Below are 72089 nucleotides of genomic sequence, written 5' to 3'. Positions count from 1 at the left end.
TCTATCAAAAATGTGATCCGAAAAAAAAAATCAATCGACCCTTTCCCCCTTCCTTTCTATCAAAATATTGGAAAAAAAAAATATATGCTTTCCGACACTATTTTCAACGAGGCGATTCTCAATCTCCTTCTCTTCTTCATCAACAAAGCATACTTGTTGACAAGTTTTTTATCTCCAGCTGTTTGCTGCGATCTTAAGCATAAGCCGGTATGGTTAGAGTTGTGGTACTGCAAGTAGTTCAGACCAAAGCGACACCCTCAGTGATTTCATGGACCCTTGATCTAGCGTAATGTTCATTAGGCATTAGGAAGCATAGAACTTAAGCTTTTTATCTCTTGTTGCTGAAAATTTTGAATATTTTGAATTTTATATTCAATAAATTTTGTACTAAATATTGTGTACAAATTGTTGTACTTGTTTTATATTTCATCCAAATTTCGAAGCTGGATTCAAAATTGTATTAAATTTGTATCGGAATAATATATAATGGTGTTGTAGTTGTATTAAATTTCCAAAAAACTAACATGAACTTTATACAAAATTTATACAGTTATATGCATATTTCATACCGTTTTTATACAGTTTTAGTACACAAAAAATGTGAGCATTCTAAGCCTTGAGCGAGATATACATATTTCATACAGTTTTCATACACAAAAATTTGAGCGAAATTTTTAAGCCTGGAGCGAGATATACATATTTCATTCAGTTTTCATACACAAAATTCTGAAAGAAAATTTTAAGCTCTGACTCGATATACACATTTCATACACAAAAAATTTCGTATATGTGTTACAAGAAATCTGTTGGTATGTTTTGTAAATTGAAAAGTATCGTTATATTTTGTAAATATACCCTATTTTTATGTATATATAGGTTATTCTCCCCTAAAGGGAAATTAGAGTGAGTTATATGATGTTTTATCGGGTTATATTTTTTATATTGGATGTGGATGGATAAAAATGCCAAATCAAGAATTAAATGTTGAAAAATTCAAACCGGCCATAATAATTTTTAGTGTGAAATAACTAATAAAAATAATTATTTTTTTTTTGTGACAGAATAAAAATACGACTTTACTATATAATTGATTGACTATTTGCATAATGAACCCCTTGATATTGGAAAAAGATAGAGCCACGAAAATGAATTCAAAAAAGATAGCTTTGTACTGATATCAAGAAATTGCACGGTTTGACCTTCAGATGGACTGGTCTTTAATTTTTGTCCTTCCAATGAGCTGGTCTTTAATTTTTGTCCTTCAAAATCGAACTTATACATATACGGACATAAGTACTTTAAAGGCGCGGCATAACTTGTGGATATTACGATGTGTAACTTATGCCTCTATAGGCATAAGTTTGATTTTGAAAGGCAAAAATTAAATAGCAGCACAAAATAGGAACAGAAGTGTAAATGACCCAAATTTCAAATTTTGCTGGACGAGTCCATTATGGACTAAGAATGACGAGGCCCAATAATCCCCTTGCAAATCCAAGAGCCCAATCGGCCCAAATAAGCCCATTAATTGAATCGGGGAAGGCTGAAAAGTAGGGATGATAGAAGAATGCCCTTCTTTTAGGGTGGTCTTTAAATTTTGTGAAATCTTTTGTGTTTCAAAATTTTAAAAAAAAAATCGCAAGGCGAGTTTAAAGCTATGCCCCCATCGGCATAACAGGAATAATCGCATACTTATTCAGTGCGATTTATCAACTGCGAAATTTATAATTCCTTCACAAATTTGCGTGCCGGTCCGCATACAAGTTTGCCCATTAAAAGGATGCCCAAATCGGCATAAATTTGTTAACGAATTATCAAACTTTTCATGAACTTGTGTAAAAGATATATATGTATTTGTCATTCCAAACTAATTACCCATTGTATGATGTTAATTGTTAAACACCAAAGGCACGAACCCATTGTCATTAACGTGAGATACTAACTACTATTCCCTTAATTCGAACAATTTATTGTTAGGTTTTGAAGTATATATACGAGGATCCGTATATTGATTTGTTAATTTCTTTGGGATATAACTTAATTACCACAAACTCATTTTGTCATGGACGCAAAGTTTTATGGTTACTTTAAATTTAATATATTCGAAAAAATCTAGTACTTATATTCCGTTAAGTTGGACATATCGCTTGGGTTGCTTGTCTCAAAATTCATACTTATGTTAATTGTTGTTAATTTGTAAACCGAGATTAAGCATGTGAGTTGGAACAATATCCGCATAAGAAGATTAAAATGCAAGCTCGATCCGAGGCATACTTTCTTAGAAATGCATATATTGTATCTTTTAGTTATGTTTAGTTATGCGGAGAATATGTAAACGAACTTTTAGTTATGTTTAGTTATGCGGATCCGCATAACTTTAACTTTTCCTTAAAGATTGTATCTTGGATTCGCATATACTCCCCCAATTCTGCCTTGCGAAATTATTTTTTTATTTTATGCCGAGCGGGGATTCGAACCCAGAACTTCATATATTCTTCCACCTTTCCAAGCAAAGGGCAAAACTTAAAGACCACAAATATGAAGGGCAAAATTTTTTGAGGGGCAAAATTTAAAGACCACCCCAAACGAAGGGCAATCCGCGCAAAAAAATGAAAAGTAGGGATGATAGAAGAAAGTGAAATATAACAATCAATGTATACTAATTAAAAATAACATATATTATACAATTATTCATATACACATACTAGCTCAATTATTTTTTTGGGCTTATTTTAACACAAATGTTTTGGGCCCAAACACTCAAAAAAAAACACCTATAAATTTTCAAGAACTTATAAGCCAAATCATATTTGTTAAGTGCGACTTATCAACTGCAATTTATAATTGGATTTGTCTTTCATGAACTTGTGTAAAATTAGTGTTTAAACCCCTTGTGGAAGAGTTAATGGTAAAAAAAACACATCTAAACTACTCCCTCCGTACATTTTTACTTGTCCATGTTTGACTTAGCATATTCCTTAAGGAGCAAGAATAAAATAGTAGCCTTTTTTCAACTAATTCTAACATATCGACACATATTGTATCATTATTGTATAGAATATGTATACATATAGAACATGTATCATTGTTGTATAGAATATGTATCCCTACAGTATGTGTATGAAAATGTATAATTTTTGTATAATAAAATGTATAATCAATGTATACTAACTAACTATACATATATTATACACATACTATACATGTTTTGTGAAATTAAAGAACATAGTCAAACTTAAAAGACACGTTTACTTTTCGCAAAAAATACTCAAAATGCTTGCGCATTCGACAAAGTCATCGTTGCCACCGCCGGACGCCCACCTACCAACTCTGCGGTTCCCAAATCCACAACGGAGCTTCATTTCATTCAATTGTTTTTCTTCTACTAGCTACATGTGGCATTAAATTGATCCTAGAGTGCAATTCAGATACTTTGTACAAACTAGTGGTAAAATTTATCTTATCTACCAGATGATCGTAAACCCGTGCAAAGCACGGGGCCAACACGAAAAATGAGTCAATTTAGTAATCAAATTTTGAAAGTACTATTACATAAACAAAATTTTAATTCAATCAATTCGAATAGCATTTTCTATAGTCCTATATTTTTAGGTACAAACTGATGGGTTAAGCGCTAGTTTTGGCGAGATCCCTACCTTCCACGATTGAAGTGAAGGGTTCAAATCGCATTAGTAGCATATAATTCATTTTCCTTATTTTCTTCCCTCTCTCCAAACACAATATAAAGAAAAAGTACAAACCAAGTATATCTTAATCCTTTTTAAAGAAATATGTGTATACACATCTTAGTGGTTTTTCGGTTCAAACTAAATCGTCCTTTTTTTTAATTTAAATTTCTTCTTTTAATTTTCACTAAGTTTAATTTTACCATTTTATGAACTTATTACAAGTCAGTTTCAGTTACACCCCTTATATTTTAAAACAAACACTTATCTGCTCGGTACTATGAAAATCCTACATCTGCACTCCCTATGAGTTATATCTGTAACTAAGTATATTAAAATATAATTATTAAAAAGTAAATTATAATTTTAAATAAGAAGCTTTTGTGTATTTATTTTTATGAAATTTAACAAAAAAGATAATTTTTTTGAATATCTTTATTCATGCATTTAATTAAGATAGAAAATAAACATTTTTGAAACATGTATATTTCGAAACATATTAATAAGAAATGAACACAACGTACTTAATAGAATATAGTGAATATAAGTATCAATTTCCTACGCTTTAAACATGTAATTTATTTGTATTTTTATTAGTAGATATAAAATCTTTAAATATTTAGTAACACACTTTTTATTGAAGAAAATAATGAAAAGAAGATCTAAAAGAGTTTAGAACCAAGTAGAAAGGAAAGGTGAAAAATAATGATTTATTTTCAAGGTAAATGTTGTCAAAAGTTAAAAATTCTTTGCTAGAAGCAGCCATGTCGATCCAGTGGATTGACCGGCTCTTTTAATATAGTAATTTCCTAAAAGTCACGTGTATCCTTTTACCTAAAAAGCATCACCTTACACCATGCATTTCCTAGAACATGGCCATTTCCAAAGATCTTTTATACACTCATTTTATTGAATATAGATTGATAAAATGAAAAAAGATGATAAATAAGACATGTTACAACCAATTAAAATATACCAATTTTATGTAAGCGTGCAAAGTGAAACATTGTAATAATATATCAGAATGAAAGTTCTATAGGGGTTGGATTTTCAGTATCTCCATTTTATGCACGTACAAATAAATAATGCGAGTAATATATTAACAAGTTGTACCACTTACTAAATTATAGTATCTGTCCAACTAGTTATACAAGATTATGTGGCCATACTACGTTTGGTGTTATTTTCTTCTCGGAACTCTTAAAGAGTTTCTAAGTGATATACTCGATTTAGAGTCTGCCTGGATGGGCTTAAAATAAATTTTTATAAGTTAAAAAAAAAAATAAGTTGGGGTAGGCTAACTTAAGCTTAGAGTTTTTCTAAGTGATAATTATTTTTTGGGCTTACTTTATTCACAAAATGACTTTAAGTTACGCCAATCAAACACTCAAAAAAGCTGAAAACAGCTTATAAGCAACTTATAAGTCAATCCAAACGGGCTCTTAAACCATCATATAACTACCTTGATGGTTTTTTGAAAGGGTTAATTTCACAAATGGTTCTAACTTACTTTTTTGTAATACTAAAGTCATAAGTTATTTTTTGTAGCAAAGTGATGAAACTAATTATTTATAACACTAAAGTCATAAAACTAATTTTTGTAATGGTAAAATCACTAAATTATGTATAAATTGTCCAGAAAATACAAATCATTAGAAAGTAAAGTTTTGACACCGAAAAATAATATGTCATCATCGCCGTACATTCTGTCACTGTATACATGCCACTTGACAAAAATTCATCACAAAAATCTACATTCGGCCCTAGAGGGGATTTGATACATGAGAAAAATCAAATATTTAGGTTAATTAGATTTTTTGGTCTTTGTTAAGCTTTATTTAAATCCTCTAAAATACACTTGTAATAAATTACATGGAAATTGTAATTTGAGCAAATTGGTTCTTGTAGAGATTCAAATGCCATGTAAAAATAAATGTGCAAAATTCTTTAGTACCAGAGAGACCAATATTTTAAATATCAAAATTATTCTTCATTCCTATTTGACCCGCTTTGTTATTGCTTTATTATGAGCCGAGGGTCTATCGGAAACAACCTTTTTACCTCTTAAGATAGGGATAAGATCTACGTACACTCTACCCCTCTCCAGACTTCACCTGTGAAATTTCGTTGAGTATGTTGTTGTTGTTGAAAAATATCCTTCTTAATCACTAATAGCCGGAGCATTGTCATCACGTCGCTGTCACGTTATCACGTTTAAGTTCTTTACAAGTACACATAATTACAATTCTGATTACTTCTGATCTTGCTAGGCACATATTTGATATTGCTTCTTTGATAACATCCATAATAATGTCACTAATAGTAAAGATTCATATCGCCAATTCCAGTTAAAATCCAACTAAGTGTAGTTAATAATATTGTGTACACATGTATGCAATATGCTAAAAACAAATCATTAGAGAGGGAAGATCACATGGCTAAAAAGAGAGATCCCCCACATCACTATCATAGCTAGGAATTGTCATTCTGCCTCATGATTTTTTTCTTGAAAACTCAAAGCCCATCTCTCTCGCTTTTCCTCTCTTTTGTCAGACAACATATACCTCAAACTATCATTAATTTCCTTTACCTCCCCTGCATATAATCACACGTGATTTATATATAATTCCCATTATTTATTGTTTTGTAGCTTATTTTAGTCTTATAATAATCTACCCTAGCGTTGGCATATATGGCTTACCTTCACTTTAATCAAGGTTCATTCTCAAATACGAGAAAAGGTAAAACAATAAAATAAAATAAAACAGTACTACTTGTTTACCCTAAAATTAGATAACAATTTAATTTGTACGCGGTTCAAAGGATATGCGGTTTAATTTAATACGAATGACTACAGAGCTGCAAATAATAATGTAAAGGCGAATAAGAACAGTCAAACCAAGATATAACAACGATTGGTCCTTAGACACGACCGACCGGTTGGCTCGGGTCCCCGGAATCGGGTTCGTGTCATAGTGGTAGATGAATGAACAATTATAGAACACTTAGAGAGATTGATAAACACTTGAAATCAAATTGTATTGCTTAGTATGTTTGTGCTTGTAAAGAACCAACGAAAAATAAAGGGGTCCTCCCCTTAATATAGTAGAGGAGTCCTAACCCTAGTACAAGTATAAACAAGTTACAAAATCTTTAGTTACTGACAAACGAAATTAGCGCTGCCATATTCGACTGATGGCGGATATTTCGGACCCTCATTTATCATTGTTAACCGCCTTCTTATCCTATCTCGGTATCCAGTTCCAACCGAACTCAGTGACCCGGGATCAGATGTGCTCGATCTTGCTACGATCCAACGCTTGGCCTTGACCCCGATTGGGATTCGTCCGATCCAGCAACGACCATCATGATCTTAAGTTTCTTGACGGGAAACCGAGGATACACTTGCCCTCGGTTTTGCCCTTATACAAATAGTCCCCTAGTACTGGAGGCCGAAGTGTGAGGGCTCGAGTACTATTGTACTCCCATTATCATAATTCTTGGTTCCTTCCTAAACCTCATCGTAAGTTTCATGCAAGTTCTTTGATAAGTCCAAACGTCGCATCGGGTCACATCGTTATGACACCGGACACGCGTCAAACCCGATAGGCTACCTCGACGGTTATGCGAATGTGAACTTCTCAAATCTTCTTATCAACCGTATAAAAGTTCGAAATTTTCACTTCCAACTTTTTACTATTGACCTCAAGCTCTTCAAATTTACCATCATTTTTCAATCCATTCCCAAAACCTTCAAGTCTTCATACCTTCATACATTCATTCTTTTTGCCCAGATTTTCTTCGCATCTTCATCTATTCTTCCCCAGATCTTCATATCTTCATCTTCCAATCTCCCATCCTTGTTATTTTTTAGAAAAATGGCGAAGACTTCAAAAACTAAACCCCAAGATGCTGCTCCGGCCTTCGGTACCGAGGGAACTTCCTCGCCTGCTAAATCGGAATTGCCCATGTCGAATTTTATTCCCAGCACCTACTCATCGGACAACGACTTTAAGGTCAAAAAACACTCAACGCAAGGAGATCGGAGTGAAGAAGCGTGGAAATATTTTTGCACCATTACCCCGGACAAACTCGAAAGGTCCGAGAAGATTACGACTGGAAAGGGAAAGACATTGTCATTCCCAGCCCCGAGAAGGATATCACGACATATGTGAAAGGGTATCTAAGTGTTTACACTTATCCTTTCACGTTTGGCCCCCTCGATTCGATGGTCGTAGAATTTTGTAAGAGGTACGACCTCTGCCTCGGTCAGATTCACCCTTCCTTTTGGAGAATTGTAATACTTCTCTGTTACTTTACGGTCAAGGCAAAGCAGCCCTTCACCGTCAACCATCTTGTGTGGTTATATAGTCCCTGAGTGTTCCGGGGTAGATTAATCAAGCTCACCCGACAAGCTAAGAAGGCCCCCTTTTAGTGCATCGACGAGGATAGAGATCGAGGATGGCAGAGCAGATTCGTCCGTGTGAGGACCGAGGACCTCATCCCCTCCGATCAGCTTCCATTTCCCGAGAAGTGGAACCCAAAGCGTAAGTGCATCTTCCTCCAAGTAATGAAAATCTTTCTGCTTCCATACTTTTAAGACCGTAAATTTTGCTTTTATTTGCAGCCACTCCTCAAGTTCTTAATGCGGTTCCAAAATGGAACCCTTGGATCGAGAGCATAGGTAGCCAACTTCCTTATGCCGAGCATAAGTGGCGGCTACTTTCAAAAAACAGATGGGAGGCTCTTCATCACGGTAAGTACATTAGGCCAATATTTCCCTTATTTCCTTGCTCAATGCGTCGGTACTAACCGGGCCCCTTTTTTCTTTTGTTTTGCTGGCCTATCGAAGACCATCATACTTCGAAGAAGAGCCAAGGCTGATGCATCGGGCTCATCTTCCGAGGGCGAAGCTACCGCAGAGGAGGAGAAACTCGTTAAGATAAAAAGACGGTCTCCCGATCCTTCCGATGATCCTGCTGAGGGCAAAAAGAAAAGGAGGATGGTGATCAAGGTCAAAAGGAGCGCCTTTCAAAAGACCACCGAGAGTAGGCTCAAAGACGAGGATATTATGTTATCCTCTGTGGTCCAGCTACTGAGATTCTCGGAAGATATCGATCCGGGCCTCCAAGACTTGGAAAACACCAACCAAGAGCTGAAAAGCTCGAAGAAAACTGCTCCATCATCGGTAGTTATGGAAACTGCTAACCAAGAAATGGGGGTCCCCGAGGACACTATCATCGTGCTCTCCCCCACTCGGGGCCCCAAAGAAGATTCTGCTGCTGCTGTTCCGAAGGATGCCTTTCATACCTCGGCCCAATCCCCGCATAAGGAAGACTTACTGCATCCGGCCGGGGATGTATCTATATTGGCCGAGGCCACAACACACAAACCAGAGTCGTCATCTCGACAAACGCCTGCCCATTCTGAGGGCGTCGGTACAGAAGAGAGACCAACGGATCCATCCCGGTCTTTTGACCAAACCATCGACCACCTATTTGGCAGTGGGGTAGCCGGTGCTATGGAGGACTACTCCGAGTTTGGGCACCTGACAGTCCCTAGGAAGGCCGCTCCATTCGGGGACACCTCTAGACCCACGTTAGAGAAGCAATTCCGTGCCCCGAGCACAGATCCTAACCATATGAAGAAGGTTACGTTTCTGGTGGCGGCAGATGTGAACATGTTGTCTGGTCCAGTCCGAATGGCCAGTTATTTGCGCGTTTTGGCATCCGAGAAGGATCTGTAGAAGATGAACGAGGTCAACGAATCGTGCCTCTTTAACGAGGCCCAGCAGGCCATTAACTGGGTATGCCTCATCTTATTTTTACTTTTATGCTAAGTTCTAGTTTCTTCCTCTTATCCTGATAATTGACTTCTTCTTTTATCTTAGGCTTCCGTGCTTTATCACGAAAGCTTTCTTCGATTGAGGATGGAGGTGAACCGTCTCGAGGATAGGCTCCGGGAGCAGACCTAACGGTCGGAGTCTCACAAACGACTCTACGAATAACGAGAGGAGTATATCAGGGATATGCCCGACCCCTCCACCATTCAGTCAGATTTGAAGAAGGCCCGAGAAGAACGCGACCTCCTGGCCGAGAAGGTAAGGATTTTTGAAGTTTACATCAATCAGTTATTAGCTGATGCTAATGCCATTACTTCTCAGGCCCATGAGAAAGTAACACTGATCGACCAACTCCGGTCTGAGCTTGATGAACTCAAAGCTGAGCTTGGATCCTTTAAAAGCAAAACGGACGGCCTTGCCTTGGAGAGAGATGCCCTTAAGGAAGATTTGGCATCGACCAAAGAGAGGCTTCAGGTAGCGAAGAATAAGGCCGGTAGATGGTCTAGGCTTAACGGAGAACTCCGGTGGCAACTTGCTTCGGCTGAGATACAGCGTGATACTCTTGGCCGCGAAAATATCGAGCTGAAGCGCAAAGTCAACCAGGCCTTTGAGAAACTCTCCGATATTGATGATATGTTGGCTCAGTACAAGGCCGATGTTGAATCGATCGAGGCTCGGAGCAGCGCCAGGGCTGAATATATGCGGTGCTTATCATGGAGGGAGACACTAGAAGAAGTCCAAGCCGGGGGAGTAGATGTATCAGCCATGGTCGAGGAGGCCAAGAGGCTCGAGGCAGAGGCAAAGGCTAAGTATCAGCCCGAGGAGTCGGATAGTGATGCTGACTCGGTCGGAGGTTCTGGTGGCTCGGATGAAGAACAGGCTTAAAAGCCTTAAACTTCTTTTCTATATTTTTTTTGTCTATATGTAATTTTTGTGCTCTTTTGAGCTCGAGGCCATTTTTCGAGCCTTTGTAAATATTGTGGATATATATACAAAAGTTTTTGTTCGGCTTTATTCGATATCTCTTATTGTTCGATTATTCGTTTATCCTTTCTGCTCAGGATTTAGAACAATCAGTCGTTCGGTCTCGATTCAGACCGATGTGTAATATTGCCTTGGCAAAAGTTTTAGAAATAATTCTGAGACCGGTAGTCTCTTAGTCCTGACCGGTGGCAGTTTATCGAATATGTAAGGGCCTTACTTTCCTGTTTGCATACTCAGACGTCTCCGAGTTGTGCTATGTGTTTAGATCGAAGTCTCTATGGCCTCAGATCTCATTTGGCCGTAGTCGCAGTCTTCAATAATTTTGACCTTACTCTTTAACAATTTAGACCATAGTCTTTAATAATTTAGACCTTAGTCTTTAATAATTTAGACCTTAGTATTTAACAATTTAGACCTTAGTCTTTGATAATTTAGACCGTAGTCTTTAACAATTTAGACCATAGTCTTTAATAATTTAGACCGTAGTTTTTAATACTTTAATAATTTAGACCTTAGTCTTTAATAATTTAGACCGTGGTCTTTAATACTTCGAGCTTTAGCGTTCGATTTTTATACATCCGACTTTTAGGGGTCCGATAAAATATAATTCTAATGCAAAAGGAATAGTAACAGCTAAAATGATACTTTGAGAAATTTTCAAGTTTATTGATTGAACCGGAGATAAGATTACAATAGTTGTTGTGGCAAGAACGAACTAATCGAGCACGATTCAATCGATCGTTTGGCCCTTACAAAAAATCCTATCGTTCACTTGGCTTTGAATAGGTATCGATTTGCCCAGGATATGATAGTCCCCTAGTACTGGAGTCCGAAGTGTGAGGGCTCGAGTACTATTGATCCGACGTGGGCTACGGGCAGTCCCCAGTCCCCGGTTCTTGACCGGTCTTCTTAGTTTTAGTAGCACGCTGTATGGTGCTACCTCATTAAGAACCTTACCGAAAACCCACCTAGAGACAAAACCGGTCGAAGGGAAAAAGAGTGTAGCACGTGCTTTCAGTCCTAAGCCTATGACTTCTCGACTTCCATTGTGTTGCTTTTGATGTCCACTTCGATGTATGCCTGCATGGTTAGACTTAAAAGAATAGAAAGGTAAAGATTGTCCATACCTTAGCAATAGTATCGTTTTAGGTGCGCCACATTCTAGTTGTTTGGAAGTTTTTTTCTATTTTTAGACTCGAGCTGATAGGAGCCTTTTCCGGTTATACCAGTGATTCTGTATGGTCCTTCCCAGTTTAGGCCTAGTTTTCCCTCGTTGGGGTTCTTGGTATAGAGCATGACTTTTCGCAGGACCAAGTCCCAGACCTGAAAATGTCTGAGGTTGGCCCTTCGGTTGTAGTATCTTCTCATCCTTTTCTTTTGAGCTGCTAATTGGACAAAGGCAGCCTGTCTCCTTTCGTCCACTAATTAAACAGCCAGCCATTGCCTCATTATTCGAAGCCTCCGTAGCATATCAGAATCTTAAGCTCGGTTCACCGGCTTCGACAGGTATCAATGCCTCAGCTCCATATACCAGGGAGAACGGGGTTTCCCCAGTGCTAGATCTTACAGTTGTTCGATATGCCCACAAGACCTCGGGCAGAATCTCCTTCCACCTATGTTTTGAATCGGATAATCTTTTCTTTAGGTTCTGCAATATGGTTTTATTTGTTGACTCCGCTTGACCGTTCGCACTTGGGTGATATGGAGTTGAAAATATCTTTTTGATTTTGTTCTGCTCCAAGAACTTACTAACTTTGCTGCCTATGAATTGTTTCCCGTTGTCACACGCGATTTCTGCTGGCATCCCGAACCGACAAACAATGTGATCCCAAATAAAGTCAATAACTTCTTTTTCTCTAACCTTCTCAAACGCCTGTGCTTCAACCAATTTAGAGAAGTAGTCCGTCATGAGTAAAATGTACTGAGCCTTTCCTAGAGCCCAGGGTAAAGGCCCTACTATATCCATCCCCCATTTCATGAACGGCCAAGAGGAAAGGACCGGATGAAGTAATTCCCCTGGCTGATGTATCGAGTGGGCATGCCTTTGACACTCATTGCATTTTTGAACGAAGTCTTTCGCATCTTTCTCCATCTCACTCCAGTAATACCCGGCCCTGATCAGCTTTCGTACCAACGATTCTACACTCAAATGGTTTTCACAAGTTCTCTCGTGGATTTCTCTTATCACATAGTCGGTTTCCTCGGGACCTAAGCACCTTGCATGGGCCATAGAATGATCTTTGGTACAACTGGCCATCAATCAAATAAAATCTTGCCGCTTTGGTTCGAAGGGCCCTCGATTCTTTGGGGTCGGGAGGCAACTTTCCCGATTCGAGGTAATCCACGTATTTGTTTCTCCAATCCCAAGTTAAGCCGGTCGAGTTTACTTCAGCATGGCCGGTTTCTATTATCGAACTCATCAACTGCACCACCGCTCCAGAATTGAATCCTTCAGATTCTACTGACGAGCCTAAGTTTGCCAAGGCGTCGGCCTCATTATTCTAATCCCGAGGTATGTGCTCCAACGTCCACTCTTTGAATCGATGCAGTACCACCTATAACTTTTCTAAGTATCTCCGCATCCGTTTATCCTTGACTTCGAGCGTACCGTTTACTTGATTGACCACGAGGAGGAATTGCACCTGGCCTCAATGATCCAGCTCCCAGTCTTTTAGCCAGTTCTAGACCTGCAATCATAGCCTCGTACTCGGCTTCATTGTTAGTCAATTTCACAGAATTAATTTATTATCTTATTATGTCACCGGTAGGGGGTTTAGGAACGATCCCTAGCCCGGACCCTTTCATGTTGGTGGCACCGTCTGTGAATAAGGACCAAACCCCCAAACTAGTTTTTGAGATAAGGACTAATTCTTTATCGACCTCGAGGATCATGGCCGGTGTAAAGTCAGCCACGAAGTCCGCTAGTATTTGGGATTTGATAGCAATTCGGGGTTTATATTCAGTATCGTACCCGCTAATCTCGACAGCCTATTTTGATAACCGGCCTGAGAGTTTGGGTTTATGCATAACATTCCTTAAGGGGTATGATGTTACGACACATATGGGATGGCACTGAAAGTAAGGTTTTAATTTCCTAGATGCACTCAATAGAGTAAGTGCTAATTTTTCTAAGTGTGGGTACCTGGCTTCAGCACCACCTAAGGTTCTGCTCATATAATAAACTGGGTATTGCGTACCTTCTTCTTCTCAAACCAGGACGCCATTTATCGCTATCTCGGACACCGCCAAGTACAGGTACAACTGCTTGTTATACCCCATTTAAACGGGTTAAACTGGTACAACATATTGAAAATTCCTATTTTTTGCTTTATTCTAGGAGTCGCCACCTAATTGATTTTAAGGTGAATTAGGGCACCTAATTTATTAACTAAGGTAAAGCCTGACTAAACCTCCGTTAATAGTCTGCTTAAGTTCAATTCTAGGTAAGGGTTCTAATTATCCTATAGGGAAGGGGTTAGGCATCCTCTAGGATCTGTTAACTACGGTTTACCAGCCAAACTTAGGTTAATTAATTAAAGTTAAATAGTGATGATTGAATTTCAAGAAAATGACTTATACTTATTACTGAGATTGTAAAGGAAAGTATAAATATACTATTTCAACTAACTTGTAGAAATCATAGTGATTTAGCATAAAGGCAAATTTTAAATGCTTTTACAAATAAGATTTATAAATGCGGTTAAGACTTTGAATAAAACAAAATAATACATTTTGATATAGGATGATTCGCGTGAAAGAAGATTTTAAATGCTATTTTAAAATAAACTAGAAAATATTGCTAAAGTTCTAAAAGAAAATATAATAACGCTATTTAAAATAATATTTATAAATGTTATTAAGGTTTTAAATGGAAATGCAGTAATGCTATTTAAAGTAGATTTATAGAAGGTGTAATGATTTGCATAAAAAGAAACTCGATATTTAAAAATGAAGTTATAAATATTACAAAGCGTGAAGAAATAATGCTATATATAAAAATAAAGCTTGCGAAATATAATAATTTGCATATAAATAATAGTTTTTAAGAGAAGACTTAGTAAATGGGATGCAAAAAGAAAGTGAGTTTTCTTTCTCCTTTAATTAACTATGCTCAACTTAAAGAAAACATGTATAACTTGATAAATCTTAAAGAAATTATTTGAGAATATATTTGAGTTTATATTTGCATATTAAGATGTTTTGAAATTAATATAATAAGTATAAAATATAATTCCTTTAATTTGAAAACAAGAATTAATATTATCAATTATTCTAGAGGTGAATATTATGGATACTATAAATAATTTAAATATAAAAGAAGAAGATGAATCTTATGGGATTAATTATTTATTTTTCTTAAGTTAACTACCGATTTCTAAAACTAAATCCCACTAATTTGCTAAAATTCGTCTAAGTTAAGAAAAGTAAAACAGGATAAGATGTTAGTCATAAAATACACAACAAATGAGGAGCGAAAATATAAAACGGGCCCACCATTTTTTAAAAGAAGAGCCGCCGCAATGGGTCGTTGGAAATGGATTCGGCCCTCATTTCTAAGCCCGGGAGGACTTTTCACGCCTATTTGGGCTTTGGCCCAGAATTTGTTTTCCTATTTTATTTTCTCTTTGCTGCGGGCAGATGGCTGGGACAGAGGGAGGAATAATATTTTCGTTGGGCCTTGGCCCAACACCAAATGCGGAAGACGAGTCCCTCGGGCTCGAAGGTCATGCCTGCTTCGTGTGCAGCGAAGTGAGGCTCGAGCTTCCGATATACCTCGAAACACTTCGAAATTCAAATTTGCGTATGCTCGAATTCAAACGAATACCCGAAGCAAGAACGAAACAAGATTTAGTATTTTAGGGCGATATTCAGAAAACTAACAACTAACATTTTTAAAGGGGATTTAAGCAGCTAGAGAACTCTTATTTTAGGGGGGAGGTTTCAAACTTTGATTTCTGGAGGATTCCTACCGCCAAAAAAAAAAGGCTTAATATTGGAATTCCAGGCCGCCTCTAAAAACAGATTCACACGATTATTTATAGGAGGAAACTCTAGGGTTTCGCTAGGTTTTTCTAAAAATGGGCGGGATCTTTGGTCAACCGTTTCAAATTAAAACGCTCAGATTTCAAATCTTGATCAGAAAAAGTGAAGAAGAAGACAACACTCATAAAAATCTTTGTACCCGAAAATAAAAGAACCAATCAGAAAAGGTTTTTTCCTTCACAAACGAACAAGATCCATTTAAATCATTTCAGGTCAACGCAGACCGTTGAAGGAAGACGACGACTTCCCTGGTTGAGATCTGACGGGGAAAGGGACAAGCATTAATCGCTTTCCCCGAAATGGCTATGCAAGGCCCTGGGAAGGTGAAAGGACTCTGGTTCTTTGCCATTTACGCCGAAGAGAGCAGAGAAGAGAGAGAGCAGCGCGTGGGAGAGGGGAAGAGGAAAGAGAAAGAGATGGGTGTGCGGCGTTGAAGAGGGAAACGAATAGAAACCCTAAGGTTTCATTTGTTTTATGCGAATCGGGTCAGATCCGGGTAACGGACCGGGTGAGTGAGTTAATATTTTTTCTTTTTGGGCTGGGTCAATAACGAATGGGCTGGTAATTGAATGAAAAAAATGGGTCGAGTTCACCGTATTAGGATTTTAGTCCAAATAATCTTAGGACTAATGGTGGGTTGAATTAAAAATATTATCTAATATAAAATATGCATTTAATAGTGCTCAGATAAAATTATATGACGTCGTAATAGCCGTGCAATGATATTTCGAAAGTCAACAATAAGTGCTATTATTTTGTTGTATGAAAAATACTTGCGATGTGTGTGCGTAATACGGTAAAAATGCTGAAATGGTTATAATGCAAATTATGATAATGCCGGTAATAAAATAATAATAATAATAATAATGATAATAATAATAATAATAATTGTGGTAACAAAACAACAACTAGTGACTCGCAACAAAATAATAAAACGCCGGCATTAATAGCAGCTAATAATTACAGTAAAAATATAAATGATTATTTCTTAAATTGCTGAAAATGTGGAATGTGAATAAGTATTTTGGGGAAGACGGGACAAAATCGGGTGTCAACACTGCTCATTTGCCTTTGGTGTGTGTAGCAAAATGGGCTCGATAAATACCTTTTGAGTTCTTTTAAAGCCTTCTGACACTCGGGGGTCCAAGAAAAGTCGGTCTTTTTCTTCAACAATGAGAAAAATCGATGACTTTTATATGAGGATCTAGAGATGAAGCGGCTTAGTGCAGCTATCCACCCGGTCAATCTTTGCACTCCTTTGATGTTGTCTATAACGGTGATATCTTCTATTGCATGTATCTTGTCCGGGTTGATCTCGATCCCTCGATTCGATATCATGAAGCCGAGAAACTTTCCCGAACCGACACCGAAGGCACATTTTTTTGGGTTTCAGCTTCATGTTATATTTCCTTAATATGTCGAAAGTTTCCTGCAAATACTTTAAATGGTCCTCTGCTCGCAGGGACTTAACAACCATGTCATTTATATAAACTTCCATTGATTTTCCTATTTGGTGTTCGAACATGCGGTTAACTAGGAGTCGATAAGTGGCACCAATATTTTTTAAGCCAAAAGGCATTACATTATAACAATATGTGCCAAGCCTAGTCACAAAAGAAGTCTTTTCTTGGTCCTCCGGGTCCATCTGTATTTGGTTATACCCAGAGTAGGCATCGAGAAAACTCAGCATCTAGTGCCCCGCCATAGCGTCGATTATTCGATCGATGCTGGGCAAAGGAAACGAATCCTTCGGACATTCCTTAGTTAAATCTTTATAATCTATGCACATTCTAAACTTGCTTCACTTTATAGGTACGACTACTACATTAGCTAACCAATCTAGGTACTTAGCTTCCCGAATGAATCCTATTTTAAGGAGTTAGATACCTCGTCTTTGATGAATGCATGTTTGATCTCGGGTTGTGCCTTTTTTTTTTTTTTGTTTAACTGGAGGAAAACTTGGGTCCAGACTCGCCCTTATGAGTTGTCACCTCCAGTGGGATACCTGTCATATCTAAATGGGACCAGGCAAAGTAATCGGTGTTATTTGTAAGAAATACAATAAATTTTTTCTGAGCTTAGAGGTTAACCCTGTGCCCAAGTATACCTTCCTGTCCGGTAGATGAACGAACAATATAAATTGCTCAAGTTCCTCGACCATTGACTTAGTGGCTTCTAAGTCATCGGGTACCACGAAGGATCTCGGGACCCCATAGTCGATTTCTTCATCTGGTGCGTTCTTTTCCCGATCTTCCAAAGACACCGGGATCGGAGCTTGTGATTGCTATTTGGCGTCTTCCCCTTTGTTCGACTTTTAATCTTTCAGTATCGGAGGCTTAGTGGCCGGGGCCACTTCCTCGACCGCGAACATCTCTTTTGCAGCCTGCTGCTCACCACGTACCCTCTTAATTCCCTATAAGGTCCGGAATTTCAGCACTTGGTGTATAGTTGAGGGTACTGCCCTCATGTTATGTATCCACGGTCTTCCAAATAAGGCGTTGTATCCCATGTCACCTTCAATCACATAAAACTTAGTCTGTTGCGTAGTTCTCGACGTGTTGACCGGTAGGGTGATTTCACTCTTCGTCGTTTCGCATGCCATGTTGAACTCGTTAAGTACTCAGATTGCTGGTACGATCTGGTCTAATAATCCCAGCTGTTCGATGGCTTTCCATTGAATGATATTAGCCGAGCTACCTGGATCAACTAACACACGTTTAATTTGAAATTTATTGACAAGTACAGATATTACCAGTGCATCGTTGTGAGGCTGAACAATGCCTTCTATGTCCGCGTCACTGAACAAGATGAAACCCTCGGGATCATAATTCCGAGTTGGCTTCTCTCTTGTGATGGAGACTTTGGTGCGTTTCAATATCGGTCCCTGGGGAAGGTCTACTCCCCCAATGATCATGTTGATCACATGTTGAGGTTCTTCCTGTTCGACCTACTTGTTGGCATCCTTGTTTTTGAAGTGAGTCTTAGCTCGTTCACTTAGGAATTCCCAAAAATGCCCTAAATTAAATAATCGAGCGACTTCCTCCCTTAGCTCCCGACAATCCTCGGTTCTGTGCCCGTGAGTACCATGAAACTTGCAAATTAAGCTTTTATTTCTTCTATCCGAGTCGGACTAGAGAGGCCTCGACCACCTTGTCTCTCCAATGCGACCGAGAGCCATTGTTATACTTGCTACATCCACATTGAAACTGTAGTCTGATATTCTCGGGGCCTCGTTATTTTTCGATGGTTTGTCGGAACTATTCTTATTCATCAGTCCCCGATTGCTCGGACCGCGATTGTTCCTTCTATCATTCTTGGTGAAATCGTTATCCCCACCGTGGCCTCTTCGATCGGGTGGATAAGGAGGATACATATCATGAGATTGTCTTGATTCTCGATATGTCGCCCTCCTCGATTGATCATTTTCTCTGTACGGTCGTAACGATCTTGATGCATTCCTCATAAATTAATGGTACTCGACCCTGATTTTTGACTGATATTTGTTTTATACATCGGCTTATGTGATTGTTGGGTACTCCACTAAATTTTGCTTCAATTCTAGAGATGTGATCGAACTTCTTTGGTTGAGTCCCTGAGCAAACGCTTGAACGGCCCAATCATCTTGTACCGGTGGAAGATCCATACGTTCCATTTGAAACCGGCCAAAAACTCTCGGAGTGTCTCGTTCTCCGGCTGTTTAACATTGAACAGGTCCGATTTCCTCGTTTCCACTTTTATGGCTTCAGCATGAGCTTTGACAAAGGCATCTGCAAGCATAGCAAAAGAATCAATAGAATGTTCGGGTAAATTGTGATACCATACCGTTGCCCCCTTCGATAGGATCTCCCCGAATTTCTTGAGCAGCATTGACTCTATCTCATCCTTTGCGAGGTTGTTGCCTTTTGACAACGCATGTGTAAGCGGTCACATGCTCGTTCGGGTCAGTGGTCCCATTGTATTTGGAAATATCAGGCATTCGGAATCACTTCGGGATCGGCTTCGTGTAAAGACTTGGGGGCATCTAATAAAAGGCATCCTCTGAATAAACTTTTTGGAGTCCGGTCCCTTATAAGTTTTCACTTTCTTATAATTTGCCTTTACCCGCTTTGTCAGCTCTTCGAGCTTTCTCATCAATTCAGCGATCTGCCTGGACCCGTTCCCATTGTTCTCAGCAATGGTCCTTTCCTCCCTCGGGGCGGTTTTCTCGGTCTGTTAGGACTGAACAACATTGGGTGTTCGATTTTGATTTTGCAATTATGCTATAACCGCTTGTTGGGCTTGCAATTGTGCCATAGCCATTTCCAACTGGTTCCTGAGCTGTTGCAACACGACCCTGTTGCCTCCATCTGCATACACGTCACTCACCGATGACCGGTCGGTGTTCACAGCATTTTAAGAGTGAGGATCAGCTTTGTTTGGATCAACTGGGGGTACGTCGTTGTTAGGTACCCCGTTGTCATATTCCTCGTGGTGGCTTGATTCAGCATGAAAGTTAACGGAGTGAGAGTCTGACATGTTGAATAGTCCTGATATCAAACTTCAAAGAGCAAGCGTAAAATAACGTGAGTTATTGAAATTCATGTAAAACCACCACTATTATCCTAGGCCCCGTGGTGGGCGCTAAATTGTTTACCCTAAAATTGAATAACAATTTAATTTGTACGCGGTTCAAAGGATATGCGATTTAATTTAATACGACTGACTACAAAGCTACAAATAATAATGTAAAGGCGAATAAGAACAGTCAAACCAAGATATAACAATGATTGGTCCTTAGACACGACCGATATTGCTCTCGGTCCCTAAACTGTGTTCGTGTCAAATGCTGGTAGATGAATGAACAATTATAAAACACTTAGAGAGATTGATAAACACTTGAAATCAAATTGTATTGCTTAGTATGTTTGTGCATGTAAAGAACCAACGAAAAATAAAGGGGTCCTCCCCTTTATATAGTAGAGGAGTCCTAACCCTAGTACAAGTCTAAATAAGATACAAAATCTTCAGTTACTGACAAGCGAAATTGGCGCCGCCATATCCGACTGATGGCGGATATTTTGGACCCTCATTTATCATTGTTAACCACCTTCTTGTCCTATCTCGATACCATCATGATCAATGACCCTAGATTTATGTCTCGATCTTGACCTTATCCAACCCTTGGCCTCGATCCCGATTGGGATTCTTCCGATCCAGCAACGACCATCATGATCTTAAGTTTCTTGACGGGAAACCGAGGATACCCTTGCCCTCGGTTTTGCCCATATACACTACTATTTACTCTACTTTTAATTCTTCCTTTTATTTTCTCTAGCTAATCCATCTAGATACTTTGGAGTTGGCCTGTTTACTCTTGCTGTATCTCACAAGCAAGATTTAGAGCCCGTTTGGATTGGCTTATAAGTTGCCTAAAGTCGTTTTCGCTTTTTTATATTTGGTCGGGCTTCCTTATAAGTCATTTTGTGCTTAAAATAAGCCAAAAAAATAATTGGACCGTTTGGCTTAACTTATCTAAAATGTAATTATAAGCCGAAAACAAATTTGTCGCTTTTTTTAAGCCCATCCAAACAAGCTCTTAGCTAGTACGCAACAAATTATATAATTGTTTATACATACTGATTATAAACTGATTCTATATTTATTATACACTTATTATATACTTATTATGTAATAAACACACACCGACGACGACTATAAACCATTATAACTAGGCTGGTGAAATTCATTTTAGCCGGCTAACTAGAAATATTAAAATCCCAATTAGAATTGAAAATGCTCAGTGGTCATTGAAACAACCCTAATACAACCATAAAGCAATTTGCTTTACTTTTTTCCTATGATTCTTTTTGGGAATATCTGTGTGCTAGGTTCATTTAAAAAAAAAAAAGAGAGAAAAGGCAAAACAATAAAAAACAATTTTAAAAACTTTATATGTTACCTATCTTTACTTTCTAATCATAATATGGGGTCAAAATTCAAAATTGTTAAACATAGGGTTGAACTTTGATTTTGGTCTTACCAATGCTACATTTATGAAAAGAAAAAGATCTACTATCTTTATCATTAACGGCTAGAGGAAAAATTGAGAGCAATAGCCTTTGGACTTCTGAATATAGTGTATTATATGTGTTCATGAGCTTTATATGGTCCACACATATAAAATACGGAAGAGATTCAAATCACTTATTTATCGGAAAAAGAGAATTTAAATATCCCTTCGATTATCTTTCAATATACCCCTACCGTTATATTTTCAGTCTGCAAATATACCCTTCATTTTAGATGAGACAATGTCATCACTATTTCCCAATATCTCTTAATTAATAAAATCTAACCTATAATTAATATCTAACCTATATTCCATATCCAATTAAAAGAACGATATCCATTTCTGAAATATAATAACGGCAGTTGACGGTGCTAGTTACAGCAGAAAATGTAAATTAACTGAAATGTGTCCCCTGTTGCTGTAAATTTTCGATAATTGCAAGTGATTCATCCGTCGGCGCAAACGCTAAATCCCGACGAGTCTATCGGAACACGAAAGCTTCTTTTTCCCTCTGCGAGAACTGTAAAAAATAAAAGGAACAACTGTGTTTTGATTTGTTCACTGTAATCTAAAAAATGAAAGCCCTATAAAACTAACAATACATTTTTGTTATTACAAGCGAAAATCATTTTATTAAAATTGCACAAATTGAAGACGAAGAGACATGTATATAGAATTAGTGTTGTAATAGAGAGACAGGTAGAGAAAGGATTTTTCATCTAAGCTTATTGTACTAATTTGTTTTTGTTACTTTTTTACTTCTTGCTGTGATTTTTATCTAAATTTTCTTTCTGAATTATCACTAGCAGCTGTCTTTTTTACTCTTTAGTGAAACAATTTGCAGTTTTCGCTATCGTTTCAATCTTGTTTGATTTCTGGGTTTTTGAGAATTCAGCATAAAGGAATATGGCGGATGAATTGGGAAACTGTAACTAGCTCCGACTATCGGCAATGGCCGCGGATGGTCAGTGAGTATTGGCAGCTGCCACTGATGAAGCTTGGCTTCATTTTCAGAAATGGATATGTTCTTTTAATTGGATATGGAATATGGGTTAGATATTAATTATAGGTTAGATTTTATTAATTAGGAGATAATTAAGATGGATCAATAGGATGATGACATGTGTCTCACTATTAAAATGAAGGGTATATTATAGCGTGTAGGGGCCCCAAATTATAACGAAGGGTATATTTAGCCTTTTTCCGATAGTTCAGGGGTATATTTGACCCTTTTCCGTTTGCAATATAATTTTAGTGGAAAAGACTTCCAACTTAATTATAATATATATAACGGTATTACCTCCAAAAGTATATTAGAAGATTCACTTTTTGAAGCCAAATAAATGCTGTTACTAATCTTTCGGAAATAAGGAGTAAAGACAAATTTTGAGAGCGATGATTATAATTGCGAAAGGTTGAAAGGCAGTTGCGAAAAGTTGAAAAGTTCACTTTAATCGAGGTAAGTTCATTTTGAGAGTGATGATTACAATTGCGAAAGGTTGAAAGGCAGTTGCGAAAAGTTGAAAGTTCACTTTAATCGAAGTAAGTTCAGATTTTGACATTAACCAGAAACTTTTCCCAACTTACATGTTGAACATGACTTGTAATGTGTGAGATAACGTATACATGGAATGACAAACATATATACGACTATCAGATGTAAAAGGGGAATTACTTGAAATGCTAGCCATGAATATAAGTATATGTGTGTGTGTATAAAAATTCATTTTCTCTGCTCAAAACTCATAATATCTAATTTCTGAATATGTCGTTAGGCAACTTCTACGAAACTTTTTAGGCATTTTAGGAACCCCAATAGGTATTAATTAGATGAATATGGCTCACAGTCATGAAATTTAAGTTTGAGGAATTGAATGTAACATGGCCAACAGGTGCTTAATTAATTTTCTTGGTCCTTACATAGCTGATGTTTAATTAACCTCTAATTCTCTACTTTAATCCTAGTTGCATAAATGTACAGATCATCCTTTTTATATTGGTGTGGTATTTGAAATCGAGTTTAAGATATATGAGTACTTCATTAGTGTACTATCAGTTCACTCAAAAGATTTACAGATAAATTTCCTTAAAATATGAAGTTGTAATCTTAAAATTAAGATACGTTATTTGCTCTACAATGGTTTAAAATTCTTTAAACTGAAAAAATATAAAACTTAAAACTCTTTGGAGTAATTATCAGTGGACATGCAAAGGCAATGCATGCTGATTGCTGAGGCCTTTCCATAATCACAGAGAGTGGAAGAGTGGAAGAGCGAACAACATATATTAAACAATACTAAGCAAATCCATATTTTAAGTTTAAAGTTAAAAAGTTTCTGTCTTCAAGAATGACTACTAGTAAAATATTACTATCTCCATAAGGTCAATCAATTTGCTCCCAAAGGATGCCTTTTTCTTTTTTGGCACTTCGAGTATTTTTCTGTTTCAATTATGGTAAGCATGACGTTTTTAGACAGCATAATAAAAGATCATTGCAAATGCTTTAAAAAAATTGCATCGAACCTTATCTTTAACCACTATTAAACTAATTAAAATCTAAAAAGCAAAATTCTCTTCCACCATTAAGCTCCAGAGTGCAGTGTCTTTTTTCTTAAATTATTTATTTGACATTTAAAATCTACTGATTCGATTGATCAAATTCACATTGCATAAGGTTTAGTAAGAAAAAAAATAGTTCCTTAATTATAAAAAATTTCTCTATTCTCGTAACTTAAATCCGAGACCGTAATTAGAAAAAGTAAACTTAGATGCAGCAGTTTAATTAATACTCCTTTTGTCTTAATTTATATGGCACAGTTCGAATTTTGAGAATCAAATAATTTAACTTTGATCATAAATTCGGGCATGAAATTTTTAAATATTTTAAAATAAAATTTACATATTTGAAAATTACATAAAAAATATTATAAGTTTAAATAATTATCAATTTAAAATATTTAAAAATATGTGAAAATTACGGTAAAAAAAAAGAATTTATTTGAACAAAATTCGAAAAATGTCGCATAAATTTAGACCGAGGGTGAAAGAATTTAAAGAAGAGACAAGAGGGTGATTTTATGAGTGTCCCAATGATTTAATCATGGCTCTGACAAACTCTGAGGTATGCCAACGGGTTGTGTGAACTTTCCAAGAATCTCAATGACTAATTACTGTTAAGACAGAGGAGGGAGCGTGGGGTAAAAGCAAAACAGGAGCAGATATAATTGATCATATCGTATTTACTGTTTTCACTCGCAATCTACAGGACCCGTTTGGCCATAAGAATTATTCATTTTTTTTCATTTTTTTTTCACTTTTTTTAAAAATTAGTGTTTGGTCATAAAAAATTTTAATACAACTTGAAGTTATATTTAAAATTTGAAAAACAAGAAAAACTTATTTTTTAAGTTTTTCACTTTTTTCACAATCAAAACAAGTACATTTCAACAAAAAAAATATTATTTGCAAAACTATGGTCAAACACAACTCCAACTCCAAAATTCTAAAAAAAAGTGAAAAAGTTTTTGATTTCTATGGCCAAACGCCTACTAAGTATTAGGGATCGTTTGGTACACGGTATAAGATGGAATATCCCAGCACTAACTTTAATTAATTTTGTATTATGTTTGGTAGGATGTATAAATTTATCCTCCCATTAATCTTGGGGTCATTTTATCTCCCAATATTATAATCTTGGGATAATTTAGTCTGTGTACCAAACTACTCCTTAGGGTCTAATTGTTTTTTAGTATACCGATGATGACAATGCCGTAATAGTGATTCAACCTAGTACGATAGAAATTATTGATTTGCATAATTGATCATTGCATTTGATTGAAAAAATAGGGGCATGAAGTTATCGCGTGCGCTGAATAGCTTCTAAATTAAAATTTGGGCTAGAAGCGACACATGATCAAGTTGTCCTCTTGCGACCCCAGAAACCCATGTCATTGGCTAAGTCATCAAGGTAAAAAAGTCGCGTTAACCGCCTTGAAGTTATTCGGCGGCGGGTAGAATTTTTTATAGAAAATTTAATACGCGATGGGAGATTGTGAACGGCAGAGTGATCTTGCTGCCATGATTCACCGAATAAGCCTCCTAAGCCCAAAATGTATGTGGAGGAGGGTTGGGCACGATCTTATAACTTCTAGCTTAGTATTTTCTTTATTTAGCAAGATAATTTTCTGTATTAATGTTTTTTTTTTCTTTTTTTTTTTTTTGGGTTTCTTTTGGATTTTGTTTTGGTTTATTATTATTGATAAAATAGCAACGATGTGTGACGCCTAGTTGCATATTCATTCAAAAAAAAAAAAAAAATTGCGTCTGGTATAACTGAAATTGAGTTCAAAAGAAAAAATGAGAAGGATAAAGTTATAACAGACGCACTTTATCTCCTCAAAATTTTTGGTCTAATTTTATTTCACCACTAAAAAAATCATTTGATATTTTCCGTGATCTTTAACAAAATTCCAAACCTAAGGGTTATTTTAAACCATATTAGAAAATTAATGGATAAATTTGATTTTTTTAAGGATTGGACACGTGAGGTCCACTCATTTATGGACTTTTATTGATGATAAGAAAAATACGATACTATTTACTAACAATTAAAGTATAAGTAGGTGTTTGGCCATGCAATTTAGAGCTTAAATTTGAAGTTCTAATTTGAAATCCGTGTTTGTTCATGACATTTGCGCAAAACTTCAACTTCAACTTGGAATTTTGAGTTCAAATTCCAAATTCTTCTAAAGGTAGGATTTCAATTTTAAATTTGTGATTTCAACTTTCTAAAAATTTAATACTTGACCTATAATTTTATTTAAAAAAAAAAACTCATAATTTTAAATTTTGAAAAAAAGAATAAATGCTTGACGTGAAGGGATTGTTCGTACCATGTGATGGGATTATATGAAAGATACTACTATTGTTTATTTATTGAATCAGTGGATCTTTGTAAAAATATGTTTATTTGAAAATTTGTAATAGCATATAATCACAAGCATTATCTATAAAAGGAATATGGAAATATGTGATTTGTCAATGAAGTGCCTCAGAATATTATGATACCTTAGTTATGAACTATGATTTGCTCGTTTGAGAAGATCGTAGAAATTGAAAAGTTTTGATAGTTTTCAAATTTGTTCCTGAACTATGTAAATGGTTCAACTTTACTTCTAGTTAATAGTTGAGGCCAAATATCTCCTCCCAATATTAACCAAATTGAGTCAATGTTGCCCTTATTACTGTTGGAATTTATTTAGAAGTGATTCAAAATTTAAAAACACCTTTTGAAAAGACACAATATATTGGGTGTTACCCATTCTTTAAAGGATACACCTATTCATTGCGAAAATATGTCATCCAATCTTAAAGGGTACATCCATTCATGAAAATGTGTATTTCACTTTCTATAAATATGTATCCCATTGCAGAAAATTCATTAATAATAGATCAAGATCTTTAGGCTTCTTATTATTTTATTCTATTCAAGAGTCTGTTTTTTCCTTCTTATTCTGAATTCCTACAAAAGCAGTCGAGAGATTAAAATGGTTCTCTAGAACTTCTATTTGAGTGCACATTAGAAGATTCCTGAGTGGTTCATTGTATCTCAGGAGTAGAATGTCACTTTGCTATTTGCACAGGGGCAGCGACAGAAATCTACTCTGAAGACAGCGGCATCCATAGCTTGCCTTGAACCGGATTATCCAATTCAGCTTTGTCATATCTTTATTGTTATTGCTATATTTTACTTGTTTCTTATTTGTTCTTCTTAATGTGATCATCTTTAATGTTTTTTCAACAATTACAGTAGTAATATGACCCTCATTCCTTCATTCATTAATTTTGGGACAAACAGATATCTAATAGTACTCTCGTGCTGCTGCTCTAACTAGGAGGAGTGATGGGCTTCTGATATTTCTCGCATTCAGTTTTCATGAATGCTGCATAGAGATGGATTGGGAATTTTGGCTCGATATTGCAGTTCTCAAGCAATAAATTGGGCAACTGAAAAAATATATTACTAAAAAATAATGATAAATTATAATTAAAAAAAAAAGTGGAATGGGTCATGTGTACCTGCGTCAAAGGGCATAACGAACAAGTGTAAAATCAAAATTGAATTTACGTATGAACTGCAAAATTATGGCAGTTGTTAGACTGCTTTTAATAGATAGTACTATTAATCAGTATGGACCGAAATGGTGAAATTCGAAATTTCAAAGAAATAATACAATTTAAAAAGAAAGAGCAACTTTACTGTAGTACTCCCTCCGCTCAATTTTGTATAGCAATATTGCCTTATTAATCTTGTTCAAAAAGAATAACAAATTTTGTATTTGAAAATAACGTAATTTTAAATCTTTTTATTTATCGTTAATGAAAGTTTTTAATGTCACACAAATTGCAGCATGTTTAATATCATAAATTTCGAAAGTCTTATAGATACACAACAACATACCAGTGTCACCCCACAAATTGGGTCCGGAAAGGATACGATATATGCAGACCTTAATCCACCTTTGCGGGGTAGAGAGGTTATTTTGATAGACCCTCGGCTCGAAAAAAGTGTAATCAAAACAGGATTAAAAGGAAAACAACGACAGATGAAGTATACTCAACTTCACTTTATTCCACTAAAGTTATTAAACTATTCTTTATAACGAAAGAATCACTCGGCTTTACCTTAGTATTACCAAAGTTACAAACTAGTTTTTGTAACAAAAAGTTATTAACTTTCACCACGCATCATAAAGTCATTAGGAGAATACAAAAAAATAAATTTTATATATGACATTTAAACAAGTTGAATGACTTTTTGGTTACAAGAATAAATGTAGTGATTTTTGATGATACTTCGGCAAAGTTCAGTTATTTTATTGTTACAAAAAAAAAATCTGGTGATCCCTTGGATACAATTGAGCAAAGTTAAATGGTTTTTTTATTACGAAGAATAATTCAATGATTCTAGTGTAATAAAATAAACGGAAAAGACTCAAATATGCCATCGAACTATCGGAAATGACTCATTTATGCACTCGTCAATAGTTTGGCTCATTTATGCCATCGAACTATCGAAAATGGCTCATTTATGCCACTTATCAATAGTTTGGCTCATTTATGTCATCGCTCGTTACCAAAATGACTCATCCATGCCATTTTTCATTAACGCCGGTTTTACAATATCAAATATAACACGTGGGCTCCAACTAGATTATGGTTGTAGGTAGGTAGGGTGTATGGGTCAGATCTTTTATTAATTTGATATTTAAAATTGGGTTGGTTTAATTAAACGACGTAGACCTTTAATTGGAGCCCACGTGTCATATCTGGTATTATAAAACCGGCGTTAATGAAAAATGGCATGGATGAGTCATTTTGGTAACGGGCGATGACATAAATGAGCCAAACTATTGATGAGTGGCACAAATGAACCATTTCTGATAGTTCGATGACATAAATGAGTTAAACTATTGATGAGTGGCATAAATGAGCCATTTCCGATAGTTCGATGGCATATTTGAGCCTTTTCCGTAAAATAAATATTAAGTGACCATCTATGAAATAATTTCATACTTTAAAATCACAAATTCCAACTAAACTCAAATTAAATCTCATAAATTACCACTTTAAGAGTATATTTTAGAGTAGAGAGTGGGTATGATGAGTGCGACGTATCAGTCGACAAAAGGGTAAGGAAGAAGTATTTACTCTCTTTTCTCTCGAATCATAAAGTATGGTCTTGGAAAAGGAGTTTTGACATGAGATAACACTGTGAACAACATTATTGAATCCATTTGACCATTTGCTTTAACTTTTAACACTCACACTGTATTCTTTCTGAGCCCTAGTTGTGTAATTATAATTGCTATATTGTCTAACTCCAACAACCTTTTTAACCATTTTTTCCTTTTTCCTTGTTAAGGGGGTCAAAACTTTTATCATTTGATTTTTGAAGCTTCTTCCATTCCCATGACCTATTTATTGTCCTTATTGGGTAGAATTATATTTCGGACCAATGGAGGATCTCACTCTCTCTCCCCCAGTATATGGAGATGAAATTTCTTCATAATTGAACCAGAAATTGATACTAAATTACATTACGCAAGTATTTGTACCTTAATTATTCCATTCTAATTAGGGGGTCTCAGTCTTTTAAGTTCGATCGGTTATTTTATAAAATTTATATCATATCAATATATTTCAGTTATTTTATTTTGTATAAATAAAATTAGATTTTTCAAAACCGTCTCATCGATCATCTCGGTTTCTCTTCTGTATCAGTACCATTTGGTAAAAATTATGTAAGAGCCATGCGTAGAATGATAATACGATACCATTCATATTTTTGTAGAACGTACTTTGGCAAAAACTCTCTATACATTCTCACTGTTAAAGGTGTTGAGTCAAAAAAACATGAAATCCGACAAGAATGGAGATTCATCTCTCAATTGGAACATGCTTAACATTTAACGGCTTATTGAGGCTAAGAATATAATTATAAAGGAGGTGACATATTTTAATAAAGTGGTTAACTTATACGTAATCATGAGCGCTTGAAAAGATGTACCAGGATGAATATAAATCCCTCCGGTCTTAATTAAAATTCTCGGCTAGAGTCCTTTGAATGTAAAAAAAAGTTCTTGGTAATGAACACTTTCCTCTTAAATAGACCTTAGATGATGCAAATTTCTTAATTAGTCAGGACCAAAGCAGGTATTAAACACTCGGAGGGAAAAATGGCAATATAAAACTAAAGTTATAATTAATGTTTTTTGTCATTTTAGGGCAGTAAGACGCAAGAAGCTTCCCTATCTGTTGGCTAAAATCTAAACCCTTTTTTAGCAGCCCCTCTTTTCTTCTCAGCCTTAACGAGGGTTTTGAGGAATTATAAGACAAGAATAAAACATGAAAATAGTGATCTTATTCATCAGAAACGAGGGTTTTGAGTCTCTTCTCTCAGCTTATAAATATGTTCTCCAGAGGAAGAATAAGAAACATCAAACATCCAATCTGATTATGATCTCTCCCTTTCTCTCCTCTGAAGATCAAACCCCCTATTTATTATTTTACAGCTATCATGTGAAAACACACATAAACTCTTTCTGTCACCATCTTAAATAGTGCCCAACTGCCCTAGTTTCAATACTCTCATATATTGTCCACTTCCCATATATATGCCTTCTTTCTTTTAATTATTAGTACTACACGAGAAAAAGAAAAAAGGATGATGCAAAGACTATTGTTCAATTTTCATGGAGGTTTGACAAAGGGTTTCTTACAGAGTTCATTGGCATTCTGTCCATGATGAAATATCTTCCATGTTTGTTCAAGAACCTTCTAACTCCTTTCCTTTAAACATTTTATTGGGCTCACATTAAATTTGGGCCCTGGTACATTTTATTTTTAAAGAGGGACAAAAAAGTAAAGCAAGTTTAACGTGGAGGTGGGCATACTGCCAAGAAAAAAAACAGAGCTGTGTTAGTTTCTCTTTGTAAAACCCTCGTGATCCGCCGAGAAAACACACATCAAACACAAGATTAGACAACCAATACACGTTCCTCATGTTTGTTCTCCTTAAGGTATTTTCACTTTTTTCTCTTCATCTATTAATGCAAATTAAATTCAGAAAGTTTTTTTCATAATTTTAGGTTTGAATGAAGCATATTCAACAATTAGGGCAAATATCCCTTGAAAATTAAAAAGGTCAATCTTGCTAAATCAAGAATAATGTGTTTGTATGTAATGGAATGAGGAATTTTCTCAAGTTTGTTGCTTGAAGGCAAATTGGTTTGTCAAGTTTACAAACAAGCAAAAGAAGTGAAGCTCAGCTGAGGACATGAGTTCGGACCTATTCCTTCCAGGAACAACTGAAGAACTCTTGGTTTTAATATTCGGGATTTTTCTGCTGAACAACTCATTCTTACGGAGGATTCAAATAGTTTGTGTGATTTTTTAACACTTCCAGGAACAACTGAAGAACTATTTCAACGACACATCTACATCTACATCCTCTTTAATAAGCTGGATTCTAGATCTAATTTTGTCATTTTATATATTCAATGATTGATATATGTCCTATGGCTAGACACTAAGCTACCATTACAACATTACTTATGATTCATATAGACACGGGGACCTACAAAACTCCAACTTATAAGGGGAGTTATGATTTTCTAGAACAACTTGGACTTATCGATGTCTACAAAATCAAATTGTTAGATAGGTTTGTGCTACCCCACAACTAAATATGTATTATGTATGTACTATATAACCATCTTACATATGTTAAATTTAAAATTAGTTTTTGTGTCAACATTATCTCTCGCTAATAGAGAGAAACTGTCTCCAAGGGCTTTCCCCGGAATATTTCTAGGTTACCCATTTGGAAAAAAGGGGTATAAAGTACTTGAATCCAATACCGTGCCTATGTCACAACTCTTTCCTGTTAAAATGTTTTGTGTGATCTGGTTTCCCTCATTTTTCACCCCAATCTCCCCGATACTACATCATTCCTATAATGGATGTGTCATCTACGATTTTAAAGACTTACTCTTTAAAATACGTTTTTTCCTCTCATTTGTCTGATTTTATATGTGACAATGCTTTTTCATCTCCTAAATCTACTTTAATTCTTTTTCCTTTGATTTCTCGTAAAACCAACATATTTGTTAAAAGCATCGCCATCCCGGGTTAACTTGCCATGGATGATAACTATATACGGAAGAGGTACTAAAGTAAGAAATACTGCAAATGGGATATAATGGTGAGTTTTATTCCAATACGGTGCATTTTTTATGGCCTCTTTTCAACGGGACGTGAACAACGCTTTTCACACGGTGATTTAGATGAAGAAATTTAAAAAATTTTCGTTGAATGATATATATGTTGATGATATTAAAACAAGAAATCGATGAGCTTTCAACAATGAATTCAAAATCAAAGATTTAGGCATTGCCGGTTATTTTCTTGTATGGAACGCATGGATTACTTCTCGGCCGGAAATTTGCCATGGATCTTCTTTTGGAATATCGATCTCCCTTCCCACTTTTCCTTTGTTTTTTTTTTATTTTTTAAAGAGGGACAAAAAAGTAAAGCAAGTTTAACGTGGAGGTGGGCATACTGCCAACAGAGCTGTGTTAGTTTCTCTTTGTAAAACCCTCGTGATACACACATCAAACACAAGATTAGACAACCAATACACGTTCTTCATGTTTGTTCTCCTTAAGGTATTTTCACTTTTTTCTCTTCATCTATTAATGCAAATTAAATTCAGAAAGTTTTTTTCTTTACTAACCCTTGAAAATAAAAAGGTTACTAATGTGTTTGTATGAACTTGTGTGAAGACATATATATCTAATTTTGGTATATTGGTTTTTGTTCAATAGGTTTGTCCTAAATATGTATTTGTGTTATGAAATTAACTTTACCTTGAAATAGTTAAAAAATTAATATAGCTCCACGTCTATAATCGAAGGATCCGCAAAGATGCAGGATCTTTCCCTATATGGTAAGAACTTAGATATATAGGTTGGTTTGCGTTTCGTTCTTTACCATATACCATCTCTTTAAAAAAAATCATCTCTTATTTCATTACTACTAGTACTATTTTAACCAAAACTACGGAAGTGTTAGATTTGCATTTCCTGGACCAGAAGGTGAGACTGTTATGCTTGTTGTTTGTGTGTGTGTGTGTGTATTTTCCTTTTGGCATTTTATACGAAAGGATTACCTTGTATCAATATAAAAAGTTTTTATATTATTAATATAATTTAATATAATGAGTAGATAGTTCTCTTATTTTTTAGGTTTATATTCCACCTCTATGGTCTGATTAATTACTATGATCTCTTAAGTACTTTAATACTAATAACAAATTCTACAAAAAGATCATTTACATTATCAATTCTGGATCAATATTTGACACCCCAGTCAAATTATCAGGACGGATGTTGATGGGACTGATAAAAGAGGTGATGTCCTTGTGGCTAAGGTAATTAGTCCTCTCTCCGTTTTAATTTATGTGTTTTAGTTATTATTTGGAGAGTCAAGATTTCCTTTCTTTGATTATATTTTTTTAAATATTTTGAATTGCTAACTATTAGTATGATTTATAGTACTTTTTATTTAATTTTTAAATGTGTAAATTTTATTTTAAAAAAATTGACGATTTTATATATTTGAATTCACACCAAATATTAGTTACTTTGACTATCATACTATAAATCAACTGACGAAATTGAAATGGAAGGAGTAATAATTATGACACTATGGATAGAGGTTCGGATTTGCTCCAGTACTCTTCAATGCTACAAAGTGATTCATGCCATGTGATCCGAACTTTGGATAATGGCTCAAGTATGTCATCCGTCAATAGTTGAGGTAAAATATGTCATTATAAAATTAGTCCGAATATACCTTATTCACTAATGGCGGAACTATTGAAAATAGAAAGATTGACGTGAAGCTTTGACATCGTTATTGCTGATTTGAGAAAGATTAATGATGAAGTTGTGTTGATTAAGTTTCCAGCAACGGTCAAACTTTTACTTGGTGGTGCTATTGTTCATTAGTTTGAGTAGTATGAAACAATGAACAACTCCATCAGCAATTCATCTCGGATCACCATTTTCACGATGTCAAAGCTCCACATCAACCTCCTAATGCTAAAAATAAATCTAGGTGCATATTATTTACCTTCTAAAGCATTTGCAACAATATTGTGCTGGCCAAGGATGTATTATAATGGTTGAGGATCGTTGGTCTTAGAATAGAAGTAAAATGGTGACAAGAAAAAAAAAAAGTAAAGATGAAGGTTTGAGAGAGACCGATTGAATGAGGCGTGATTTTTGTATGAAATTTCTATGTGTTCATTATGTGAGTGTTGTCGAGGTGAAATAGCAGTGGTTTTCAAGTGGAAGTGAATCAATCACTATAGGGGTAATTCATTTAAAGCGATGATGGGTGGCAGCTGAGAAAAATAAAATATGCATGATTTTTGCAAAGTTCAAGGGCATATCTAGATCATTTCACAAAGTTTAAGGGCAAATTTGAAACCTTTTCTCTTTAAAAATGGGCCGTGTTGGAAAAATTTCACCCTTAGTAAATAAAGACATGTTTGAACCAATCTTGTAACGGGGGCATATTTTACCCAATAATTGATGGATGACATAACTGGTCTTTTCTCAAAGTTCAGTAACATATTTAGACCCTTTTCCTTGTTTAATAACAATAACTAATAAAATGATCTCAACCATTAAAATAACTTGGACACATGGCATAAATTACACTTAGGATTCAAGAATATTGGACATACTAGTACTGGAACATACCCTATGGGTCAAGCCCCCCATTTTTGGAAGTGCAAAAGACTTTGAGCACACTTGCTGCAGGTGAGTTATTCCACACTACACAGTATATGAAGATTGTAGAGACTGTAAGTGAAAAAAGAGTAGGCTCATGATTGATATTTGTCATTTCCAATAAAGTATAATGGCTTTTGCTCTTGGTCTACGTTCCCATTAAAGCAGACCAGATTAAATGCATTACTAGTAGTAGTAGTCATGCTATGTAATGAGTAGTATGAGAAGAGACGAGTTATAGTAACTACCTACCAACTTGTACCCAACATTCTTAATGCATATAACATGAGAAAAGGTTGAAAAATTCAAGTTAAGGACTGGTTGGTATCTCCCTATAACCTATCTCGTTGATTTTTAGGTTGGTATTTCGTTGTTTTTTCTGATGAGATGAATATCACTTTAATATTTTCTTATAGTACATAACTACCAGCACAACCAGCTACTCTAGGCAAAGCTTGAAACTTGGTATTTATGCCTTTCTGTCCCTACAATGTTTATTATTTTTTATATTTGACTTTAAGTTATACATGCTGACGGTATAAATGTTACATTAGTGTAGTTTAAATTATTGTAATAGGTCAGTTACCATTTTTATCAAATTACCGGTGTAACTAATACTTGTTGTAGAAATTTAGATGTAATTACATAATTACTAGTAGTAGTGAATTGTGCAAATGTTTTTTTTTTTTTAATCTATTGAGTACATTAGTGTGCGTAAGCTACTATTGAGTAGTACTCTAGTAAATATATAATCTACAGCTTTTATCTATTTTATGGCGGTTGCTCAAACGATGGCTTAAAATATGGTTGAAATCTAACTGAAATTTCAACAACTCCGGAGGCTATACATTGAAGATTCTATATGTATGAACTGAATGAAGTAATGCCTCTTTGATTTCAGTCAAATTCTTTTTGCCTTCTTATTATAGAAGATTTTGTTTTCAAACTTCAAATCAGTTTTAATGAATTCAAGTTCCCTAAGTCATGACGACCCACCTGGTCAAATGATGCAACTGTTACATGTCGAACGTTATTACTCTACCCAACATATGGTAATGATGCTTATCTAACCCCCTTCTTGGTCTCCAACTCAAGACTTAAAAGATTTACATATTTAAAATCAAGGCCCTTTTTCTATTGGTTACAAATAGAGAGTCATTATTACGTAGAAGTTATAAATTTGATATATGGTAGTATAAATGTAAATTACAAAGCCAAGCCAATTAAAGTGAATTAAATATCAAAGACCTTTAGGTAAGGAAGTACTAGAACTTAAGAATTTTAGGAATTTGAATTCCGAGAATTTTAAGGTTTTGCATTTTATTTTTTATTTCGGAGAAATCTTCTGAACTTTTGGCAGGCTCCAGTTTGGAAGAATAAGGACTCCTCCTATCTTCCCTCCCACTTGAATAACAATATTTATTGTAGTGTTGTGGTTCCCCACTTGAATAACAAAATTTTATTTATGGCAGGGTTTGAATCCATAAAAGCGAGAGTGCATGGTCAAACACACACCTAAGACGGCCCCATTCCGCTTGCAGCCAATACAATGACAACCTATATAGTGCAATTTGCAGGATTGCCCTTCGCTGGGGTGGTCTCTAATTTTTGTCCCTCAAAATGGTGGTCTTTAACTTTTGCTCTTCAGGCAGAATTTCGCTGAATTGGGCCTTAAAAGCAGAATTTGTGTGGATAGATTTGCAAAATTCTGCCTTGCGATTTTTTTATTTTATTTATTGAGCTGGGGTTCAAACCCACAACTTCGGAGTATTAGGCGAAGTTAAAAAATTAAAGACCACCAATTTTAAGGACAAAATTAAAGACCACCACAAATGACCGTCAATCCGCACAAAAAAAAGACCTAACTTGGGTACTGGGCTCGCCTACTATGAAAAGGTCCTTTGTTTTTATGAATGGGTACCTTAGGAACTGAGCCGCTATCCAATGCGTCGAACTTCAGCCCCTTCGAGTTGGCTGCGAGGTAACAAACTCTGACACCCCACACCATTGCGACAAGAGGGGGCTCCCCCTACCTTGCCTGGAAGTGGCAGGAACGCAATGACCTTAGCCCAAACCTGTGGTTAACTCACATCACAAGGATGCGCCCAAATTTCTTACCTCCTTATCGTGCAACTTCTGATTATTGTAGATTCTACCACTAGAATGCATACTAATTGGGCAATTCATGAGGTGTAACTAATGATGATGTATTATCTCATTCTTGACATTAAGGAGACAAATTCTAGACAAATAACCGTGTCCTTTAGGCAGACGGATCTATGCCTGCCCAAAAGGAACTTTTACCAACATCACATTTGTCAAATGATATTGAAGGTCGAAGTTACTGAGAAAGATAGAACACAGGAATAAAAAATGTAAACTATAGCAAAAGGGAATGGTAATTTAGATTATTGCACAATAAACTCTCTCCTTAGTAATGTACCATGAGAACTCAGAAATGATCAAGATTTAAAGATCCAGAATGTATAAATAGATATAAATTACGAATAAAAGTTATTATACAAAACATTATTTCCTTGTGAGCGCACTATGAACAATCACAGAGATGAACTTAAACGATCAAGATCCACAAATCCAGAAAGCACTGCCCTGTTACGTTCCTTAACCTTCACTTGAAATATGACTCTGCGCATGACAAACGCCTTTTAGTCCGCTAAGCACCAAATAGACAGATTGAATTCCGTAATAAAAGACTAATTCAACATACCTCAACCCTTCCAACCACATTTGTGTAATTAAAGTCTCTCCTGGATAGACATGAAGCAGAAATCTACCAGATATGCTCTTTATCATGTTCTGATCACCTTCGCAAATACATTTAATGATAGCCCTAACTGCAAATCCAAGTGAGCACAACCCATGCAGTATTGGACGAGAAAATCTAGGCAAATTACATCGAAAGAAATTAGATGGCAGTTGACATATTGGTAAATGCATGAAAACAGATTTTTAAAAAAAGGGTAACTTGATATAATGAGGTTGGTGCAAATTCAACTTCAGTGTTGCAGAAGCAAGATCGGTCCCTTAATTGATGTCTTTAACGAGATAGTTAATTAAGCTTCAAGAAGCACACAAAACTTTAAATGAAAAAAAAAAACACCTTTCTGGATCAAGGTATGGCTTTAAAGTTATATAAAATATTCCAACCAAGTGCATTTGTACGAGCTCAACTGTTAAAAGGATGAAAATTAGGGGATGGACGGTAAAATATGGTTGTTGAGATTACTAAGCCACATACAATTAGTCTAAGCATCATTTGCCAAGTTCAAGATTTCAAATCTTAAAAAGTTTTAGTTCCTGCAGTTATTTTTCAGGGGTACGACCTAGAAGAAAAACGAACTCTAAAGATGGTGAGGAAGAAGCCAGGAGTGCCTTCTTTTTACTCTCTACAGTTTTTACAAGAAATTGCTGTTCCCAACCTCCCCACCCACCGGGGGGAAGGGGGGGGGGGGGTTTAAGATATTAACATAAGAGTTAAGACATTGGGAGCAACATTATCATGAAGTATGCAGTTGGAAGCTCCTAAATCTTTTCCTTTTTTTCTGCTCACATGGTCCACGTGCTAGGGCCAGTATAAGCATAGAAGGGCAAAGTGGAAGGCCCAAAAAGCTTACCTCTCTTAATGATTTACCAGCTCTAAAACTTAATCAATACTGCCAGTTAACAAAATTCGTTAAGTTTGGTAATATTTCTTTCTAAAAGTGGGGAATATAGGAAAACCAGAAAATTCCCCACATGATACCTTCAAACTCTTTAGTTTAACAAATTATTTTTCTTCCTATTTTGTGCAAACAGCGGGTGATCCATGTCTAACATCACACATCTTTCACAAGCATCAACAACTGGCAACTACTGACTACGAAGTAGCTAAACGATAACAGAACATAAAAGTTACCAGCAAACAGTAGAACAAGTTACTCAAAAAATATAATTACAGCTATATGTAGAGAGTTACATAGAGTTGCTCGATTACCCTGCAATTTCTGCAACCATTGGATCTGAATGCAATGGATTGTAATCACCAGATAGCCTATACAGCAAAGCCTGCATATGCATTAGACAAGTTCATAAATCCAGCGAAATCATGACATACTTTTCAAGCCCTCAAAAGAGGATGTAAGTATGAGTATTAACATGCCTTTGAGATGTATGTTACTATCGTACTTCACAACTCAACTAAATACAAGCATAATTATATTTGTGGTATAACTAACCATAAAAAATAATAGGCAACTCATGCAACCTACCTGTGATGCATGTGTACATTCTTCAAAAACAGCAAAAGGTTGACTTTTGGGAATTTTAGAAAAGGCAGATTGATTACTACGATTGCTGGAGTAAGAGTATGGCTGAGATGACTTTGAGAACCCACCAGCACCCCTCAAGTAAATAGCCAACCTGCAATTAATATGTGGAGTTTACTGTTAGCTTTAGCATAATAGCTCTAGGCATATCAGTGAAACTAAAACTTACCGGTTCATGCATAGCCGGTCACCAGATTCTTTCTCATAACTCACAATTTGTATTTCAAGAATGGTTGCTTTACCTGTTAGAAATAAACAATTCGTCGCTTACATATCTTCTTTTCTCAATGCTTCATCTCAAGTAAGCAATGACAGAATATCATTTTGATTTCTGCTAACCTGTTTCTAAAATGCCTTTAACTAGAAAGAAAAGTAAAGTTTTTGAAGTATATCCACTAAACCATTCCCACCAACTGCCTAATAGTGAAAAGTTACTGCCCAACAATGGGAGTTTTGCTAAAGACCATTTGCCTCAAACTCAAATGCCTTCACACGTAGCTGTCTAAATTTTTCTTCAATTGTCCAATTTGATATCATACGCCTTAATGAAGTTCCTTAAGTTATCTCTGTTTACTATTCAAAATGATACCTTTATCATGCAATCCAGCAATACTCGCTTTATTTAGTATCTGCAACAATAAGATCAAGAAAATAACTTATTCCGCATTAATAAAGATAAGGGGAAAAAGATGATAAAAGAAAATGAAAGTTAATAACAAACACGAAGAGGCCAAATTCTTTCAACACAAAAGTATAGAATAATTTTGGTGTATGTAAAAATATACAAGAAGTGAACCAAATGCCACTATCCAAAAGTTGGGCATGAAAGCAGAGGATATAAGGGATGCATAAGCTCAATAAATATAAAACATATGAACTTAGGGAATGAAAGCTGAGGTTTGTAGATACAATATCAGTATTAGATTTAGAACATCGATGCAAGTACGTCCAACTACACGTTATAACTAGTTGCGCGAGGAAAAACTACTCCCATATTACTGTTGATCTTCATTCATTGTGGAACACCTTCTGCATGTAAAATTAAGAGATAAATTATGTTGTTGCTAGATAATTTACGGCATTTAGCCAGACACTTACGCAGCCATGGGAAGGAAGTGGCTTATAGATTTCAATGTATTGCTGGCCGTGCAGTAGAAGATGTGGATCAAATCTAGCAAAACAAAAGCAGAAACGATGTTCTTAAGCTAATAACTTGCCAGTGTAGAATGATTATATTTCTATTTTACAGTCATAAAAACAAGCAACTTTTCTTTCTTTATCACTTCGTCAAAAACATAGAGAAACAGAAACAAAAGTAGTGCATCTTAAAGGAAAATTGGATACACATAGAAAAGGAACCGAACCCCCCTGGCCCCAACCAAAACTAGAACAGGATGTGTTCTACTCACTGCAAGCCTGGAAGCTGCCCAAGTTGCGAAGTAAGTCCATAGGAGAACAAAGTAGAAAAAGTTGGCAAGACCTACAAAGATAAAAGGCCACAAGCAAAAATATGCAAATCAATTACAGTAGCAAATTACATCTCACCTCAAGCCGTTGCAGTCATAGATAGTATAATTTATTGATTAATTATTAGGCCAGTAAAGTGAGCACGTTCCATTCTTCTTTGTGCACCTACAGTAAGGGGTCGTTTGGTAGGAGGTATTAGAGAAAATATTACTGGTATTAGCTTTGGTATCATTTAATCCCTTATTTGGTAGTGTTTTCAACCTATGTAGTAGTTGTACACCCATCTCAGTACTATTCTTATACATAGCAAATCATAGCATTAACAATATTAGTACTATTCCAGTTCTAATACACTCTATTCAGTACTATTCATATTCTAATACATCCTTTTCATTTAATACAACAATCCAAAGGGAATAAAAAATAATCCCAGCATAACTAATCCCAACATTAGTAATACACCCTATTCAGTAGTATTCTTATACACCCTCACAAACAACCCCTAAGGGCGTTAAGGATGAACAATTACTCAAAGTATGACATTTTGATGTTTACTATACATTGTAATCGTTAGCAACAGACACGTCCCAGTTATAGGTTCACCTTCTCCATCACTCAATCTAACAGGAGAAATACAACGGAAGAAGATAAAGCTGCAGATTGGACTATGGCTCGAAATAAATCAAGTTTAACTAAACCAAAATTCATCACTTCCCGTCATTAACAATACCTGGATGAATTCCTGACCATCTCGATGATAAACATATTTAAGCTCTTTATCATCAATTGCATCTTTTGCACATGCTCCTATGCCAAGAGCATAAAGGGCAGCATCCCTATATCATAATTAACAAGAGCATCATAGAAAAAGTCCAAAATTGAAGAACACAACCTGAATTCAAGCCCACCCATTTGCCCGAAATAATAAATTTAACATGAAAAGATCGAACTTCAGAGGCGGATCTAGAATTTAAACTTGATAAATTCAATTGTTAAGTTCTTATTAAACTCATTACACTCTTAAAATTATCTGTTCAAAATTTAATACTCCCTCTGTCACAATTTATGTGGCACAGCACAACTGGAATTCCAAGATTCAAACTTCTAAACTTTGACCGTGAATCCGGACATAGCAGCTTTACGTTTTGTGAAATAAAATTTATATACTTGGAAACTAAGTCAAAAATATTATAAATCACAATAATTAACAACTTATAATATTTCAAAGAATATAAAAAAAATTCCAGTCAAAGAAAAACTTGGTTGACTCTCGAAATTTTAACTCTACTAATACTTAAAATATTTCAAAGGCATATTACAAATACTTGCGAAACTCTAACCAGCCACCAAACAAGCTCTAAAAATGAATATAAAAGATTCATATAGCTAATCACATAAGATCATCATTAAACAAAAAAGAACACCCAAGAAATAAAAATCCACCTAGCCTAATTTTACCAGTATGTAGTTGTACCTTTCAGTGTAAGTATATAAACTCTGCAAATACCAAATAAACAAAAATTACTAACAGATAAAGCAAAATTGAAACAAATTAAAGAACCCAAAAAAGAAAAAAGAATAAAATACCTCAGAGAATTTGTGTGAAATGACTAATTCAGGATTAAAGTCAGAATTTCCATAGCTTGCCATTAAATCTTTAATGGAAAAAAAAAAGGAGAAGAGAATTCTTTAATTTATATATAACAAGACAAACTTTTAAAGTTGTTTTTTTAGGACAAAAAATTGGTCATGGGTTTGGTACGAATATCGAGGTGGATAGATAATGCTTACAGAATCAGATTATTGAGTACTTTCAAGACTTTGATTTTTCAACTGAATCAGATTATGACGATTCTTGTTTGAGGAAATGACAAAAATGATACTTTATGTTTAAAGGTAGATTCAAAATAGTACCTTTAAGTATGACTTTTCGCTTACAAGTCGCGAGTCATAACTCAATCCAAAATTAGATATTAGAAGTTATAATTTTGATATAGTATAAATGTTAATTATAAAGTCACGCCAGTCAAGTGAATTACTCCTTCCGAATTAAAAAGAGAACATTCACTTACCTATTTAGTACGCTTTAAAAAAAAACTATTTTAGATAAAAATAGATAATTTAATTAACCGCTTTCTAATTATATATGTGTTGAGATTTGATCAAATAACACTTAATAAGGACAAATCCGAAAAAAATGATTAATTCTTTCTTAATTTGATAAGTGGACACTTTTTTTAACCCAAAAAAAGAGGCTAAATGAATATTTTTTTTGATCCGGAGGGAGTAATATCTGAGGTAAGAAAGTACTGGAGCTAGAATTTTACGATTTTTCATTCCAAGAGTTTTAAGGTTTTGCATTTACTTTTTGTTTCGGAGATATCCTCTGGCCTTTTGACAGACTCTAGATGGCACACAAATTAATAACTATTCCCTCCGTTCACTTTTACTTATTCATTTTGAACTTTTTATGTTATTTAAAAAATAATAAATAAAATACATAATTTACCAATATACACATATTAATTGGTGCGTATTCTTATTAGATTTTAAAATGATTTGAAGTGAATAATTAATACTATGAGTAAAACAATAAAAAATAAATTGTCTTATCTTGATATGCTAACAGTAAAAAATAAATTGTCTTATCTTGATATGCTAAAAGTGATAAGTAAAAGTGAAAATTTATTTTTAAAATACTGGACAAGTATAAATGAACGGAGGAAGTAGAAGAATATGTGCTCATCCTTTTATCTTCCCTCCCACTTGAATAATTATAGTATATGATAGTGTTTGAGACTCCCCGCTTGAATAACAAATTCTATTTGGGTTTGAATCCATAAAAGCGGGAGTGTGTGGTCAACACACACCTAAAGGGCCTCCATTCTGCTTGGAGCCAATACAACCACAATCTAACTTGGGTACTAGGCTCGCCTACTATGAAAAGCTCCTTTGTTCTTATGGGTCGCTGCCCTAGGAATTGAGCCACTATCCAATACGTCTAACTTCAGCTCCTTCGAGTTGGACACGGTGCAACAGCCTCCGATGTCCCACCACATTGCGACAGGAGGGGGACTTGCCGATCAGACCACTTTACCAAGAAGTGCCAGGAGCCCAACGACCTCGGCCCAAAACCGCGTTTAACTCGCACATCACAAAGACGCGCCCAAATTTCTTACCTCATTATTGTGCAACTTCTGATTACTGTAGATTCTATCACTAGAATGCATACTAATTGGGCAATTCATGAGGTGTAAATAATGATGAGGTATTATCTCATTCTTGACATTATGGACACAAATTCTAGACAAATAACCGTGTCCCTTAGGCAGACGGATCTATGCCTGCCCAAAGGAGCTTTTACCAACATCACATTTGTCAAATGATATTGAAGGTCAAAATTACTGAGAGAGAAAGAACACAGAAATAAAAAATTTAAACTATAGCAAAAGGGAATGGTAATTTAGATTATTGCACAATAAGCTCTCTCCTTAGTAATGTACCATGAGAATTCATAAATGATCAAGATTTAAAGATCCAGAATGTATAAATAGATATAAAGTACGAATTAATAAAAGTTATTATACAAAACATTATTTCCTTGTGAGCGCACCATGAACAATCACAGAGATGAACTTAAACGATCAAGATCCATAAATCCAGAAAGCACTGCCCTGTTACGTTCCTTAACCTTCACTTGATATATGACTCTGCGCATGACAAATGCCTTTTAGTCCGCTAAACACCAAATAGATAGATTAAATTCCGTAATAAAAGATGTACTAATTCAACATACCTCAACCCTTCCAACCACATTTCTGTAATTAAAGTTTCTCCTGGATAGACATGAAGCAGAAATCTACCAGATATGCTCTTTATTATGTTCTGATCACCTCCGCAAATACATTTAATGATAGCCCTAACTGCAAAGCCAAGTGAGCACAACCCGTGCAGTATTGGACGAGAAAATCTAGACAAAGTACATCGAAAGAAATTAGATTGCTGTGAGATATTGGTAAATGCATGACAACAGATTAATTAAAAAAAAAAGATATTAACATGATATTGCTCCGCTAGAGCTAGGAATATAATGAAGGTAACACAAATTCAACTTCAGCACTGAAGAAGCAAAATCGATCCTTCAGCTGATGCGCTTAACAAAGAGTTAATTGACGCTTCAAGTAAGACACAAAAGTTTAAATAAAAGAAACACCTTTCTGGATCAGGGTATAACCTTAAAGTTACACAGACTATTCCAACCAAGGGCATTGTACAAACTCCACTTGATAAAACGATGAATATTAGGGGATGGACGGTAATATGGTTGTTGAAATTAATAAGCCATGTACAATTATGTATAAGCATCATGTCCAAGTTCAAATTTCAAATTCTTACAAAGTTTTTAGTTTCTGCACTTATTTTCCGACATGCATTTCAGTGATAGGACTCATCTTCCAGGGGTATGTCCCAGAAGAAAAACAAACTCTAAAGATGGTGAGGAGGAAATCAGGAGTACGTTCTTTTACCCTCTACAGTTGTAAGAAGAAATTGTTATTGGGGCAAGGGGCGTTAGGCCTAAGACATTGGGGAACAACATTATCATGAAATATAGCAGTTGGAAACTCCTAAATCTTTCCTTTACATGGGCAAAGTCGAAGGGCCGAAAATCTTACCTGCCTTAACAATTTACCAACTGTAAAACTTAATCAATACTGCCAGTCAAGAAAACTTGTTTAAGTTGATATTTTCTTTCAAAAAGTGTGGGGAAAATAGGAAAACCAGAACATTTCCCACATGATATCTTCACACCCTCTAGTTTGACAAATGATTCTTCCTATTTTGTGCAAACAATGGGTTCTCCATGTCTACATCACACAATTTTCACAAGCATCAACAACTGGCAAACATTGACTACGAAGTAGCCCAAGGATAACAGAACATAAAAGTTAATTGGAAAATAGTAGAACAAGTTACTCATAAGATATAGTTACAACAATATATAGAGAGTTACGTAGAGTTGCTCTTAGTAGATTACCCTGCAATTTCTGCAACCATCGGATCTGAATGCAATGGATTGTAATCACCAGATAGCCTATACAGCAAAGCCTGCATTACCACATTAGAAAAAGTTCAAAAATCCAACAAAAACAAGTATGACAAAATTTTAAGCCCTCAAAAGAGGATGTAAGTAGGAGAAATAACATGCCTTTGAGATGTATGGTATTACACAACTCAAATAAATACAAGCACGCTTATATTTGTGTAATAACTGACCATAAAAAACACTAGAAAACTCATGTGACCTACCTGTGATGCATGCGTACATTCTTCAAATACAGCAAAAGGTTGACTTTTGGGAATTTTAGGAAAGGCAGATTGATTACTACGATTGCTCGAGTAAGAGTAAGGCTGAGATGACTTCGAGAATCCACCAGCACCCCTCAAGTAAACGGCCAACCTGCAATCAATATGTGGTGTTCACTGTTAGCTTCAGCATAATAGCTCTAGGCATATCAGTTAAACTAAAACTTACCGGTTCATGCATAGCCGATCACCAGATTCTTTCTCGTAACTCACAATTTCTATTTCAAGAACAGTTGCTTTACCTGTTACAAATCAAAAATTCATTACTTACATGTCATCTCTTCTCAATGCTGCATCTCAAGCAAGCAATGACAGAACATCATTTTGATTTCTGTTAATCTGTTTCCAACCCTAGCTATCAAAATGAAGTTTTAAAATTATATCCACTCAACTATTCCCACCAACTACCTAACTGAGAAATGTTTCTGCACAACAATGGGAGACTTGCTATAAACCATTTGCCTCAAACTCAGATGCCTTCAAATGTAGCTGTCCAAATTTTTCTTCAATTGTCCAATTTGATATTATACGACTTATTTAAGTTGCTTAACTTATCTCTCATTACTATTTGAAATCATACCTTTATCATGCAATCCAGCAATACTCGCTTTATTTAGTATCTGCAACAATAAGATCAAGGAAATAACTTATACCGCATTCGTAAAGACAAGGGGAAAAGATGATAAGAGTCCATATTCTTTCAACACAAAATTATAAAATGGTTTTGGTGTATGTATAAATATACAAGAAGTGAACTAAACGCCGTCACTGCAAAGTTGGGCATGAAAGCAGAGGATATAAGATATGTATAAGCTCAATAAACATACAAACATGTGAACTTTGGGAATGAAAGCAGAGGTTTGTAGAACGAATTTTGGTATTACATATAGAACATCGATGCAAGAAAAATGGCTATGTCCAACCAGGGGCGAATTTATGTAGAGAAAATGGGTCACGTGAACCCATGGTCACCCGACTAAACTCGGTATATTATGTATATAATTCTTAAAATATATCTAATATTAACTGAATGAACACATAGTCAAACAAGACCGTGTGGAGCACTGGTTAAGTGTTGGGTTTAATACCTTAAGGTCAGGGGATCGAATCCTACTGAATGCACTTTTGTGTCCTTTTTTTCTTTTAAATTTCTAAGCAACTTTTAACGTTTTGCTCGCCAAGTTGATGTCACTATAAAATTTATATCTTATCTTAAAAGCAATGGTGAACCCATCCTCTTGAAATCCTGCACTCGCCTCTCTGTCCAACTACATGTTATAACTAGTTGCGTGAGAAAAAATTACTCCCATATTACTTCATTCATTGCAGAACACCTTCTGCACGTAAATTTAAGAGATAAATAAACGTTGTTGCTAGATAATTTAAGGCACGTAGACAGGCACTTACGCAGCCATGCGAAGGAAGTGGCTTATAGATTTCAATGTATTGTTGGCCGTGCAGTAGAAGACGTGGATCAAATCTAGCAAAACGAAAGCAGAAACAATTTTCTTAAGATAATATTTAGCAGTGTAGATAAATTACATTCTATTCTAGTCATAAGAACAAGCAACTTTTCTTTCTTTATCACTTCATCAAATATATGGAGAAACAAAAGCAACAGTATTGCATCTTTAAGGAAAACTGGATACACATAGAAAAGGAAATGACTCCTGTGCCCCCAACAAAAACTAGTAAAGGATGTGTTCTACTCACTGCAAGCCTGGAAGCTGGTCAATTTGCGGCAAAACTCCAAGAGAGAACAAAGTAGAAAAAGTTGGCAAGACCTACAAAGATAAAAGGCCACAAGCAAAAAAGTGCAAATCAATTACAGTAACGAATTACATCTCAATTCTCATCTCTTAAAACCTTTGCAGTTCTGGAAAGTATAGTCTAGTGATTAATTTTTCACTTTTCCCGGAATAATTTTTCACTTCATTTCAAAATTAGTGTTTGGTTATAAAATTTCCATATCCAAATTGAAGTTAGATTCCAAATTTGAAAAAGTACTCCAAATTTGTTTTCCCACTCCATCTTCACAAAATCCAAATAAAGTGCTCTCTTATCACCTTTGCAACAAGTATAACCAAACACAACTCCAGCTTCATAAATTCCAAACAAAGTGAAAAATATTTGGAATCTATGGCCAAACGCCTTCTAATTATTAGGCCAATAAGATGAGCACGTTCCTTTCTTTTATGTGCAAGTACAGCAAGGGCATTAAGGATGAAGAATTACTCAAAGTATGCCCTTTCGATGTTGACTACACATAGTAAATCGTTTAGCAACAGGCACATTCGAGTTAAATGTACCTAAGCCTTTCCAGAGATTAAAAAAAAAAAAAATTCACCTTTGCCATCACTAAATCTAACACGAGAAAATACAACTGAAGAAGATAAAACTGCAGATAGGACTACGACGTAAATCATATTCTACTAAACGAAAATTCATTACTTCCTGTCATTAACAATACCTGGATGAATTCCTGACCATCTTGATGATAAACATATTTAAGTTCTTTATCATCAATAGCATCTTTTGCACATGCTCCTACGCCAAGAGCATAAAGGGCAGCATCCCTATATCATAATTAACAAGAACATCATAGAAAAAAAAATCCAAAATTGATCAACACAACCTGAATTCAAGCACACCCATTTGCATGAATCAATGAAATTAACACGAATCGAACTAAATTAATATATACTCCCTCTGTTTCAATTTGTTTGTCTGGTTTTGACTTGGCACGGAGAGAGTACTTTTGAATCTTGTGGTATTAAACTAAAGACAGGTAAAATATACCAAAATGTCATTTAGAGCCTGTTTGGATTGGCTTATTTTAGGTGCTTTTAAGCCAAAATAGTTTCAAGCATTTTTGTAGTGTTTGGATAAGACAAAAAAAATGCTTTTAAGCTATGTTACTTGGACTCTCCAAAAGTGCTGCTGCACCCGTGTCCGATTCTCCAAAAAACACTTTTTTTTGGATACGCATCCGACAAACACCCATTGGTATTTTTGAAAAGTCCGAGCAACATAGCTTTTAAACACTTGTTTTTAAGCTGAAATAACAAAAATAAGCCAAAGTCATAAGCCCATCCAAACGAGCTCTTAATCTTGTGGTCTTAAACTAAATATATGTGCAATTTATCAAAATACCCTTTAATCTTATGATCTTAAACGATGTGAAAAGTTGAAAATAAAGAGTTTCAAAAACAAAAGCAAATAGACATTCTTTTTCAAACAGACTAAAAAGGAAAGTAAGACAAACTTACAAATTTAAACAGAGGGAGTATAAAAGATTCATACAGCCTATCCCAATTAGTTTATTATTGAATTATAGCTGATTGATGATATAAAAGATTCATATAGCTAATCCCATAAGTTAATCATTAAACAAAAAAGAACACCCAAGAAATAAAAATCCACCTAGCCTAATTTTACCAGTATGTAGTTGTACCTTTCAGTGTAAGTATATAAACTCTGCAAATAAACAAAAAATACTAACAGATTAAGCAAAATTGAAACAAATTAAAGAACCCAAAAAGAAAAAAGAATAAAATACCTCAGGGAATTTGTGTGAAATGACTAATTCAAGATTAAAGTCAGAATTTCCATAGCTTGCCATTAAATCTTTTATGGGAAAAAAAAAAGGAGAAGAGAATTCTTTAATTTATATATAACAAGACAAACTTTTAAAGTTGTTTTTTTAGGACAAAAAATTGGTCATGGGTTTGGTACGAATATCGAGGTGGATAGATAATGCATACAGAATCAGATTATTGAGTACTTTCAAGACTTTGATTTTTCAACTGAATCAGATTATGACGATTCTTGTTTGAGGAAATGACAAAAATGATACTTTATGTTTAAATGTAGATTCAAAATAGTACCTTTAAGTATGTATTGAATAAGTTTTGGTCCTTTAAGTTTGTTAGAAGTTGACACTTTAGTCTTTATTAAATATTTATTGAACTTTTTGGGTTAGATTTGAGGGAAACTATGAAGAAAAAAGAAATAAGCGAGAACTCATATTTAGAGGTATAATTTTATAGTTTTTGCTATTTTTAACTCACTTTTAGAATTCGATGCAGTTTTTTTAGGTGTAATTACTATTTTTTGTTATATATTTTTAGCGTCTAGTACAACTTTTTAATATTGCAGTCGAAAAGAAAAGCCTACATTTTTATTTTATTAATAAGGTATAGATTGGTTGGGAAAAACTCCAAAATTGTGGTTCCAAAAAGCTTACTTCATGTCATTGAAAAGTTTGAGAATGTCATAAAGGAGCTTTTTGACAACCTTACTACTCCACCCATCTCAAATTATTTATCGCTTTTTTATTTTACACGCCCTTTACGAAATACTCTTTCCATTCCAAATTAAGTATCACCTTAGCAAAAATCACGTCCATTAAGAAATCAATAAATATAATATAGAGTTTACTAAACTACTCTTATTTATTAGATGATTTTTAGAATTGCATAATATTAAAGAGGATTACTTCTTTAATGCTAAGGGCATAATTGGAATCACATGTCAATTTTTGTCTTGAATTCCTAAGATGATACTTATTTTGTGACAATTTTTTTCGCTACGGTAACACTTATTTTGGGACGGAGGGAGTACTAATTTTGAGAAGAATTAGTACTCCCTCTGTCCCAAAATAAGTGTTACCTTAGGATGGGGGGAGTACTAATTAGGATGGATATTTAACCTACTTCACCCTTATTTATGTCTAAGTTATAATCTCCCGTCATTAAATGTATACTCTATTTATTTGTCATCTCCATTAATGACAAAACTTTACTAAGGGTAAAATGAAGAAAAATAATAATTAATTGTGTCTTGAACTTCTAAATCGATAAATAATTTGAGATAACTATTTCTAGTAATCACGACAAATAATTTAAGATAACTATTTTTAGTAACCACGACAAATAGTTTGAGACGGAAGGAGTAATAGAAAGGGATGTGAAGAAAGCTCAAAGCTTAAAAATAACCTTAGAACATGAATTCAAGGGGTTCAGAAGGAAATTTGCTTTGCATTTTAAGCATTGCTTGGGATGAGTCAAGTAAGGGTATCTAATGATTTACAAGCACCCTTACTGCACACTTTCTATTTCTACTATTATAGAAGAGTAGGTTGGGCATGAGATCGTCGTCCACCCACTCTTCTATAATAGTTAATAAATAAAAAATAAAATAAGGTGGGGTCCAGGGGAAGAAGTAGGAGACAATTGCAAAAAAAAAAAAATGAAAAGAATATTTAAATAATGATAATAAGTCCAGAAAATGGTAAAGGTACGCTTAAAGAAAATTCAAAGAAGAGAAATTCGAGAAAAAAGAAATAACGATTTAAATTGAACACAAAAACCGCTAAAGAAGTTATAAAACCAAAAGATTTAAAACTTATACCTTTGGGTAAGGATAAAAATGTACTAATTTTAGACACATACATCTCACACAAATAATGAGGAATAATATCAAGAAGACGAAATATAAACGGTCAAGAAACGTATATACATATTTTCTTAAAATGATTAAGTTGGTCTATACTTAAAAATTTAAGACTACAACAGGTGCTAACGCATGAAAGCACCTTTTCAGTGTTGTTGAGCAGAAAGAGATGATGGCATGAAACTCGATAGGGGAAGGTGTATTACAAATCTTTCAATTGGATAACCAAACCAGGAAAGTCATATATGAAAGAAGCGAACTACATATATAAAAGAAGCAGACTAAGTAAAATAATTTATTGATATTTTCAATTAATCAATTAATTGAATTATATTACTTTCTATAAAAAGAAAAAAGAAAAAAAAGGACAGTCAAAGTAATGATAATAAGTTCAAAAAATGGTAAAGGTGTGCTTAGAGAAAATTTAAAGAAGAGAAATTCAGGAAAAAAAATAACGATTTAAATTGAACACAAAAACCGCTAAAGAAGTCATAAAACCAAAAGATTTAAAACTTATACCTTTGGGTAAGGATAAAAATGCACTAATTTTAGACACATACGTCTCACACAAATGAGGAATAACATCAAGAAGACGAAATATAAACGGTCAAGAAACGTATACATATATTTTCCTAAAATGATAAAGTTGGTCTATACTTAAAAATATAAGACTACAACAAATGCTAACGCATGAAAGCGTTTTTCAGTGTTGTTGAGTAGAAAGAGATGATGACATGAAACTCGGTAGAAGAAGGTGTATTTCAAATCTTTCAATTGGAGAACCAAACCAGGAAAGTCATCTATAGAAAAAGCGGACTACGTAAAATAATTTATTGATATTTTCAATTAATTGAATTATAATACTTTCTATAATAAAAATTCCATTATTATATTACTAAAAGGTATTCTCTCTATCCAAATTTATGTGACATAGTTTGACTAGGCACGAAGTTTAAAAAAGAAAGGAAAGATCTTTGAAACTTGTAGTCTAAAACAAGTCATAGATATTTGTGTGGATTTAAATCATTTCAACAAAGGTAAAAGGGAAAGTTTCAAGTTAAATGATTTCTAAACATAAAAATATATCATTCTTTTTTAGATAGACTAAAAAAAAAAAAGTGTGATACTATTTTTTGTGTTGGGCCCGTGCTAGCACAGGCTTTCATCATTTAGTATATATAGAAAAACCGGTTCGACAATAACGAAACAATGGACTATGCTCCATGGTTTTTTCCCGTGGTTGCTATCATAAGACAAGCCAAGGGACTTAAAACTACAATACAAAGTTACAAACACCCTGCATTTGGTTTCAAAACAAAAATGTTATAGAGTCGTGTGATTCGTTGCCGCCATTTGAGTTCGCTGAAGTTCTGCAATTTGCATTGCTGTTATCGCAAAATAGTTTTCCAATATATCCTGGGAGGAATTAATCCATTAACCTTGGCAACTGTGAGGGGATTAGATCTTAAGGACATACAAGAAACTTGTGGGCTCGGAAATTTCTGTTCCATCTACTTTTTGTCCTTAACATTTTTCCTGTCTTTTAGATTCTTAAAATAGAAACTGATTTCGTTAAAATACTGCTTTGAACACAGAAAGATAACATATATGAAGTTAGATGTGGACATGTCTCATATTTTCATTCTTTTTATGACTACATTTTATCAGTTTCCAATCTAGGACTTATAGGAAGTGAAAATTAATTTGTGATGTAAAAAAGCATAAATTTTCTGTTCATATATATCTCTTAGTATGTTTTATTACGTACCCTCAATTTTCTGACTCGAATAACTCTGTGAACGATATGTTAGCATAACTTCTGGTCATAAAAATAAAGGTGGTAAATGTAAAAAAGAATGCAGGGTGCAGGGAAACAAAGAACATAAGAAAGCATGAATTTGTGCTCATAGATATGATCATTGATGTGAAAACATCAATGCAATTATCGTTATTTAAGACAATTAAAACAATGAAGATAGAACCGAATACAATGTTTTGTGAAACGAAGAAAAAATTAATGGGACCTTGAGTTAAGGTCATTCAAACTAGCTTGTGGTAAACTAATAGTAGCAGTAATAAGCTATTACTTCAATCCTAATAACTTTGCTCTTTGAGGCTGCGTATGTAAGTCAAACTCTTCTCGTAATTTTCACTTTGGCCTATGATTTTCATGAGTATTGCAGCTTAGCTTAGAGCGGTCTTTTATGCCTACCAGCCACTTTGCCACATAAAAGAGCATTAATTGGAATGGGATATTCGTCGCGCCAAGAGGTCGATGTCGTGAATACCCTCATGTATAACTGCTGTCCGAGATACTGTCGTGCCCAAAACTCGGTCCTTAGGTTCCACATTCCCACATTGTCCAATGCAATGTATATTGCTGTCCATGACTTGGGATACACCTGCATTTTCCAACATTTTTCTCGTGTTAATTTTTGTTTTCATTAGTGTTGGAACAAAGTAACATCAAAATTTGTTCCTCCGTTCTTTCAATCTAACCTGAGTTGTGATTCTTGCAACTGCATCGCGGAGATTGTATTGGTCCCTACTAGCCGGAGTCCATTTTCCTCCATCCATGCTGCATTAACAATATCAATAGAAGTGAATTAAGAATGAATACATACAACTGCATAGCATTAGGAACGACTTGTGTAATTTTTTTTAACGAGCGCTAGCCAAAATATACAAAATCTATACATTGATTGTGTATATTATATGTATATTTATACTTAAGATATAAACCATATGCATTTGCGGGCTAGTATGATTCCGAAAATGAAAAAGCCCTTTTTCTTCATAGACTTACCCTACTACCCAGAAGGCATAGCCGTTAAGATGCCAACTTTGCATGATTCCCTCCTTGTTCTCGAATACAATCTCAATGAATGTCCTGTAATCAGTTTGCAAAACAGACGTGTCGAGGTGAATTCCTCCGCCGGGTGGGGCATCAGGAATGTTTCCGGGGGTGAATCCACCAATCTTGAAGTAGTCAGCAAGCTTGAGGGGAGTATCAGTGGGCACAAAGGACACACTATTGATAGCATATCTCTGTTTGCCATTGACTTGTCCAGCGGAGTTTGCGAGCCTGATGGTTCTAGTCATGTTGATCATACCATAATGGTATGATCCTTGTGGGTTTGGCCTTGGTCCACTTGCGGACAAGTTGGTCCTAAAAATGAGTACCGAGTTAGAAGCATATACAATATGATCGACTTACTAAAAAATGATTGTTTTGATATAAAAAACGATCAAATATCAAGTGCAACTGTCTTACCTGATAGAACGGGCCTGGTTAAGAGACCAACCAATTTCAGTGGTTGGACCACCAGGGGGCGGGCCAGTGAATTCCTGGTTAGAGTTGCTGTAGTGAAGTACACCGGTAGTAGTAAGGAGAATAGACGAGAAACGATTCGAAACAACAATGTAGTAATCCTTAGGAGCTTGGTCAGCTGTGATGAGGACAGAGTAGGTTTGTCCAACATGAACATCAAGAGAGGAATATGTCTCTTGCATTGTGTGTGTCCCTTCTACTTCCACCAATGTCATTTTGTGTCCTTCAATACGGAAGTTGAGTGAATGTTCCAATCCAACATTGGATATCCTCAGTCTATAAGTTTTTCCTGTACTCATACATAAAGATACTCATTGTTAGATTATCAGAATGAGCTACTTGTCAAGAGTAAAATGTGTCTTTTCAGATTTGTTATAATAATAAAAAATGCTGTTGTTTTTACCTTGATCAACTGTGAAAGAAGCACGATTAGGGCCTTGAGGCCCATGACCATTGATATGAATGGCATCAACAAAAGGCAACTTGTGGTTTCTGTCAAGAATTGATTTCAGGTACTGCATAGATGGAAGTTTAAATCTAGTAAGTATTAGAACAAATCATCAACAAATATAAATCTCATGGTGTTTATAGGTTCTATTTCATATTATTGATGACCTATTAGATTTTCCACAATTAAGCATCTAGTTTTCTTGTTAGTCAATCTCAAAATAACAACTCTTTAATCTGAAGTATATAAGCTCATTTAACATGAGACCTATTTTCACCTTTGTCCTAAAAAATATTTGGTAAAGTAGTTTAGTTAATGTTTTTCCAAATATTCAAAGATTTTCTCCACAAACGATTTTCTCTAAAATGTGCAAAAATATTTGTACTAAAACTTTTCCCCGGTAGTCCAGTATTATAAAAGTGTATGGACACAGGGTCAGGAGGCTGGAATACATACAAGGGGATTCAAATAAATACTAGAACGTCACACGTAGAATTTGAACCTACTAACCTGAAACGATTTGGAACCTTTTACAACTACACTAGAATTTTACCTTATATCGAGAAGATTCAACAGTTTATATATAACAAAAAAAGTTAAGTAATAGTACCGTGTGATTGCTCTTGTACCAATCTCCAATAAGGACGGTATGATCGCCAGCAGGTTCATCGAAAGGAACAGGAATGCCGGGCCTGCTGAGGATCCTGAAGCCTCCAAAACCACCAGCAGCTTTGTGGAAAGCAGTAGAAGGGAAATAGTAGAAGCTCCCTATTTGATCCTTCACTTGCAAAATGTATGTGAAATTCTTCCCCGGTGGTATCGGGCATGTCGTTCCCCAAACTCCGTCTTCGAATGAGTTTCTCCTATTTTGTATTCCATTCCTATATACATATTTTACAACATATTAAGTAAGGTTATGTTTGACTAATCAATTTGAAAAACACTTTTGTCAATACTATAACAACAAACTGTTCAATCCTGAATTTTACCATCGTAAATGTCATCATGAGAGAATAGGTATTTGGGGTAGAAAGAGAAAATAACTAGCATAGGATAAGAAATCCTTGCAAATCATTCTGTCCCTTGCCCGACGAACCAACTTCAAGCATTGATTCATTCTCCGAAAGGAAGGAATGAGTTAATTCCCGATTTGTGTTTGATCAAGGTTTCTAAAAGTGCTTTTGGTAGAAGCTACTAGTTTTACCTTTAAAAAAACAGCTTCGGCTACTTCTTGAAATACACTTATTTTTTTCCTAAAAGCTTGGTCAAACACCTCAATTCTCTAAAATAAGTATTTTTTGAAAAAGTATTTTTGACTTCTCAAAAGTTTGGTCAACCACGCCATAAGCATCAAACGTATTCTCCAAAAATATGAGCGAAACAAGAAAAAAAAAAAAAAAAAAAAAAGAAAGAAATTAAATGAAGGGAAAATGCCTAAATTTATGTTTTGATTATTCGAAATTGCTTATTTTTACTCTGCGTTGTACTTTTAATTTGTTTATGTACGTGTTGTTAGCAAATTATTTCATATTTGTCCTTATCATTAATAGATCTAGAATGAAATGAGTGACATCTATATATCCGAATTCTTCGATAAATAAGATTTATATTTACTCTTCTACTTTGCTTTTATTTAATAATATATTAACTATCATTGAGGAAAAATATGTCGAGGGACATTGATAGTGCTATCATCTAAATTTAAAACTAAATATTGTGGACTAAAAAGGGCATACTGAAAATGTCGACACATTTTGCCTTCGGCTCTTCTACTTATGTTGTTCACATGCCCTTCACATGATTACCTACTCTTGTCTAGTTTTTCACATTTAAACATTCGTACAACAGACTAAGAGGAACCATGTGACTTGCACAAATTAGAAATGATTCAAGTATTGTTCAACTTTTCCTATCATGTGATCCGAGGCGGATGTAGTTAATATTCTACGGGTTTAAGTGAACTATTTTCGACATAGAATATGTTTAAAAGTTACTAGAATTTCAACAAATATTAAATTTGAACCTATAATTCAAAGTAAAATGTGTTTAATACAACAAAACTTAAAAATTGAAATCATCAAGTTCAAATCCTGAACCCTTTATATGTGGAATCAAAAGAATACTCTTGATTAAATGTTATCTATGCAAGTAATTGGAAAATAAGTTGATTGATAGGCTCAAAACTAGTCAAAAAAATAAATAGATAAGCAAGCTTAAGTTAACTAACTTGACGTAAAAAGTCTCTTAACTTGTGTGTAGCGCATAAAGTTAATGTCACTTTTTGACATCAATGTCTCACGGAGCCCAACTGAAACATAGCAATTCATGTTCATGTTTTTGCCAGGCATCGTGACATTAGTGATGTCACGGCCAAGTGAGGAACAGAGAAAGGAAAGAAAAAGAAAGTTGAAGAGGCAAATTACCAGGAAAGAAGAAAAGGCTCATCCAAATTGTTGAAGACATTGATAATAACATTGTCATTGGTGACAGATACAATGTCAGGACCAGGGAATTGCCCATTGATAAGAATTCCCTATACATACAAAAACGCTGAGTACTATAAGATCATCACAAATACAAAAACCCAACAAAGCAAAATCTCAAAATAATTACAAGGACATTTTTTTCCACATATTACTTGAAATAACATGTAATCAAAGAAACCAACCTCTTGAGGAAGACCTAGAGGCCAAATGGTGCCATAAGTAACATTCCATTCAAAGAATCTGTAAGGACTCTCTGCAACTACGTTCACAACTAGTAGTGCCACTAAAAACACTACTACCGCTTGTTTTAGCGGCATTTTTTCCTGTTTTAGTTCTACAGGAAAAATTCCTCGATTTTTGAAAGGAAATGATATTGCTAGTGGGTTAAGAGTAGGAGGGAATTAAAGTGAACATGAAGATGAAGGCACATGTGTATTTATAAGTGGTGCACAAACTAGTAAAAGTTAAGTGGGTAACTAGTGAGCAAGTGGCCCTCAATTACAGTTAGTCATTTAGCTGTAAAAAAAATCAAGGGTGGGAAAGATTTTTGAGAGGTGTTAAATTTTAAAATGGAGAAGTAGAAGTGGCAAAGAGAATAAAGAAAAAGCAGTTGGCCCTTGGGACTTGTCGGTGAGTATATAGCGGATCTAGTCTAGAAAGAAAACAAAGATTATTTTGTGTTCATACCAAATTAAATTAACCTAACCCTAAGAAGAAAACATCAATTAGAAAATGAGACATTACTAAGTAGTCTAAATCATATGGTAAAAACAATTATTTGTACTTTTTTTCTCAAAAAAGTATTTTTTTTATGTTTGTCAATTAATTTGCAAAATCTTTTAAAGAATTAAATTAGTGTTTGCCAAGCCTTTTAAAAAAGCTTATATGTGTATTTTTCTCAAAAGTACTTTTCAAAAAAGTACTTTTAGGTAAAAGCTATTTTTTTTTTTGAAAACAACGTCGCTATTCCTCAAAAGACTTATTTTTTAAATTTCGTGCAAACACATACTTTTTTAAAATAAGTACTTATTGATAAAATGAAGGACTTTAAAAATTCCCTATAAAAAAAATCTTTTTTCTCTCGTTTAACTCAAAACATTTGATCAAGGATAAAAGAACTTTTAAATCCCTATCAAAAAAAAAAAAAAAATCCATTCTCTCGAACTCAAAACATTTGATCAAGGATAAAGAAATAATTACCATTCCGCCACACCCGTTGATGATAATAACTTCATATGTTAACATTGATATTTAACTAAGGTTAGTTATATTTCAGAATTCATAGTTTCAACTTAATACACAAACGTCTAAATCTTGACTTCGTTCACTAATCATGTGGCTTCCTCACATGCCTGTTGTTTTCTTCTGCTTGATTTGTATCTTTGGCGCATTACCTAAAAGAAAACACAGGAGAAGTGGCGCTAATATTGCAAATTAATCATCTCTCTCAACCAATTTATGTGACGGTATTTGATTTTGGAGTGAAATTTAAGAAAAAATAATACTTGAAATTTATGGTCTAAGCAAGATATAAATATTTATGTGGGGATAAATCATTTATTAAGAATAAAATAAAAAAATCTAAAATTAAAGTATTGAAATAGACTTAAAAAAAAAAGGTGTATCAACATAAATATTGGAACATATATAGGGAATACAGATTATGTGATGGCCATGGGATTGGAGAGTGCATGTGATTAAACCCCTAATAACATTTTCCTTGATGGTGATTGGTAATTCCCAAAGCTCAAAGCTTAGAGTTGAGTCAACAATTATATATCAAATCCAAACCAACTTGAATGGCAACTAGGATTTTAAAATTCGTATTTTCTTGAAAAGTCTTCCCTGTGTAGATCTGATTTGCATTCTCATTGTGATGTGTGTTACTGTGTATTATTCAATAATATTTTCTTTCACTAAATAATATTTCTATTTTTTTCCATATAATATATTATTATCACACTTCCCTGATAAAACTTAATTAATATTTATTTGATAAATAATTTATTAACCAAATAAAAGATACAAACTTTAGTACTAATACAAGAATGGCCCCCGAATTTATGATAAATCTCTCTTTCGAATTCCTATAGTGGGATTAGGGTGTTTTATGCGGAGTATATGCTTCCCTTTCAAAGTTAATTGCATATGATGTTGGTAGAATATGTTAATATATAGTAGTACTATTAAGAGTCAGAGCCTGAAAGAGGAATTTGATAATTCCATTCACGTGCTGGATGTATCTGAAGATCACATGAAAATGGGTTTATCTTTATATACATTCAGCCAAATCACATGACACACACAGGTACGTACCCCTCCCACTCCAAAGTACCCCTAAATAAGATATTAAAAAAGTCATAGTCTAAACTTGAATTGCAGCTTAAGAAAAGTTTTAAATTATCTACATATTAAATCATCTTTACTTGTTGCACTTGTAACAGACAATATGTCTTATTTCAAGATTATAAATCTCATACCATTTTAAAGAGACTTACCTATGAATATCTTGCGAGTGACTAATGGTATAGAAAAAAATTTATACTGACAATGTATATAACTTAAACTCTTAAAATAAAATACTTAAAAGTGCACGTCTTATTGCTCGTTCGTTGCACAACTACTTTACTTTAGCCAAGTTTTAGTACCATAATAGGACAAGTGGACTAAAAGTTCAAGTCTTACAAATAGAAAGGGAATCGAGGAGTGGGGGGAGAATTTTTTACATAAAAAGAAAAAATCATTTAATTTAAGATAAACTCTAACCAACAAAAACACCTAAAGAGATGCGGGGATCATAATCCACATCATTTGTCACTAATTTTAGCATACAAAGTGGAAAATTAGTTTATGATTTGAATTTAAATTAAAGGAGGCACTTTGTTTCTTTTAGTGGTGGGGACGATGAGAGTTAAAAGAACATTGTGGCATATTGATCATGATCAGATTGTCTCCTTGGGTACAAGCACTCCATTTGAGACTGGGAAATTAGGAAGTTTGTGATAGAAATACATGCATCAAATACTTAATATTATGGAGAAGGCATAAGTGGCATTCTCTTCTTGATGATTCGAAGCACAAAGACATGCAAGTGAAAAGAATGTCTAAGTTTCTTTAATTGCAAGAGGAAGAACATGACATGTTTGGGAAATCAATTTTATGGCTCTTTACAAAATATTAATTTAGTTATACGTCTTTGTCATGTGAGATCGATAAAAAGTAGTAGCAGAGGAGATAGGTAAAACACATAAGATATTTATAAGTTCATTTCTTCTATTCATCTGTGACTGATCATAAGATCATTTCTTTGAACGTTCTATTTTTTAAGTAACGTTCGAGGTTCGGAAGCATCCTAGATAGATCTCAAGCCTACGTAAAGTAGTGTCCCTTCATAAATTGTACAATAGCCTCCCAATTGCATGTGCCATAATTGTAGACACAATCATATGATATATTTTTTTATTGATTTTTTAGCTATCCCATCTGGAACGTGGACTTTGATGCATTTACATCGATGATCCAGAAATAACTTCAACAACACTGCAAAACAATTCCAAAATGAGTTTTAAAAAAGCATGGTTTTAACGCGGTTCAAGCTAATACCATGAGAGCTACCAGAATAACTAAAGAATAAATTAAAGGGTTATAACATGTTCACTTTGCGGTTACGCCAACAAGTAGGACATAGAAATTGTAACACATTAAAGCCACAGCTATCAAGTCCAATCCAACATGGCGCAATCAGTGGCAATTTAATGGCATTTGCGTATAAAAATGAACTGGAAAGTGATATACTATTCTGTTATCTGCAAATTAATGATTTGCAGTATTAAGTCAAATATCAAAATTTACATTATGGAAACTACATCAGAAAAGTACAATATATTACTCTCTCAGTATATTTTCACTTGTCTATGTTTGACTTGACGCACCCTTAAAAAATCATTATAATTAAATGATAAGTTCATTATATAACCCTTTGAATATAAATTCAATTTGTTGGTGGGACACCATATTAGATATATGAAGTCAAGGAGTTATCAGTCTTTTCTGACTATGTTGAAAAATGCATTAGGAAATAATTATAGTTAATAATAAGGGTATATTAGAAACTAAGGGATAAATTTTGTTTTGGTTTTCCAAACTGGACAAGTAAAGTGAACATGTATTTTTAGTATAGTGAATAAGTAAAGATGGACGGAGAGAGTATTAGATTTCAGGGTAAAAGAAATTGAGAGTTGCTAAATGGCCACACCAATTTGACCCAAATTTGGCCACACTTATGTAAAAATCACCATAACCTCTATTGTCATTTCGAAAGTGTGGCCAAAAGACCTTTTCGATTGAGAGTTGCTAAATGACCACACCAATTTGACCCAAATTTAGCCACACTTAAGTAAAAATCACCATAACCTCTACTGTACAATTTTAAATTAAGATAAACTTTGAGAAAAAAAGATAGAAATGACATTAAGTAAGCATAAATTATTAAATTTGTCCTAGATAATCATATGAATTTACCTCATTTGAGTCATTGTGGCCAAAAGACCTTTTCGAAAGAAATTAACTGATCAAATAGTTATTCTGCCATATGATTGGTATCCAAATTCACATGCTGGCATTGGCATTTGATCTAGAAAGAGAAAGAGAACAAAATAGTTCTTGGAATTGACTTTTTCTCGTTAACTGCTCCAAAGCCAAGATCTAAACCATCTGACAGTAAACTAAAAGAATTCTGCAGGGAGTAATCAGTAAAGGACAAGTGACGCAAAGTTATATTCATCCCTGTACTTTATTCCACTTAAATACCTAACTTTTATCTACAGAAAAATCCGGACCTGTGACACGTACCTAACTCAAGCTCTTTACCACCAGATCAAGAGCGTAAATGACAGTTGTTATTCTGTTCCTGCATCGAAGTTGTTCTATATCCTTCGAATCTCGAAATCCTTTTTTCTGATTTTGATCTTTCCAAATATGAATGTGCAACCATAACTTCGCTTAACAATTAGACCAAACAAAAGTAGGGGAAGGGGGGTGGCGTTCACAAAATTACGAAATATTATCAGACTCAATGAAAACAGGAAAGTGGCAGGTTATTGTCAAGTAGATGAAGTACATGTCAAGATCTCGTGATTGGGAATTGATGGTCAATTCTGCCTGTGATAAAGATAGAACGTGCATCCAGACAGGAATTCAACCAAGTTCGAGTTCAAATTAGTTATAATTAATACAGCTGTAATGAGTTCATATAGTAAAAAAAGGCAACTTAAAAAGGATTGTACAATAACAATTTCATAGTAAAAAACAACAGAGAAGTGGAATATAGAGGACAGCACCGAGTGAAAGAAACTTGTAACATAACAAAATATAAATTTGAATTGTTATTCACCTATCAGTGTAGAGATCTGTCATGTTATATATGCAATACATCATCTGGAGAAGCGAATATTTCAGCATAGTCAGCTATATGTAAATTGTTTCAACTTTTTAGCAAAGCATTGTCTGCATCCTCTCTATCCAGGTACCCCCTTTAAATGTTTAGTTCATTTGACAAAAAGAAACACAATGTTCTTTTAATGTCCTTCAAGAGACTTGCAACATAAATGGAGCATACCAAATTGCAAATATCATGGACCCCTATCACTCATTCACTGGTCCTTTACTAAGAACACCTCCAAAGAATATCCCAGATCATTTTTCAAGACAATTTCCTGCATATCGAGCTTCAACTGGGTTTTCAGGCAAAACTACTTCTGAACTCCCAATACGCTGTGCAGTGCTATCAAAAGCAATAAGCGCAACATAACTCAAGGTTAGTTGGGGCTTTAAGCGCAAATCTTCTTCAATGAAGAAAGGCGCAAATGGAGAAAGAATACAAATATATGTGCAGTCCAAGATAAATAATTATAAGTACGAATAACACATGTATGGACGAAGAAATTGAAAACAATTACGATAAAGTGAAATATAAATATCAATTGTTTAATGACGCATCTTTATGATTACGCTCATTGGCAAGTGACATCAAAGCGCCAAGTAAGCGAGGAGAAATGCTCAACATGTTTAGCACCTCGCTTCAGGGCTTAAGCACAATTCAAGCACGCCTTTGACAATACCAACTCTGAGACACATACATCCTCTACCCACTCAAAGTAACTGGTAAAAAGTATATTGAAATGGTTCTTCTAGACATTAGGCAAAGTGGCATAAATCCAGCAAGCTTAAGCGGCCGCTTGTGCCTTCAAACTACTGATGTTTCATTATCCAGCCACTGAGTATGTAAAAGCCCAGCTCTTTTCAAAACAAACTTAGGCCCATCTATGTTTCAAATCCAGATATGGGCATCATAGGCTGCAAGTAATTAAGTATATACAGTACTGAACAGACCATAGTAACTCCAAGTCCAAAAATATCATAGTTTACTTTGTGGTACCTATTTCATTTGTGCAGAAAATAACCAATTCCACGCATACAAGATAACCTAAAAGGCAACATCATGTACATTCAATTATTGTATGGAACGAGACAGTACATCAGGATGATCTAAGCTAACGGTACTTCATCCAAGAAAGTAAAAAACAGCTATGCATAGATTACAATGTCTCAATCTTCTGTAAGCTGCTAATGAACTCAATCACTTTTTCAACATTGAATGCATCAGTCAAATTACACCAGAATGCTAAATTACATAAACTTCTATGTTTTAAAACACTACAAAGCATGACTATTTTTTCACATCAGGGTGTTGGGACCAGTTACAGTGACGTAACTTTAATATAATTATGGCAGATATATAACATAAGCTTTTTGATCAGAACTATAAATTGTTAAGTAAGCTTGATGTCTTAGAACTTATAAGTTGCACCGCAGAAGTGCTCTGAAACTTCTTCAAACATTCTAAAAGTGGAAATTTGCCACACACATTAGGATGCAGGTGAAAATATTCTTTCCTTTTATAAGAAGTTCCAAAAAATGGGAAAGCTTCATATTATGATAATACTAGTAGGAAATTTGTTACATAGAAATGGAGGGGTGGAAATAGAAATGGGAAGCATTAAGAGATTTGGAAAAGAAACTTTGGAACAAAAAAGAACTGGATATGAACAACAAGCAGGACAGTACATTAAATAATTGGAAACAGGAGTGACTAAAACTAAAAAGATTCAATGCAACTTTATTCAAATTATACCAAACTATTACTACACTTCAAGACACCCCTAAACTTGGCAAAATGGGTTTTAATTCATCCTAGAGCTGCCACGTGGCACAGCAAGTGTAGTCATTTGACGGAGCGTGACAAAAGTGCCACGTCAGCTTTTTTAAAAAAAAAAGAAAAATCAATTTTGGAAAATTCATAAAAAAAGTATAAATTTTTAAAATCAGAAAAAACTAATTTTTTTTAAAATGTGGAAAACCCATTTTTTTAAAAAATAAATCTGGACTGAATTTTTTATTAAAAAATCTGGAACTTCTTAAATCTTGAAAACTGAGAGACCCGTTATTTTAAAAAAAAAAAAAAAAGGGAAAATTTATTTTTTTTAATTTAAAAACTTGGACTTTTTAACAATGAGGAAAACTAAATAAACTCATTTTTCTAAAAAATAATCAGAAAAATTGAATTTTTGGTTAAAAACACGAACTTTTTTAAAAAATGGGATATTGATTTTTTTAAGAATAAAGTGGAATCTCGATAATTTTTTTCTAGATTTAAAAACTAATCTAATTTTCAGGGATTATTTTTAAAAAAAAAATGGGTTTTCTACATTTTTAAAAAAAATCAGTTTTTCCAGTTCTTTTTTAAAGAAGTGTCTTAAAAGAATCATGAAAATCTGGATTTTTTAGGACACTTTTAAAAAAATATCAAGTTTTCATTTTTTATAAAAAAAAAAAAAAAAAAAAATCCATTTTTTTACGTATATTTTAATTAAACTGTAGTTTTTTTTTTTTTTTAAATCAAATATTCTAGATTTAAAATAAATATTTCATTGTTTCTATTTTTTAAAAAAAAATCAGTTTTAAATTTTTTTCAAAATAATTTTCTGTGGAGGACACATAGGATGAAAATGTATGTGGCATTAATATTTTACACATGGAGGCCACATAAGCCTTATTTTTACGGTGGACTTGAGTGACTACTCACTCGGGTCCAGATAGGCGTAATAAAACCCATTTAGATAGTTTAGGTGTCTTGATGTCCATCAATAGTTTGGGAAGAGAGTTGTAAAACGTCAGAACTAATTAAGCTAACGATTTTAAATCTTAGCTTTAAATAATTTGATCTGAATTACCGATTGTTAACGGAAAGAAAAAGCTTATTTTTAAAGACATTTCTTCCTAAATGTTACGCTCCCAGGAATTGCAACACTTCTACAGTTTTATCTCGGCAACAGATTAGACAGGGTAAAGCAAGCCTCTAATTACGTCATTACCGAATTCAGATCAAGTCTAACAATTAGTGCCCTACAGAAAATATCACTGTGTGCAGTCAACATAAAGTAAATGGAGCCTCATAACAATGTCTCGAAAGAATATTTTACACAAACATCTTACTATATGTTTCACGCTAATCTGAAAATTTGATGTTGGACTGAAGCCAAATATAATCAAAAGCATCAGCATTTCTAAGCAAAACAGAGCGATAAGCGGTGTGCATACTGCTCTTAGCCAAGTGTACACACTTTCTTTATCGTTAACACATAAATAGGCAATTTGTAAATTAAAATCGATATAAGCTAACAAAAGATGTTGATCTTCCAGAAAACTTAATCGGCAGTTTTAAGGAGCTAGTATCTGATGTTAGACATCGAATACTAAAAACAACTAAGGCAGTATTTTCTAGAACCACCAAAAGTAATGTGGACCATAAGAGTATCATCGAAGAGACATCTATGATTGAAATATGAGCAGCTGGGAAAGGATGCCCAGATGAATTATAATAAAGGATAGCTAACTTACTTATCCTTTCAGAAGTGTTGGAATCAGGACGGAGCCACCCTTTAGGGTGGGGTGGCATGGGACCCCCTCGATTAATAAATTTTGTATATACTTATGTTGTAATTTGCTTAAATTAGGTTAAAATTTTTGATCAAACTATGGGTCGTAAATTAGACAAAGGTCTTTATTAACACAAGTTTAAATATCAACATTTTCCAAGGGTGCTGGTTTTAACAGTTCTTTTTACTTCCTTTGTACCATTAATTTCTTTTCGGCCCTCCCAATTTTCTATTTATGTTTTTATTATTTATATCATTTTTCCTCTATTCTATTATTTTATCTGTGATCTCTAACGAGAACACACAAATAGAAATTTCAAAATCCCTTAAATTAAGAATTTCTCTTAATCTCAAATCTGTGAGTATTTAAATCGAAAAATTTAGGTCTCAATGAGAATTTTGGATTGAGATCAATTTTTTTTTTTAATAATTTCTTTTGTTTATTAGTCCCTCCGTCTATGTTTACTTGTCTATATTTGACTTTAGACACTCTTAATAAGCAATAAATAAAATGAGAAATGAATTGGAGTACTTAATAATAAGGGTAAAAAAAGGTATAAAATGGTAAATTATGCCTCGGTTTTTCAAACTATATAACTTACAAGTAAAAGTGAACATATATTTTTAGTATAATGGACAAATAAAAATAGAAGGAGGGAGTGTATTATAAAAAATTATGCTATTCTATAATTGTTAAGTTCAATTTAAATCACTTTACTACTTAAATTGTGATGGAAATTTTGTAAGAATATTTTTTTTCTGAAAATTTGATGTTGGACTGAAGCCTTAGAAAAAACATGAAATTTATAATTTATTTTTGAGAACTTGTAGTTTATCTAATTCTACATTTATTTATGGGGGAGTTTTTTTTATTATTTTTCTTATTTTGATTGGTGTAATTCCCTTATTGAAGATGTTATTTTACTTGTGCAAATTCATTTTTTAATATACATAAGAGATGCAAGTCCCTTGGTGAAAATGTTGATTTTACTTATGTTGTTAATGAGTGTTAATGAGTGTGATACCTTGTTTAAGATGCTAATTATATTCGTTTCTTGATTTTTGAGATGTCATTTTCATATTTGCAAATAAAATAAAAAAGCCTATTAAGTTGATCCGAATAAAAGAAAAGAAGGATGCCCAGATGAATTATAACAAGATGGATGAAGAAAATTACTTATCCTTTCAGAAGTGTTGTATTCGCCTCTGGTTGGAATTGTACAAATACTCCGCCTAATCAAGTCTTTACTTTTTATTTCATCCTTTTAGTTACTTTGCTCTACACACTTGTAAACTCCCAATCAAAACATTGAAGCAACGAAGTCCCGTACAATTTAGCATCAGATCTCACTTGTCTCTGTAAAAGTCTGAAAAGATAGTCCTGATTTACAATGCATGGTACTATTTATATAGTCCTGATTTATGATGCATGGTACTATTTATATTGCAAAACATCCAAAGAATTCATCTTTATACAAACGAGAGAGTCTAACAAAGCTGGTAAACATAAGCACCTGTATCTAATAATATACAAACTAAATCACACTAAAATTAATGCTTTGCATGGAAAGTCACAGACTAAACAACAAAAACAGTATTGAAACACCTGGCTTTCTTTTCTTTTCCATTGGTGAAGGAATATTCAATAAGTTGCCATTGCAGATGTTATTAGTCATTCTTCCATTCCCTTGACCTTTGCGGGCAGTTTTCCATCACTAACAATAACAAACCAAATTGAAAACATACATCAGGAACTAAAGTTTCTGAAGACAGAATATTTCATTTCAATGCCCTAGGTCAAGATCAAACCTATTAATCAATAGTAAATCAACTTCATCTCAGTTCTAAAATAAGTGGGCTGGATTTATGAATCTTCTATATTTGGCACAAGAGATGGCCTAGTGGTTGAGGCAAGGGTGTAAAACTACCTGCAGATCCTAGGTTCAAATGCTAACTACAAAACTTGGTGTGAGCTCATCAGCTCCAAGCATAATTTTTAGCTTGTTTAGCCAAACTTTCAAAATCAGCTTATTTTAAAAAGTGTTTTACGTGAGAAGTGCTTTTTAAAAACGCATTTTTTGAGTGTAGCAGTTTGTACTTGGCTAATCAATTTGAAAAACACTTTTGCCAATATTAGAACAGTATTTTGTGTTTGGCCAATGTTTAAAAAGTACTTATGAAGAAAAACTACTCCCTCTATCCCAATTTATGTGAGGGTGTTTGGCTGGGCACGGAGTTTAGGAAGAAAAGGAAAACTTTTGAAACTTGTGGTCCAAAATAAGTCATAGATGCTTGTGTGGCTATAAATCATTTCATTAAGGATAAAATGGTAAATTTAAAGTTAAATTATTACTAAATATAGAAATGTATCTTTTTGAGACTGACTAAAAAAGAAAAGAGTGTCACATAAATTATAGATAGGAGGGAGTACTTTTTTTAGCTTCTGAAAAACTTCTACTGCTGCTCAAAAGCACTTATAGCTTCTGCAACCGCTCAAAAACACTTATTGTTTTCCAAAAAGCTAGGCCAAACACCTTAATTTTCTAAAATAAGCTCATTTGGCTTCTCATAAGCTTGGGCAAACATGCTATTTGTCCATGAACCAAACGACCCCCTAAGTTCCTAACAACTTGTTTGGATGGTTGTTACGTATTGTATTGTATCATATCGTTAAATCCATCGTATGTAACGACGAAAAATCTCATTTTATGTAACGATCGATTTGGTGTGATCGCGTCGTCACCTTAATTTTTTTTTTTGTCATCTTCTCTTTGCTTATTATTTAGTAATCCTATTTTATCCTTTATCTTACCTTTTTATAATAGCTCTATCCGTACCCTACTTTCTTGTAGGTTTATCCTTCAAGTTGTCGACTTGTGACATAAGATTTATGATATTATGTCACAACACGGAAAAAAAAATTCTTGTTAGGTTTATCCTAACAACTTGTTTGGATGGTTGTTACGTACTGTATTGTATCATATCGTTAAATCCATCGTATGTAACAACGAAAAATCTCATTTTATGTAATGACCGATTTGGTGTGATCGCGTCGTCACCTTAATTTTTTTTTTCTCATCTTCTCTTTGCTTATTATTTAGTAATCCTATTTTATCCTTTATCTTACCTTTTTATAATAGGTCTATCCGTACCCTACTTTTCTTGTAGGTTTATCCTTCAAGTTGTTGATTTGTGACATAAGATATATGACATTATGTCACAACACGAAACAATACAATCTATCCAAACCTTGTATTATCAAAACAATACAATACAATAAAATACAATATAATATGATATATTATGAAACGATATGTAACAAGCCTCAAAACAAGGTGTAAATCACTAAATTCATTAACACTGAATAGAAAATGCGGGGAAATAACTCACAGAGAGCAACACATATCGAACTTTGTCTTCACTGTATGGATTCCGACCGGGTCTAAGTGGTTAATGATCAGTGCTTATGGGGAGAAAATTGGAATTTTAGGTTCTTAAATTTTGGATTTTGGCACCGCATCAATAGCTTATTTGGTCCCAAGAGTGACGCTTTGTGTCACTTTAGTCCCAATGTAAAATATCTATATTACTCCGGATCCTACTTTTATTTATGATTTATGATGATTTGGAAAACATAAAATTAAAAAAATGTCCCTAACTTATTGAAAATGACTTAAATTTTTTATTTTTTTATTTATTGGACCGCAATATAGAATTGTGTTTAATGTTAACATTTGGATTAAAATCGGGATAAGGCGTAAACACACACTTAAACTAGTCAACTACACACTTAAACTATGTGAGAGTCATATAATCCCTTGAACTTATTTTTCATACTCCCTCCGTCCCAAGTTATGTGGCACTTTTCGCTTTTCAAAAGTCAATTGACTAAACTTTGAAGCTAAATTGGATTATACAACAACAACAACATACCCAGTGAAATCCCACACTGTGGGGTCTGGAGAGGGTAAACTGTACGCAGACCTTACCCCTATTGTCACACCTTGAGAATTTCCACGTCGATTACGTCGTAAGCAAACTAATGTAAGTCCAAAGAGGCTATGATACCCCTATCAGGTTAAAGAAAGACTTTTGACAATCATTAAGCATGTACCCTAAAGGTTCCGAGGCTAAGATAATCGAAGAAAGTACTTTTCGTGAAAGTTTGTTGACTGGGCGAGAGAGATACTACCAACATACGGACCGTAAAAGTGACATACGGACCGTACGTAATTATGCCGAGAGGCGTAAACAACATCGAGAGTTGTGCGTAATTTTGGCCAACATACGGTCGACATACGGACCGTAAGTATGACATACGAACCGTATGTCCATGTGAGTTGGTGTGGTGGAAAAGTTCCAAGTCACATATATATTTGGCCCACTTCGTTTTTTCCCATTTTTCATCACCAACAGACCCTAAATACTCCCAAAAACCCTCTCCACACCTCTAGAACCTTCTCCACACTCCATTTACATAAATCCAAGGCAAATCAAAGATCAACATCATTAATCCAAGGAAATCAAGTGCAAGGAAGCTCTTTAGGATTGCTAGAAGTTAAGAATTTCTTTGGAAATGGAGCTAGGGTTTTCTTCAAGTGAAACATTTCCATCCAAAACCCATTTCTACACAATCAAATGTGAGTTTTATGATCATTTCATGTTATTTAAAATATTGAAGGGTTGAAAGACTTGGATTATGGAAGAAAGTAAAAAATGAGTTACAAATATAAGAATAGTGGTATTCTTGAATAGCAGTTTGACATGGATCATGATTCTTGAGGTTATGAGTGAAATCTTGTTGTAAATGATACAAATGATGTTAAAGAGGTATTATATGAGAACGAATACGATGTTATACCCTATGGTCATGAATCATTTTGGTAAGGAATTGTGGGAATTGAATAATGTCGAACTTGACAAAGTTATTGATTATGATATTATGAATGTTGTTATTGATGTTGGGAGTTGTTATAGCATATGGAGGAAGTTGTAGAAACAAAGAGATGCACCAATTTTCGTTAGATTTAGCTTAAGCCTAAGTATGTTCCAATTATCTAATCTTAGTACTAATTCTCTTGAAGGTAGAATCGTGAACCTTGGAGAAAAGAGTTTAATTGATAAAGTTGGAGAGACGTAAAGGTATGTAAGGCTAGGCCCTTCTTTTTCTAAGGCATGATTTCTATAATATGACTTCCTTTATCTTTTCATGACTTTCTTATATTCCGAAAACTATGAGTCTATGATTATTAA

General features: G+C 34.4%; 3 protein-coding genes and 1 long non-coding RNA gene across 6 annotated transcripts; all 4 read right to left on the bottom strand.

Annotated features, from left to right (window-relative positions):
- Positions 1–36419: 36419 nt before the first annotated feature.
- LOC132039036 (uncharacterized) lies at positions 36420–43758 on the bottom strand. Its single transcript, XR_009410340.1, has 3 exons — positions 43628–43758; positions 36827–36994; positions 36420–36522 (listed from the first exon to the last, which is right to left on the bottom strand). It is a non-coding gene; the product is annotated as an uncharacterized LOC132039036 (long non-coding RNA).
- On the bottom strand, positions 37336–42675 carry LOC132039035 (enoyl-CoA hydratase 2, peroxisomal-like). 2 transcript variants are annotated; one of them, XM_059429586.1, is made up of 12 exons: positions 42549–42675; positions 42345–42412; positions 42232–42254; positions 41488–41593; positions 40700–40770; positions 40389–40461; positions 39880–39919; positions 39460–39532; positions 39234–39384; positions 38960–39030; positions 37694–37867; positions 37336–37611 (listed from the first exon to the last, which is right to left on the bottom strand). In XM_059429586.1, the coding sequence occupies exons 2-12, from the start codon at positions 42405–42407 to the stop codon at positions 37524–37526; spliced, it is 933 nt and encodes a 310-aa protein (XP_059285569.1). In that variant the 5' UTR covers positions 42408–42412; positions 42549–42675; the 3' UTR covers positions 37336–37523. The 2 variants fall into 2 exon arrangements, with proteins under 2 accessions (XP_059285569.1, XP_059285568.1); XM_059429585.1 differs by having other exon boundaries at positions 42345–42669.
- Positions 43759–44184: 426 nt separating the features above from the next.
- Positions 44185–49950, bottom strand: LOC132039034 (enoyl-CoA hydratase 2, peroxisomal-like). Of its 2 annotated transcripts, XM_059429583.1 has the most exons (12): positions 49886–49950; positions 49681–49748; positions 49576–49598; positions 48592–48697; positions 47835–47905; positions 47529–47601; positions 46702–46741; positions 46291–46363; positions 46065–46215; positions 45793–45863; positions 44554–44727; positions 44185–44467 (listed from the first exon to the last, which is right to left on the bottom strand). In XM_059429583.1, exons 2-12 carry the CDS (start codon positions 49741–49743, stop codon positions 44380–44382), a joined length of 933 nt encoding a protein of 310 aa, XP_059285566.1. In that variant the 5' UTR covers positions 49744–49748; positions 49886–49950; the 3' UTR covers positions 44185–44379. The 2 variants fall into 2 exon arrangements, with proteins under 2 accessions (XP_059285566.1, XP_059285565.1); XM_059429582.1 differs by lacking the exon at positions 49886–49950 and having other exon boundaries at positions 49681–49864.
- A 3508-nt stretch (positions 49951–53458) lies between these two features.
- On the bottom strand, positions 53459–58435 carry LOC132040051 (L-ascorbate oxidase homolog). The gene is made up of 8 exons (XM_059430662.1): positions 58023–58435; positions 57778–57887; positions 55965–56235; positions 55310–55421; positions 54850–55195; positions 54382–54744; positions 54075–54153; positions 53459–53977 (listed from the first exon to the last, which is right to left on the bottom strand). Exons 1-8 carry the CDS (start codon positions 58155–58157, stop codon positions 53765–53767), a joined length of 1629 nt encoding a protein of 542 aa, XP_059286645.1. The 5' UTR covers positions 58158–58435; the 3' UTR covers positions 53459–53764.
- Between the last annotated feature and the right edge of the window lie 13654 nt (positions 58436–72089).

The sequence above is a fragment of the Lycium ferocissimum genome, chromosome 12 (genome assembly GCF_029784015.1).
Source record: "Lycium ferocissimum isolate CSIRO_LF1 chromosome 12, AGI_CSIRO_Lferr_CH_V1, whole genome shotgun sequence".
Taxonomy (NCBI): domain Eukaryota; kingdom Viridiplantae; phylum Streptophyta; class Magnoliopsida; order Solanales; family Solanaceae; genus Lycium; species Lycium ferocissimum.
This window is presented reverse-complemented; position numbering and strand designations above follow the sequence as displayed.

Bases quoted from the DNA above. Each gene is read 5' to 3' on its own strand.
- LOC132039034 (XM_059429583.1), bottom strand. From the start codon at position 49,743: ATGGCAAGCTATGGAAATTCTGACTTTAATCTTGAATTAGTCATTTCA. The intron at 46,216-46,290 runs GTAAGTTTTAGT...TATTGATTGCAG, and splicing joins GATCGGCTATGCATGAACCG to GTTGGCCGTTTACTTGAGGG. The intron at 44,468-44,553 runs GTATGTTGAATT...TGTCATGCGCAG, and splicing joins ATGTGGTTGGAAGGGTTGAG to AGTCATATATCAAGTGAAGG.
- LOC132040051 (XM_059430662.1), bottom strand. From the start codon at position 58,157: ATGCCGCTAAAACAAGCGGTAGTAGTGTTTTTAGTGGCACTACTAGTT. The intron at 54,745-54,849 runs GTAAGACAGTTG...ACTCATTTTTAG, and splicing joins AACCAGGCCCGTTCTATCAG to GACCAACTTGTCCGCAAGTG. The intron at 54,154-54,381 runs GTAAGTCTATGA...TTGTTAATGCAG, and splicing joins TATGCCTTCTGGGTAGTAGG to CATGGATGGAGGAAAATGGA.
- LOC132039035 (XM_059429586.1), bottom strand. From the start codon at position 42,407: ATGGCAAGCTATGGAAATTCTGACTTTAATCCTGAATTAGTCATTTCA. The intron at 41,594-42,231 runs GTACAACTACAT...ATTATGATATAG, and splicing joins TTATATACTTACACTGAAAG to GGATGCTGCCCTTTATGCTC. The intron at 40,771-41,487 runs GTATTGTTAATG...TTATCTTTGTAG, and splicing joins ATGGTCAGGAATTCATCCAG to GTCTTGCCAACTTTTTCTAC.